We start from the raw sequence: 59,773 nt of genomic DNA, 5'->3' as shown, positions 1-59,773 counted from the left end.
AGGTCTCATCACAGCACTCCAGCCGGCATACTATATCTCAAAAAGTAAATAAAATAAAAATGAGTTCATACAGCCTCCAGATTTCAAACAACTGCAGTTTTACTGTCTAATGAAAACAACTATGTATAATGAAGGAATACAATGTGCCTTTTAAAGAATTTTTTTTTTCAAAAGAATTCATTAGTTTTACCCAAAGGCTGATTTTTTTTACTTTTTAATTGTAGCTTTTATTAAAAATAACTTCCTAGCAAGGCGCTGTGGCTTACGCTTGTAATCCCAGCACTTTGGGAGGCTGAGGTGGGTGGATCACAAGGTCAAGAGATGGAGACCATACTGGCCAACATGGTGAAACCCCGTCTCTACTAAAAATACAAAAATTAGCTGGGCATGGTGGTATGCACCTATAATCCCAGCTACTTGGGAGGCTGAAGTAAAAGAATCGCTTGAACCTGCCTGCCAGCCTCCCGAGTAGCTGGGATTATAGGTGCATGTGAGCCAAGATTGCACCATTGCACTCCAGCCTGGCGACAGAGCAAGACTCTGTCACGAAAAAAAAAAAGCAACTTCCAAAAAAGGAGGGAGAAGATGTTTTGACCCTTTTTCAAAAGTAGCTTTAGGGGTTCAAGTATTATATCCCCTTTAATAGTGATCCTTATGTTGATTCATCAGACATAGTAGTTTTCCCTTGTTACTAGATTTACCTTACTAGGATACCCAAAGTCTTCATAAAGGCTTATGCTCAAGTAAAATAGGGTACAAGTCCAAACTTACTACCTTCTCTGGACAAAACTCAGAAAGAGGATGGGCAGGCATGAGGTTATGTCCTCAGCTGGATGGCAATGGATCTGAGCATCTTTTGTTTCTTTTTTTTTTAATTCAAGAATGAGTTCAATAGTTCGCAACGCTCCCAGATTAGAAAGTGACACTCCATGCCTCCCTCCAGCTGGACACGTGCCAAGTGATGCTGGCTAGTGTCTATTGAATCTTGCATGAACATTAATAATGACGAAGAGATTATTTTAGCCAAAGTGAGGTCATATGATTTGCAAAATACTTATTGAGAAAAATCATCCATCCCAAGGGGGGAAAGAAATTTAAAACATACACATATAAACATAGACTGACAGAAATAGTTTAAGCACCTCCCAAAGGAGGGGTTTGCATGCTGAATGACACCTTCCAGCAAGGTACCGCTAAAAACTAGATTTGTGAGTGTGTGCTGTGGACTACAGACAGCTAGGAATAAATACTAAGTCCGGAAGGGTCAGAAGACCTGGAGGACTGCAAGTTTTACAATATAACTAGGACCAACAACTGCAAAGTGTTCTCAGGCAGGACACTCCAGTTTCAAAGATTCTCAATAAAAGACTGCTTCCCAAAATTGATTAAGAAATAACTTTATTTTTCATGTGTCAATCCCATGATTGAAAAGACATGTTGCTCCCAAGTAGACAAGAGGCATATCTCAAACAAAATTTCTGAAAATTTAGCTTATGAACTCATTACACTGCAAACCAGAGGAGGAACACAAAAAGCAGCAGCCAACATTTAAACCTGGCAAACACTCTACGCCAAGATTAGTAGCAGGAATGTTAAAGCTTTATCAAAACCATGTCAGCAACAGAACAGCAACCGTATAGCCATTAACTGTTGTGCTTTCAACTTAAGAAAAGCATTTAAAGTATCACCCCATTTCTTATAAAAATCATTTCTCAGAAAAGAATTGTTCACGAAAAGACTATTAGAACTGGAACGCTCTTTTTTCACTTCAGTTCTAGATTTTCTTTAATTAACAATATCTCTAGTTAATACTTGGACAGAATTTGGCTTCTCAGAAGAGTCTTTGTCATTTAAGCACAGTGTGGAATGGGAAAAGTGTGTAGTTACAAGGAAGAGTACAAAAAATAGTCACTCCTGAAGCTCGCTGATGCTCAAGAAATCAGAGACCCTTCATTAAAGTGGGTCTCATATGCCTGAGAGCTTTGTGCTTGAGGAAATATGACTTAGAGGTAGCTCTGGTTCTGGTTTATATTTAATTACAATTTGCGGTATACTGTCACAAGAGAGTTCTAATATTTTCAGCAAAGTAAAAGCACTCAACATTTTTTCTCTACCCACCCTATAGCTTCCCCACAGACAAAGGTACGAAAAAGCTTAATGTGACTCCACAGAGAATAGCAGCTAATTCAACAATTCACACCCTATGGTTGTTGACAGAAGGAAAGTTGGCCAGATGCCCCAAACTCTAGGAGCCGGATCTGCCGAAGTGTGCAGGTCTGGTGTGTTCACAACACTCAGGGAAAAGAGGGGAGGTGACTGATGAGGGTGCGTTTCATGGCATATTCTGCCACAGTAACAAAACAACCAAATCAGGAGGAGATTTGACTGTACTACTTGATTTCAAAGAAGTCTGTGCCCCTCGCCCACTCCCCACCTACACTTCATGCAAGAAAGATAGATCACTATCATCTGTTTGAATACAGGACCTCACAAGAGGTGGGCTGGTCTGAGTACAAACAGCATATTTTAGAACAAAACACTTTATGAAAGGATTTATAAAACTTTAAGTATTAAAATGAGTGCTTTACCTCTACATACGTATCACTGTACATTCCTGCACCCACACGAACATGGTCATATTTGAAAGCAAACTCAAGCATGAACACTGAATCCAAAAGGCAGTTTTAAGGGAGATCCAAGAGTTGCTACCACCTTACCCCAGCATCAGCCATTCCACTCTCAGCCTCTCTCCTTGAGTCAATACTCTGAATGTCAAGTTGAAAGGAACAGAAAGAATCAAATATTCAGATCAAATTAATAGGCACCACAAACTATTTAGCACAAAGGGTATCAATTAAATGATATTGGAAAAAAAAAGTCTACTGCCTGAAGTATTCATTTTTTAAAAGTCAATAAACTGAAAATTTCAAAGGAGAGAGTGGTATGAAAACCTTCCTCCCCAATCCCTCTTCAAATAAATCATTAAATACACTGGGCAACATTATACTGTTATTTTTATCATAACAATATAAACAATTTTTATCATCATCCTGAATATTACTTTATAAAGACATATATTTTAAAAGGCTTTCAAAACATTTTTCAACCCAGCATTTGAGAATAAAGCATTAAGTTTTGTATACAGTAACACATTCATGTGATGTGTATGAATTTACAACCATACATAATATGTATACATGTATATATATTTATGTAAAAAACTAACTTGGCCAGAAGTTAAGGCTACCTACAAAGCTGTCCAATTATGCTTGTCAAAACAATTACAAAATTAAAATCGCACATGCATTTTTAAATCATCTAAACCACTGACAAAATAAGGTTCGGCATCCAAAGTTTTCAAATTAACTGCAAGAAAGTGCTACAGACAATTACATTTTCTAAATATGAATCAGTGATACCACAAAGTTACATTTAAATTTTTCACCAGCCTCAAAAGTAATATAACTAAAAACAAGCTTTCACAATTTGGTACCTAGCACTCTTAAGAGCAAATAGGTTGAAAATGGCAGGCAGCAAGCATCATTTACAAATGTGCTGTCTCACACAGCAAAGTCCAGTTTATAATACTGTCCGACCTGACACGTGGTTGAAATTCTAAGCCTCATAAGGGACTAGGAGTGAACATTTTATTAATAATTATACACATCAGCAACCACATGATAAAGGCTTCCGGCTTTTCCCACTCAAATCAAAGCGAATGATTTAAACATGAAACAAAATAAAACCAAGATGTAAGTAGCCTCATTTCAAGATAAGGAAAAGTAATTTCTGACATTTGCCTAAATATAAAAAAAAAAGTATTCTGAACAAATGCCTCTTTTAAGATTAAGTTCAGAAGATATATTTATAACTCAGAGCCTGCAGGCCTGTAACAGTTTTAAACAATTTGCTAAGATGGAGAGAAATCACTTAACCAGCTTAAGTATTATTTTAGAAAATAAACAGAGACGGCTAAATCTGTATTCCTTAAATTTCATGAGTTTTACATTTCCAATTTGCAATCTAAAAGCTACCTCTTTTTTTTCATCTTTCCAAACGTTGTACATGTATTTTAGGATGAAAATTTCTATCAAATGGCAAGAGAAGCAAAAATTCCAAAACAATAATGTTTAATTCTAAGGATGTTTTTGTCCCTGGTGACCAAAAAGAAAATCCTACTTAGGACTTGACTGAAATTTAGTGTTTTAGGCACTATCTTAAGAAAATTAGCACCCTCAATTATTAGCTTATGCCTTAAAGAGGTAATTCATTTTGACAAATCACTGAAATAATTTTTCTCTTTTAAAAGAGGTTGATCCTAAAGATAAAATATATTCATTTACTGAGTCAATAGCATATTTTGAGCAAATCATAGCTTTTTTATGAGAGCTGATCCACCAAAAGAAAATTATCCCAACTCCCTACAGTAGAGCTTCAACTACAGATTTAGGCATCACTGAGAAGTTAGATTAGGTAAAAAGAATTTATTAATACTTAGTGATGTAACAGTTTTTCTTAAATAACTTTAAACATTATTTCTCCAACAGTTTTCAGGTAGCAGAGTCTAAAGAACATAACTTTTAAGATTAATATACAAAGCCGCTTTAGGGAATTACTGCAAGATGCTACTTTGGCAACACGGCCTAGCATCTGTCTTAGTTCGTTTTCCCTTCATCTTTGCTTTCAAAAAACAAACCCAAAAAAGAAAAGCGCCTAGAAGGTGAGGCAGGTGATTGTCTTCGTGAGCTATCTGATACAGACTGTGGCAGAAGATGAGGAGAATAGAACAACATACTGAAAAAGCCAAACCCAAGCACAGAAGCTTCCATTGTTATGATCCGGTGGAATGCAAGCTAGGAATGGGATAAAATTTGGAAATCCGGCTCTGTGTTGATGGGTTAAGGCATTCAGACTCCCCAGTCATTTTAAAGAACACTTCCTGTTCCTGTAGTTTCCTGGCAAACTCTTCTTCCAGTGTCTTAAAAACAAAGGGAAAGAGAAATTGTTATGTGCTAGTGTTACATATAGAACTTATGCTGACAGCCAACATAAAACTACTTGTCCAAAACACTTTCTTTGTGTATTGTAACAAGAAGAAATGCTTACTCAATTTTATAAGATCATAAGCTTTCCACAGCCCTATACGCAAGTCCAGCTTGGCCATATAAATGGACAACTTGGGTCCACTATTTACCTTCTCTATATTAGAGAACCACTTAATTCTTCTGCTGTAAAAACAGGGACAATTTGCTATGTGAAGACTAAATGTGATAATGATGTACTTACACATACTATGCACTCCAATCGATGGTACCTATTATTAACTATTATGTTTCTCCCACATGGCACTTACCCCTGACGACTTGTTATCAGGATGCGCCTGTTTTTTCTTTCACACTAGACTATAATATAAGCTACTTAAAGGTACAATCTAAACCAGAATCATTTTTACCCCCATAATACAGAGCAAAAAATAAGTTCTTGAGAAATATCAGAGGCACTGTTGTGATGTGAATATCTGTGCCCCCTAAACCCACATAAAAACCTAATCCCTAATGTGAGGGTACTATTGATAGAAGGTGAGGCCTCTGAGAGGTGACGAGGGTGGAGCCCTCCAAATGGGATTAGTGCCTTTATGAGGGGCTAAAGAGAGTTCTTGCACCAGGCGAGGACACAGTGAGAAGTAGGCAGTCTGTAGCCCAAATGGTGGCCCTTACCAGAGCCTGCCTGTGTTGGCACCCTGGTCTCAGACTCCCCAGCCTCAGTTTATGGCATTTTGTTACAGGTATTAATGGCTTTGTGGACAACTGATTCAGGGATAAGTGGTGCTGTAGAGGTACAAAGAACAGGAAAAGAAGGAAGGATATAGGAGGGGTTCTCAGAAGAGGTGAAACATGAGCTTTGTGTTGAAGGAAAGATAAGAATTTGATAGTTAGGATGGGGGAGGCAGGCCAGACAGACGGAGACAAAACATGGCACAAAGGCAGGAAGCCGAAGAGCTGGTGTGAGGAGTAGTGATTATACCCAAGGCTGGAACGTGGACTAGGAACAAAGTGGCTAGCGGGAGAGGAAGCTAGAAAGGGTGACTGTGACCAGGTGTGGCACTATGAAGGCTTCACAGTCAAACTAAGGCATTCATTTACATTTTGCTCTGATGGAACGAGATTTATCAACATCACTGTGACAGTGTCAGAGATGTTCTTGAGGATAAATCCTCTGGTGACGGCAGGCAAGTGGGAAGAAAGGAAAGGGAACTGGAAACTAAAAGGCGCATTACAACATTCCTGAACAATGTAAGCAAGCAGGATAGCAGTGAGAAAGAAAGGAGACACGTTATGAAGAGGCCAAATTAGTTGGCATCTGACTGAATGTTGGGTGTAACAGAAATGAAAAATAATTTGGTTCCTAGCATAGATGTCAATTAAGAAAGCAGGAACGTAGAAAAGAACATCTGACGGAGTGGGACCGCAGTGAGCGGGGAAAGGTGAGAGGAAGAGGAAGGAACAGGATGCTGAGTTTGAATTTATGTCCACTGAGTTTATAGTCTTCAGTCAACAACGAACAGGTATGTAGTCATCTGTACAATGTGCCAGGAACTGTTCTAGAAGCTGGGTATATGTCAATAAATGAAGCAATCATGGCGCTGCTTTAAAGGAGTTTATATTCTCACAAGAGGAGACAATAAACAAATGTGCCTGGTGGCGATGAATTGTTATAAAGAAAAACAAAGAAAGGAGAGCAGGTACAGAATGTCTGGGGTTGCGTATAGGTGCTACTGATATACAGTGACCAAAAAAAAGAACCGCCAGGCGGAGATGAAATGAGTAGGAACAGAACACCCAGATGGAAAATGGGCGCTTAGTGCTCAAACTAACAATAAAAACAAGAAACAATCATAGCAATAGCAACCATTCACTGAACCATGACTATAGCTGAGGCACTGGACCACTGCTATATGAACAACACCAGTTAGGTAGGTGGTATCATTCTTATTTTACAAATTAGGAAAACTAGGCCTAGAAATGAGAAGTGACAAAATTAATCAGTAAGTGTCAGTGCTGAGATCTGAACCCACATCCGTATGATTCTACAATTCGTGCTCTATATAACTGCTACCATTTAAGTTTTGAAGTTGTCCATACGCAATAGTTGAAGGCATGACTAGCAATAAAATCATCAAGTAAAGTAAAGACTGTTCTTTATTAAAAGTCAAAACTGAGAAATGTCTACATTTCAGGAGACACAAGGTGATAAAAAGCAGATAGATGTGTCAGAAAACCCAGGTGAGAAGGGAATTTTAAGAAACAAGACTGTTAGTGAGATGAGTTAGGTAAGGCCATAGGATTTGATTATCAGCAACTCACTTGTGACCACTGTCAACAAGTTCAACAGAGGTGTCTGGGGCAGATGCTAGGCTGCAAGGAGTTAAAGGAGATTTTTCACTGTTTATCATTTGTACCTTTTGAATTCTAAACTATGTGAATGTATTGCCTATTCAAAATATTTGACAATAAATAAAATTTAAATTAAAAAGCCACACTATGAGCTGGGCATGGTGGCTCACACCTGTAATCCCAGCACTTTGGGAGGCTGAGGCAGGTGGATCACCTAAGGTTAGGCATTCAAGACCAGCCTGGCCAACATGGCGAAATCCCATCTCTACTGAAAATACAAAACTTAGCCAGGTGTGGTGGTGGCGATGGTGTCTGTAATCCCAGCTACTTGGGAGGCTGAGGCAGAAGAATCACTTGAACCTGGGAGGCGGAGGTTGCAGTGAGCTGAGATTGCACCACTGCACTCTAGCTGAAGCGACAGAATGAGACTCTGTCTTAAAAAAAAAACCAGGGCCGGGCGCGGTGGCTCAAGCCTGTAATCCCAGCACTTTGGGAGGCCGAGGAGGGTGGATCACAAGGTCAAGAGATCGAGACCATCCTGGTCAACATGGTGAAACCCTGTCTCTACTAAAACTACAAAAAATTAGCTGGGCATGGTGGCGCGTGCCTGTAATCCCAGCGACTCAGGAGGCTGGGGCAGGAGAATTGCCTGAACCCAGGAGGTGGAGGTTGCGGTGAGCCGAGATTGCGCCATTGCACTCCAGCCTGGGTAACAAGAGCGAAACTCCGTCTCAAAAAAAAAAAAAAACCAACGCACTATGAACTCATTTAGTAATTTCCCTTCCTTTGGTACATAGTTACATATATATTTCTTTGATTGATTGGATGGATGGAAGAAAGGAATGGCAGAAATGTATAGTAGGCAGGAAGTTCCCCCAAAACATAAAGGTTTAAGTTTAAGGGTAGCAAAGGGTCAGAGACCATATAGTGACAGCAAAGACCAGGTGAAATGGTTAGCCAGCAAGACCAGGTGAATAGGGAGTCAAGTACAAACAAGGGGGGCGGGGGAGATATCATCCCTATTTTACCAGATTTCAAGTTTACAGAGAATACCAGGGCCTTTTAATGTGGCTCCAGTTGGCCTGTTCAGATTCAGCTGTCATGGCTTCCTTCCCTCCTTTTCTTCCTCCCTAATGCCTACACACCGGCACACCCCCCCTTATACTCCAGTGACAGAGAATGATCTGCAATTCTCTGTATGACTCTTTTTCACTCATTCTCTTCTCTCTACTCAAATTGTTCCATTCCACTCCAATCAGCCCATCCTCCCAGTAAGCTCTTACTCCTCCTTCAAGACTCACTTGGCTTGCAAGGCATCTCCTCTTGGAAGACCTTCTCTGACGTAATCACCCAGGCAGATTGAAGCTCTCCTCCTCCTCCTCCTCTGCTTATACATTCTGTTCCTTTCCTCTGTATCTTATACTTCAGAGCAATGACCCTACCAATTCATAACTGCTTGTCACTAGATTCTAAAGCTTTTGTCTTTTCATCTCTCTGTTTCCTGCCCCTGTCACTGTACCTGACACATAGCAGGTAAGGAGCCAATGGATGGATGAGTACACATATACCATTTTAAAGCTTTTAAAATTACCTTTTTCCTAGGTCTCAATTTCTCTCTCCACTCCTTTAATTCTTGGCTATGTTCCTCATCTAACTCCTTCAGTTTCTGAGTCTCATGCTCAACCAACAAGTGGCATTTTTCATTCTGAAAATAAAGTTGGGATTTAAAAAAAATTCAGATCAACTAAGCAATTTTTCACAAATACAATTACCTTCCAAAATAATAAATTACTCATCAAATATCATGCTATTACTGAGATTCAAGTTTTCCTCTATAAAAATCAAGGGCCACTAAGGAAATGAATCACAGCTTCATTTTTACAAGTTTAGAAGCTAGATCTATTACATACCATACAAAAAGAACTTAAAAAGAACAAGTTTGAACTTCTGTTTTTCCTTTCTGGGATGATTTGCTCATAAAAGTGACAATACAGAAGGGAGCCTGCATACATTTTACCCATGAGTACAGAATGTGGGATCCGGTACTAAAGGGCGGGCCTAACAGATCTACTGTTCTAATAGATCTATTGGCCTATTTGCCAATCTATTAGGATCTGTTCTACTCTAGTAAATTAAGCAAATGTATAGATGCCCACATTTATACAATACTCTGAAATCTTAAACATTTTAGATGGGCTGTATACTCTATGTAAGGTCCTAAATCAGCCATCAAGTAACTTTTAAATTTCTTAGGAAAAAAATTCCCATAAACTTATCATTTATTTCAAAAATCTAGAAGAAAATAAATTATTTTCCTCTAAATGGAAAAGAAACTTTAAATTCAGAATCTGACAAAGAAAGTCAGAATATAACAAAACTGTCTACATCATTTTGAAACTCTCCATATCTTCTTGTAAAATATACTAAAAACCATAATACTGTTTTTGAAAGACTCAATTTCTTAGGTTACAATTTAACTTCATGTTTACATTAATCATGGTTATATATAATCTACACAAGTGCCTATGACACTAAACTGATCTTCATTTGGATCTATACAAAAAACAGAATCTTTCAACCCCAGCATGCTCGTAAGTAAGGTGCCGTTGACTTTGGGTAGCTACTGTTCTCTCAAAACCAGCCACGCGTGCTGCCAAATCCTAGGAGCTTTGCTGTGGGGCTTCTGTATCTCACCTGCAGCTGATGCAGTTCGCGGACGTTGGCTTCACACTGCAACTGAAGATCCCGCATTTGATTCTCATGTTTTTGATGCTGAGCCATTCTCTCATTTTTCTGCCTCTTTTCTTCTTGTGCAGCAAACTATAAATAAGAAAAAAAGATAAATTATAGTTAAGAAGCATGTGATTTCTATATATTCTGAAGATATGAAGGAACTTAACAAAACAAGCACAGTAAACTGAAGCTACAAGTAATAATATGCTGTGACTCAAACCTGGAGTCCACATCACAGCTTCAGGGGGAGTGGGAACTCCTGATTAAAACCTTGATCCTCCTATCTGCTTAGTGATCTGAGTTAATTTGTGTGTGTGACCGTGACTGCAGAAGTGTCATGGTGAGGTCATATGTCTTGACTTGAAAAGTTGCCCAAGTCATGTCATTCCCTGGGTTGGTCTTAGGATCAGTCTAGCCCAGGAGTTGACCACCATCTAGGGGAAGACTAATTGGTATGTGCCGTATATCTAGCCCCAGCCTGCAGAGTTAAAGTGAATATCAAGAAGCCTAAGGTGGCTCTAAATGTTTAGAAAGAAAGGAATCAGTGGCACTTCTAAAGGTCATTCAAAACTTAAAAATCTAAAAGAGTAGAGAATAATTTGCATATTTACCTGTTTAATTTTATCACGGTCCTGATCCGGTGTGGCTGTTGAGTTAATTCTCAAACTTTTCTTAAACATGGCCATTCGAGTCTTGGCTTCACTGCGTTGAATCTTGGGCAGTCTTGCTCTTTCCTGAGTCTGTCTGTTTTTCAATTCTTCAATAAGTCGTTGATTGTAACGCTGCATTTGCTCTGTTTCCTAATAGAGTTTTACATAGAATCCAGTGATACAGAAGAAGTAGTCAGTACCCATATGCATATTCAAATATGTCATTTTGTTGTTGTTTCCTATAATTACTCCCTCCCTTGTTGCAGTGACCAGCAAAATACTAGGCAAAAAATAACTTATAAGAAGTTAGGTCAGGTCTGGTGGCTCACACCTGTTAATTCCAGCAGTTTGGGAGGCTGACACAGGAGGATCACTTGAGCCTAGAAGTTTGAGACCACCCTGTGCAACATAGTTAGACCCTGTCTCTACAAAAAAATTTTTTTTTAATTAGCAGGGCATAGTGGTCCATGAATGTACTTGGGAGGCTGAGGTAGGAGATCCCTTGAACCCAGGAGTTTGAGGTTAAGTGAGTGCTGATTGAGTGCCACTGCAGTCCAGCCCAGGTGACAGAGCAAGACTCTGCCTCAAAAGAATAAGAGAAGAAAGTTATTAGTGAAGAGTCTTATATTGAACTCTTTTGATAAGTACAAGGAGTCCATACTTTAAGACATCTGAACCACAAATGGAGCCAAAATAGCTACCTTTGAGAGCCAAGATGAAGATAACAATGTGTAAAACGTTTTTATGCATTGAAATTAGTTATTTCCTCATAATTTGTAGAAAAGAAGTTTGCAGTCATGATCAAAATACAATTACTCCAAACTTCATCCAAGAAATTGTAGGATAAAAGGCAGAAAGGAAATCTAAAATTCATTATCTAAGAAATGAAAGCTTCAAAACTAAATAGGTTTGCAAACTTTAAAACAAACAAAAAAATGAAGAAATTTTCCTTTCATTAACCTTCTCATGGCGCTTAAGCAGCTGATGTCTTTGCATGAAATATTGATCCTTAAGTTGCTGTTTAAGCAGCTGGTGTTTTTCTTGTAAGTGTCGTTCTTCAAGCTCCCAAATTGCAGCTTCTCGAGCTAGAAGACAGCAGTTTTCAAAATGTCACTTTCCTCTTTTTTACTAATGTACTTTGCTATTCATTTTAATATTTACATAAAAGTATTCTAAATACACTAACATACTGACATTCTGAGCTGTAAGTGAAATTTTAACCAGTGCAAGACATTATCTATTACCTCTTTTCATTCTGTTCTAATGTCGTATAAACAGAGAATGTCCTACCATGAACACCAAAATTCTATATAAGCTTTCTTAATTAAAAAAAAAAAAAAAACTAATCTAATTTGTTAGGGGAAATAAGTACTTTAAATGCCATTCCAACATGCAGCCATTAGGTATACTAACAACTATATGGCACAATGAGTACACAAAATTCTTCAGATATATTTCTAGCATCATTTGGGCAAGATGAAATTTTAAGAGTTATATGTTTATGTTCACTTCTACTGTCATAAAGGGATTCTACATTTGCAGTATTTCTTATTTTTAAAAAAGTTACCTCTCATGAGCTGTTGCTTGTTATTCAGGCACTCTCTCTCAATGTTAGCTAACTCTGCCTTCTGCTGCTGGATGATCTTTTTCAGAGCGCCATCTAATTCTTGCTGTTGTTTCTGAACAAACTCTTGTTCCTATTAGACACAGTTAATCATCAGTTAATAAGTATCTAATGAACTAAACATCCATTTATCTACATGACTGTATATATTAGTGGTTAATAAGATTTCCAAACCATGTTTGCAAAGTTAGCTGAATTTTGAAATCACCAAAATTATATAGCACAAACGTAATTATATTAGTCACCCAATTCAGCCCAAGAAAAAACCATTAGAATACATAATATTCTGAACTCACTACTAAGAATAATACATACAGAATAAGCATATAGTCCACTCATAATTAAAGTGCCCTATACACTAGCATCTTTGAGAAAACAATACATCTGCAGCTTCTAAAACTGATTACTCACTCCACTACGGTGTGACTAAAACAAGGATAAATAAGAAATGCCCTTTACTTGCTGGGCAAGGTGGCTTATGCCTGTAATCCCAGCACTTTGGGAGGCCAACACAGTGGGGGGGGCATGGGGGGAGGAGGAGGGTTCTCTTTAGGTCAGGAGTTCAAGACCAGCCTGACCAACATGGCAAAACCCTGTCTCTACTAAAAATACAAAATTAGCCAGGCATGGTAGCGCATGCCTGTAATCCCAGCACTTTGGGAGGCCGAGGCGGGTGGATCACAAGGTCAAGAGATCGAGACCATCCTGGTCAACACGGTGAAACCCCGTCTCTACTAAAAATACAAAAAATTAGCTGGGCATGGTGGCGCGTGCCTGTAATCCCAGCTACTCAGGAGGCTGAGGCAGGAGAATTGCCTGAACCTAGGAGGTGGAGGTTGCGGTGAGCCGAGATTGCGCCATTGCACTCCAGCCTGGGTAACAAGAGTGAAACTCTGTCTCAAAAAAAAATAAATAAATAAAATAAAAAAAGAAAGAAAAAAGAAATGCCCTGTAGGAAGAAAGGCAATTAAGAGCTAATAGGTAAAACAGATACCAGAGTGTGGGGAACTAAAGAGGAAGAATTTTAGGAGATAAATTTTAGGAAGAAATACCATGGCTATCTTAACAGAAGAAGATAGTTTATGTATCTACAGTACGTGCCTAAAAAGAATAATAGTGTGAGGACTTAATGAGAAATAATACATTGCTAGAGAAATGTAAACTGGGGATAGGAAATTGAGTTACATACTATAAATCTATCAAGAAAATTTGTGTAATCACAGAATTCTACAAACATGTTTGGGATTCACTAATTCATTCAACAAACATTTATTGAGTACATACTATCTGCCCAAATACCAAATTTCTACTTTAGAAAAACATCCTTCAATTATTGTTTAAAAAAAAAAAAGGAAATGTTAAAGTGACTTATAGTCTTTCTGCTAGAATCATACATTTACAGAAGAAAAGGAATAATATCCAAATTGAAGAAACGTAAAGTTGGATCTCTCCATCCCTCTCTTGGCGGTTATGGCAGGTGGTGATTAGCTCAAGGACTATTCAATCAATTTTTGTGTGGATTTAGAATTTAGAATTGAAGCAGAACTTCACTTGTAATCCCCTCTCTTGCACATCCTCGAGAAGATCAAAACCTAAGATGCATTTGGAACTACTCTAGAGGCCTTATAGTCTGACGAGGTCTAGATCACTGCCAGGCAGCTCTTCAATGCACAGAGTCTCACTCTGCTCCTCAGGATGGCTGCCTTGCTACCATCCTGAATCTCTGGAGGTGATACAGTTTGTGCCTGAGAGTGAACTAATTTGGTGTCATAAATGTTGCTGTCTCATCTGCATCATCATTTGCATTTTAGCATAAATACATATATAGTAGCAGAAAGAAAAGACTAATGAATGCCTCTATAAAATACAATTACCAACTTGGCTATAGTCAGTCACCTGTAAAATTTTATCATTAAAGCAGTATCATTGAAAAAATTTTCAATGAATATTTAAATTCCACTATCTAGAATAAGGACTTTTGAATTTTACTTAAAGAGATGGGAAATCTTCAAGCCTATCTTTTAAGTAGTTACAGAAAGTTGCTCAACCTTTTCTTTTTCCTACCAACTATTTGCAATAAAAATTAAAGTTTCTCTAATTTCAATTGTAAAATTTCTATATACAAACTTGTTCAATAAACAATGTAACCTGCAAAAATTTCAAAGGGTTTTCTTTTGTTCAACATTTTTATCATTGCTTTACATACAGGATTTAAAAAAAAATCTGTGTAGACAGAAACAATGGGTCTAAATTAACTAGCATAAATATAAATCTTACATTTAAGGCACAAAAAAGTAAAAAATGCAAAAGTGAAGGATAGGGTGAATAAATATGGGAAAATGAAAAAGGTAAATATAAGCCAGTGCCACTAAAACAGTAAATGTAATTTCTCATCTATGCAATTTTTGTTCATATTACTGTACTTATGTCTAAATTAAATGAGTTCAATTCAAAGAAAACCTTTATTAAGCACTTAGTAAATCCTGAGCACTATACTACTTAGAAGGTTACTAAAATTAATGAAAGATAGTTCTGCCTTCAAGGAGCTTCAGTCAATTGGTCCCAAGTATCAACAGCCTCAGTCTCAGACCACATAAAGAGTAGTGGATACCTTCCCTTAGTATCACATTTTTAAAAGTTCAAAAGTAAACCACAGAAAACTCAAAGCTGGGAATAAAGGGTTCAGAAACCAGAAACCGTGCCTCACAAAGACTGGCTGACAGAACTAGAGAAGTGTTCCTTAAAGCAGCTAACTCATAAGAGGTAAAGAAGCGCTATGACTGTTCTATATACTGAATTAGGCAGTACTAGCACTGTGTGGCTCCAGAAGATAAGATAGGGATCAACAGGTAAAAGTCAAGATAGGCAGATATAAGTCCAACGTATACAAGCCCTAACAATTAGAGTTAGCGAAAAACCCCAGCTGCCTTACAGAGCTATGGATATGAATAATTAAACAGAATCTAGATGACTATGTAGTCAGATACTATTTAAAGGATTTTTTATATTAAAGCTAAAAATTATCTGAAAAGGTCCCTTACACACTAAATCAATGTATTTCATTACCTCAAAACAAAACGTTGTTATTACACATTCACTAAATTTCCTAACTTCAAAAGCCAAACACAGTTAACATTCACAATGGAATTTATAATTAGAAATTACTTTCAGATACAAAAAGAGCGCTCACATTTCAAAAAGATTACACAAACTACATTCACCTTAAAAAATAACAGATGAACTTAATCACTTTGATTAACAAATAAAAGACAACAACAAAAGAACCCAAACTATTAAGGCCAAAAATCATTTTTAAAAATAAAGACATAAATTGTAAAATGAGTGCCCTTAAAAGTACAAGTTTTAAATTCAGATAATCAATTTTATCATATTAATCAGATAACTGTAAACATTAAAAATACAACTTAGGGCTCTAGAAACTGTAAGAAAGGGTTATGACATATTGGGCTATTTGTATAGGATTTAATCATTTTAAATAAAAAGAAAGGTTAAAAATGGTAATGATCAGAAAAGTGATTGTAATTCATAATTTCTCCCTCTCCTTTTAAAAATCAATGTTTTGCTTACTCTCTTAGAAAACTGTAAAAAAAGTCAAACAGCTGCCAATAATAAAAAACAAGTTTAATTTCAGGAGAGGAAAAAGGAGGGGTTGAAATCAAGCTGTATTCTATCTACTCCTGTTGTATATATCAAACACCACAAACAAAAATTATAGTGTTAAATGAGCTAGTTATTCCCCTATGAAAACTGCAAGAAAGAATACAGCTTGGAATTTCAAACTTAACTTAAAGCTATAATAAAGAGAATAGCAACTCACTATTCTTCATTGACTACTTGAATCAATGGAAAATAGAGTTAAATGGAATGAAAATCACTACTTTTAACATGGCTTTTCTGACCATATCCATAATTAAAACATCTACACAAACATATATGCAATCAAAATGGCACTTCACACAAACAAATGTAATCACAGCATTCAATTTCTCACATGTGCAAAGCTTGTACTATTGAAAGGATATTTTATTTTTCTGAAAAATATGGAAATCTCAAATTAGAATTTGTGGTGGGGCAGACAGAAAAAAGAACACTGTTAAAAGTGCTCTAGTTCCAGCTCTACCCTTAATCTCTTATGTGACTTGAGGCAGATAGCAGTCTTCTGTGCCTCAATTTCTTCATCTGTAAAATGCTTATTCAATTCTATCCCTATATTAGGGTGGTGGCAGTGAGATTCAAATGTGAAAACTCTGAAGAATACTGTACTCTAAAGTCAGGTTATTACTATTATTGTCATTACAAACATTATCATCTATCAATCATCCAGATTTTGGCAAATGAAGCCAGCAATGAAAAGGCACATGTGAGTCAAAGAAAAGGCAGGTAAAACAGGAGAAGCCATCCTCCCACTGGCACATGGGACTTACGTCCTGCATTTGGGCGTTGAAGACAGCACAAGATGACAACTGAAAAGACTGAATCATGACCTGAGCAACACCCTGTGGATCAGAATAGAATGCACCTCCCAGGTAAGAATATATCTGAATGACTTTTTGTAAACGGAAAGAATAATTATACAAATGTGAGTTTCTTGAGGCTGGAACAAGTCACTTAACAGAGGAACCTCCTTCTCATGTGTAAAATGAAGGATTTGAACTAGATCAGTGGTTTCTAAACTGTAGTGTGTTGCTGTTGTTTTTTAAACTAGTAGAACCCCCTTTTTAAAACTCAACCCAAAAAATCCCAGTTTACAAAACACAGCAAGAGTGGTGGGCTGCTTTAGTTGACGCAGAAGCAGGGGCTTACAGCCCAGACCTCTTGCCTTCTTAGGGACTCCCAAAGTTGCTTCTTCCAAACTCAAAAGTTCCTGTGCATATAGTTTGAAAACCACTGGACTTAAATGATCAGATATCTTCTAGCTCCAAAACTGTATGACCATTACTTACTAATTCTCAAAAAAAAGTCTGAAATAGGCTGTAAAGTTATAAAGCTTTTGTACCTTTACTTAAAGCAGTAGATAAAAATACTTTTAAAATTCGTTACATTACTAAATTTCTCATTAGGTTTACTGAAGGAATTTATGATTACTTTCAGCTCTACTCAGAAAATACAGGCCAGTTCCCAAAATTATATGAAAAATCACCAACAAAGTCTTATTAAAACATACGATTGCCTAATTCATTCAACACTAATTCTCAGTTTCAACTTTAGAATTTGATATATGGCCTTTGGATTTAATAAAACTCTATATTCCCTTACAAGGCAAAAACCATATTGTTCTACTCTGGTTTGAAATCCAAATTAACCAAAAGTACATGTGTGGCCAGCAAGAACTTCCTCTTTACTTGTTAACAAGACATGGCCAAGAACCGCTGGGTCAGGCTGATGAGAGTTTAAGTTGCAGCACAGAGTAGGTAGCTTAAATATGAGAGGCAGCATGATGCAGTGAATCAGTGTGTGAAACATGTACCCAAACTTATCCGGATGAGAATCCTGGCTCTACCACTACCCAAGTGACCCTGAGAGGGTCACTCAACCTTCCTGTGCTTTAGTTCCCTCAACTCTAAAATAAGGATAATAAGACTACCTCAAGAGTAATTAACTCAGGTTAAATAAGCTTATGCGCATAAAGCATTCAGAACAATGCCTGACATGCAGTAAACACCGTGTCTGCTATTAACCACCTTAAACTAGGAATCCCCACATTAGGCCAAGACAAAATGTTTCAATGGCTCATAGCAAGCAAAAAACAAAAGCAAACTAAATTTATTCAGACAAGCTAGTTTTATTTAAGTTTTAAATTCTAATATTATATTTTCCTTATTTTTATTTTCCTCATGTTAAAAATATTCTCTCCTTTGAAATGATGGTAACAAGTAAATAGCAGTTTTAAAATATCTTTACTTAGCAAAATTAAAAAAAAAATTTCAATGGCAGTGCATGTCATGGTCCCCAATGGTTTTTATTGTTTCTATGTTTCTTTTTATAGGTCTATAAAATCCAGAAGTCTGGGAACCACTTGTTAAATCAGATAAAACGACATTAAAAAGATAATCCAAAGAACAATACATGATCCACATCTCTTCTTCCTTTCACTGATTTATATAATAGAAAACTGAGCTCATTTATCCTTGCCTCCAGGCTTAATATAAATTTAATCAGAAGATTCACCTTCCTTCATATAAAAGACTTTGTCATATGAGATAACTCTAGAAAATTCTGTTAAAAATACTAATTTATCTCACCTTGTAAAGAATTTATCCACCTTATGACAAGGCTCAACTTTATCATAGCCTAGGTTCAGTTGCTTTAAAGTTGCTTTCTACAGGTAAAAATTGTCTATTCGTTTAAATGCTGGATTCTGAACCAAAAAGAACAACAAGGTACTTAATATTTAAAATCTGGTCTTAAAGTGGCTTATGTTTTCAAGTTTAAAAGTAATAAATGTTTGAGTTACCATTTAAAGTTACCATTTGCCATTTTTCTTCTAACTGAACTTTATAGAAATAATGGCCTTTTAAGAGGCATACTTTTTGTAAGCACAAAGCTTATATACCATCCTCTATTTTTACATCCTAAAAGTTTTCTATCGAACATTGGCATTACTACCTAAAATTATAAGCTTCCATTAAGATTAAAATCAGATAACAGTGGTTTATACATTCATATACTTATTTATTTCATCTGGAGTGAAATTTCCAAACATTTCACTTAATTTCATATTAGCAAATTAAATGTCACCATTAATATGAATTTAGTATTAAATAAAGAAGATCCCAGGAGTTTTTGAATGGGGAGAAGTCAGCATCATATAATAATAACACTTAAAATTTACCCTTTCAACCACGGTTTATTGAGCTGTGAGAAAATGGTGCTTTCTGTTTTTAGTAGCATTAAGCTGCTGCTGTTACCTGAGCATGCTGGCTTTGCGCAAGCTCCTCTTTCCTGCGTTTCATGAGCTCTTTTCTCAGCTCTTTGGGTGCTTTCTCCACTTCATTTATAACCTACAGTGTATAAGCATGCAGGAGGTGGGGAAATAATACTTTCTCCACAGCAAGCATTTATGTGAGCAGATAAGCTACAAGTCAAATATTAAAGTTGTTAAAAAGTTCCTTTCAACATGCGTTAGCATAGGTGTTAGTCTGGTGAAAAAGAATGAAAGAATAGAACATGCATAATCTCAGTGCAGAAAGGGACATTACACCACACAAAGGTTAATCAGTTGCTAAATATCCCTATACATCATTCTCTCTCTTAAAGGTCCAAAGACAACCAGCGAAGAATTACTTGCAGTACTGATGCTGAACTAAAGGTGATAAATTCAACTGATCTTGCTGAAAGATCATAAAATTATAAACGTACCTACTGACATAGCTGGAAATATTGAACATAAGGAAAGCTAATGCCATTTATAAAAGTGCAAAATTTCATAACTGGCTCGATCATACTAAAGAAATAATGCTAAATAAAATCTACTTAATGAGGCCAAAAATAAAAAAGAAAAGCAAGTTTTAGAATACACAAAGGAGAAATAAATGGACACTAAGTTTTTTCATAAACACACCATTTTATACATGGTGTGGTAAAAATAAATGTATCTGATGATCTTGTGTAGGATTAGAGTAACAGTCCCCTTTGCTGACAAGGTAAGCCAAGCCTGTCAACTTAAAAATTGGTAATATAAGCACTCTTAAAGTAACAGTTTAGTAATCTATGATTTATTATAGCAGGTAAAATATAGGATGAAATATATTTTAGAGCTCCTTCTTTTAATCATTTCAAAATCCTAGAAGTATATTCATCTAACAATAGATCCGTAATCCAACTATGAAAAACAATCATGTATTTACAAGTAGAAGCACCAAAAGAAACCAGATTCCAAATCACCACATGCTATTGATGGTTTGTGAAAGAGACTGATTTTGATTTAACACAGTGTATTTAAAATTTCCCATCAGTAATCCCTCATGAAACCAAATCACCATTAAAAGGAAGAGACTCCCCAAATGCAAGAAGTTCAGCAATAAGGAAAAAAAAAATACATAATGTAATTATTTAAAATATGCATATCATGATCTCATACATGTTTAGTGGCTGAAACTCTCCCAAACAATAACTGAGACTTTCATATTTAGGATTAAACCATATATTTATCCATACAAATTTTTAAATTTAACTGATATAAAGAATAACATCTCAAAACTACTTGTGAGAAAATTAACATTTGGCCCCAGTAACATCATACCTCACAGTATATACAGCAATTCTACATAAAAAAGAAATAGAAATAAAATAGTGATTTTTAAAAATGGAAGCTATATCAAATAAAATTACCTATTATTTCATTCATCTTCATCTAAAGAAATCATAAAATCACTGTATTTATTAATGTTTGACTCTATCCTTTTTAAAGCAAATCCTTAAGATTCAGCAATATGACATTTAATTTTCTTAATTTAAATGTTAAAGTCAATGAATCTGGGTATTTGAGATGTGTAACAAAAGTGAAAATGCATTTATTAGTTTGCCTGAGGTTTCTGTTTGTTCCAACCCTAATAAAATTAATCATAATCATTGTCCCTGGCATCTTTTATATCATGAAAAGGCAAATCCTCTTCCTACCTTGAAGATGTAGAATAACATAAAATTATCTCTGAAAATTGCTTATATGTAAAGCTCTTTTAGTTTTGTTTTAATTTGGGAAAAAAGAGATACTAATATAATATGTAAATCTTCCTTCTGAAGTAATGACAAATATTTCAAACTGCAAATAGCTTCTATAACGGTATGAAACAATTTCAGGAAAAATGAAAAAACTCATTCTAATCAAATGACTTTACAGATATGTTCCACTTCTAGTTCTTCAAAGTCTTCACAATTTGATAAGTTATAGATATCATGTCAAATTTCAGGTTATTCAGCTTTTGTTTGGCACAATATCCATGAAAGGAAATAAAAGCTAATCAACAAAATTATTTAAAGTATTAATTAAAGATAACAAATAACTTATAAATAATAAAATGATTTACTGCTGCCACTGGCAAACACAACATAGTAAGTTTTTGAAAAAGTACTTTTATATAAGGACTTAAATGTGATGCATTAATAAAAGGACAACGGTAGGCTTGAAGATGGATTAAACTCAATTTGAAGATTTGGTTCAAGGTTTAGGTGAATATTTAGGGGTAGTCCATGAGCAGGTCACTAAAACCTCTCTTACTCCGGTTTTCTTGGAGTAAGTAAAATGGAAATAATGCCTGACCTTATTACAACCATTTATGACTGCTGAGAAGACCAAATGAAAGAATGAATGAGTGCTATTTACCTATCAAGTATTATTAGTACTCCTAATTCCTTAGTCTTAAAACTTCATTAAAAAAGCTTTAGTAATTAAAAACAGTAGTTTACACTGACCTCCTTCTTTCGGTTCTTCAGCATATTCTGAAATTTGGACAGCTCTTTCTCTTGTTCTCCTTTAATGCGTTTGGCTTCATCTCGCAAGCGATTTGTGTGCTCTTGTTCCAGGCGTTCAATAGTCTGTTTCTGCTGTTTTTCTAGATTCTCAATTTCCTGGTCATATTGTCGCTTTTTACTCTGTAAAACAATATAACTCAAGATGATTTAATTTTTCTGTCACCTATGTTAACTCCTTATAGTAGAGATCTTTCCTAAGAGAATATAACTAGTACTTAAATTTAGTAATGTGCTTTAATCTTTACAATACTGAAAAAAGTCAAATGCACTAAAATATGTTATGAAAATTCTAAAAAAAAAATTGAGTTCATTTTTTTCTAACATGGAAAAGTTTTTTCTACTTTATTTATTTATTTATTTATTTATGAGAGACAGGGTCTCACTCTGTCACCCAGGCTGGAGTGCCATGGCACAATTACAGTTCATCATGCAGCCTCAACCTCCTGGATTCAAACAATCCTCCTGCTTCAGCCTCCCAGGTAGCTGGGACTACAGGTGCATGCCACCATGCCCAGCATTTTTTTGGAGAGATGGGGCTATCACTATGTTGTCTAGGCTGGTCTAGACAAGCAATCCTCCTGCCTGGGTCTCCCAAAATACCGGTATTACAGGCATGAGCCACCGTGCCTGGTCGTTTTTTTTTTCTATTATACTAGTAAAATGTTTAAAATTTTTTTCTTTTCTGTTTTTTTGTTTTGTTTTGTTTTGTTTTCCTTTCTGAGACAGGGTCTCCCTCTGATACCCAGGCTGGAGTGCAGTGGGCAATCTCTGCTCACTGAAACCTCCACCTCCCAGGTTCAAATGATTCTCATGCCTCAGCTTCCTAAGTAGCTGGAATTACACGCATGTGCCACCTTGCTATTTTTTTTTTTTTTTTTTTTTTTTTTTTTTGTATTTTTAGCAGAGATGGGATTTTACCATGTTTGCCAGGCTGGCCTCGAACTCCTGGCCTCAAGTGATCTGCCCGCCTTGGCCTCCCAAAGTGCTAGGATTACAGGCGTGAGCCACTGTGCCTGACCCAAAATTTGTTTTCTATTGTACTAGTAGAATGTTGAAAGTTTTTAGGTTGTCCAGAAAAATAACCAGTTGTTGTGAGGTAGTAAAACAAATTAGAAAAATTTCTATATTTATCCAATAAAATTTTTGATAAAGAGATTTGAAGTCTACTTTAATAAAATAATATTAATATATCACCATTATTTAATAAGGTTACTTGTAATTCTCAGATTTACTCTTCCACATAAAGATTCTTAAAATAAACATCTTATTCTGTTGGAACAGATCTTTTGGAATTATAAATCTACTCTTTCAATAAGACTCCTGTTTATATAATAGTAACACTATTTTTGCATATAGGAATGGTTAAATATTTGTAATGGATGCTTTCTTTTTTAAAAAATTGAAAAGCAAAACATTTTAGAAGGTATGGTGGGGGAGACATACAGTTTTTATAAGGTTTTGGAAAACAATATAAGTACTATAAAAATATTCAATGAGAACAAGTTCATTACTTTCTTAGGAAATCTGTTAAGATCCAACACATGTAATCAACAACCCCACAGTTCACAGAAAACAATCTTTATCAATTAAAATTACAAGACAACACAAGACTATATGTAAAACATAAATTCCATAACATTTCAAATGATACTTTTATTAACCTACATTAAGGCAGACAGTCAACATAAAGTACAAAAATTCTGTATTACATTATTAATTCCTTTTCCAACTTTGGACACAAAGCAAACACTGAAGGACTCAGTGACAGCTACCCTAGACTAGTCAGCACTATTTTCTCTAGCAGCAGTAAATAGAGATGTGGAGGCTTAATTGTAGAGCCAGAGAATAAAGCACATTTTTTAAAAGCCCCTGAGGAGCACTAGGTTTGAAGGCAACCACTCTAAACTGGCTTAAAATCTTGGATTCCAAATCTGAAAAATTGAATTAAAGCACTGAAAAATTATCCTGCAATAGGCAGATCTGGGAACTTTGTTTACTGGCTTCATGATTTAAAGTTTTCATGAGAGAAAAATAAAAAAACCCATCACACCATAAACCAGCTTGAGGTAGCCTGGGATAGAAAATCCTTTAAAAAAAAAAAAAAAAAAAGAACCTAAATAAATAAATAAAAGGCATCCAGAACACCAAAAGGATAAAAGCACCAGAAATAAATCACAAAGCTAGAGAAATCTGGCAATCAAAGAACAAGTTCTACAACCAGGTATTTTTTTTCTTAAAATTCACTAATGTCATTACGAACAAAAAATGGCATACAAATCAGACTTTACCATCATTTCCTGCTCAAAGCGCCGGAAAATTTGTTCTCGTTGTTGCTGTAGTTTGCTATTTAGCTGTTGTTGAGCTCTTTGCTCTTCTTTTTGAAGAAATCTTAATTCCCGAAGTTCCTGACGTCTGATAAAATTTAATGGTAATGATAGAGAAGACAGCAAAAATTATACTTCTAAAACACATTTTTTTTAAAGCTTTAAAAATTTTCTTTCAAGTGGAATGGTACTAAAGCAATAATAAAAAATTGACCAATAATTTACACTTATTCCTCTATTCTTCTGACTTTTCAGAGATTGAAAAGAGGTCACAAACCAGTTTTAATTACATTGTTTCTCTACTCACCTAAGAAACCTCAATTCTTCAGTTTTGGAATCACTATCTGTAACTATCTTTGACGTTGTTACACTCACTTCTACACCATCAACAATAAATTTGCGTGTTTTCTTCAATGTTTTCTTTTGTCTTCTTGTTTCCTGAGTGAGATTTTATTTTAGTTAGGCTTTGTACAGGGAATACCGGGGATAAAAAACATTTTCTTCTTTTTTCAGACAAAACAACAGCCATGCAGACTACATATAGAAAGTATAAATATGAAGCAACAGACTCATCTGTGGAACCAGTTATATCACCTTGAATGTTATCTGACTTACACGTCTTTACAGATGAAATCAAATTTTTCCAAAGTCAAAGTATGTATTTTGATCATGTTCATGTATAGCTTTTAATAAGCAATTCAAATAACTAGTCAGTAGAACTTTTACATGTTATCCTTTTTTTTTTCAGCTTTTCACTTTGTAGTTTCTCAGATACCTCTGCTTTTTCAATGACAAATCAATTAAAAATGAATTCCTGGGGCTCATCCCTTTAAAAATCTAAACTGACAGGTCTGAGGGTAGCTAGAAATCTATTTTTTTGAAAAAGCTCTCAGGTAATTTTTAAACACTGCCAGCACTGGAAATCAATATCTATTTCATTAGTATCAATAATATCAACAGCCTTCCCTCCATCTCAGGCCAGAGATATATATATGATTTTAGGGTTACCAGAAAGACAGTGCCTCTACTGCATCTCAAAAGAACCAGATTTGGCTGCTAGGTATGGCCTAAAATTCTTTAACAAGGCTAAATTCTTTATTCCTCAATTGGTATCCAAAAACATTTAAATGCAAATAGAAATAACAGAAGTATAAGACTCCTACAAATACATTTTGGCAAACAAATTAAGTGTTCAGAGCAAATACTGGGTTTTGATATAGAAGGGTTAGAAGGCAGAAGGAGCAAAAACGGAATATGAAAATACTAAACTCAAAACGCATCCGAATTTTAAGTAGTTTCTCTTTGGCACCTTCCAGTCACCCTTCTGCAACCTCTCGTCTTACTGTTCTCTTCTCCAGGGTTCCAGGATCCTCATACTCTTCTTCCTGAGATCAGGACTACGGCACCCTACCCAGGATTCCTCTAAAATCTAAAGTTGGCACACTCCAAAAAATACACCTACCTACACCTTAACCTCCAAACTTCGCATTTCTTCAGCTTCTACTAAAAGTTCAATAATATCTCCTTAATTCTCATACAAGTTATTTGCATTTTTAAAAGAGGCTGATTATTAAGTCAGTGAATGAAATTCAGATTGGTGGTATTTCAGTCAGTGAAACAAAGTAAACTGGGAAAAAAAAAAAAAAAAAAAGAGAATCCAAGGAATATATGTAACAATTTGGGGCAGTTAGGTAGGCTGATCACTCATGCCCTGCAGTCCCATTCACATCAGTTTTCCTACGTTGTTCCTGCTTTTCTGTCTTCTCTTCTGCAACTATCAACCCAGGGGGTCTAAGAAGTATTTTCCAAGGTGCAGGCCATGGATCACCTGCATCAGAATTCCATGGAATCTTCTATTACAAATACTGGTTCTTGGGACCCACTCCAGACTTCAACATAGCTCCCACTGGTAACTCCTAAGCATAAAAGCTCCAAGTGTTCTGGGCTTTAGTGTCTGTTTTGTTTTCCCCACAATGGTTCTTGTGGCAGCAGCAATGTCTGTGACTGTGACTATATGGACCACTGGTAAATCAAGGATTGTTACACCCTAATGTGCTTAAAAAGAGATCATTCTTTCAATTTCTAATTCTCTCATATATTGTTGATTCTTACTAATGTTGCATCTAGATATGTCCAATAAAAGAACCTAACCACACCAAGCAACCATATTACACTGTTTATCTGTTTCGGCTTTGCAAAAACAGATAGATCCTACCACAAAATTTAAAGATTACATCCAGAATCTCCTTGGTTCTTTTTAATTAATTGCTTTCATAGGCTGTAAGAATTTATATGGTTAATACTACACTGATTTAATGCTGTTTTATTTTCAATACATTAGTTTCACATAAACTCTCAATTGAGAAAATGACAAAGGAAATCCCAAACAATGACTCATGTACACTTACTTGTAAAGATATTGATCCACTGTCTTTAGTTTTACTTAGGAAGCTAGAGATGGATAAATTCAAGTCAATGCTGCTAGTATCAGCAGTGGAACCAGTTCCTGAATCAGTATCATTTTCCTTAGGATTCTCAGATTCTGGTGGCAGAATAGTTTCAGTTTTTGATAAAGAACCTACTTCTTCTTTATTTTCTCCATTGTCAGAGTTGATATTAATACTCGGTATTAGAACAGGCTGAGGTTCACTGGGCTGTGAAACTGCAGTAACATGAGGCTCTGTTTTAACTGACACTTCACATGGAATTTCTTTTTTCTCTTTATCTATCTGAGTAGTGACTTTAGGAGCATCCTGGATTTCACTTCCTAAAGCCTTCTGGTCAGTATCAGCCACCACACTTCTGACCTCTATTTCTTCAATGCTACTTGACTCAGTAATTTCTTCAACTTCATTTGTTCCTGGTTCCTCACTGATGTCCATTATGTTCTCTGAGCTATTTATTACTTGTTCCTTATTTTTATTTTCTTCTATTTCATTTGTTTCAACTATTTCTTTAATAGGAACTTCCTCAGCAGCACCAGCCTCAGGACCCACCATGGGCTTATTAATTTTTTGGTCTACTTCGACCACTTCTTTCTCATCATTACTCTGCGTATCCTCAGCCAGGTCTTCATCCGCTTTCTGAGCCACATCTGCTGCCTCATATGATCCTATCACATCACTTGTATTGCTGATCACATCTTTTTGAGTTTTGGCGTCTTTCTCCAATTTCTCTTGAGTGCCTTCCTTTGTAAGCCCAACTTCACTATCAACTGCCTGAATATTTGCCTCTTTTTCTCCAGTCTCTTGAGAAACAAAATCTACTGTTTGCAAAATAGTATCTTTAATTTCTTCAGATTTTGTAAGCCTATTTTCAAACATCTGTTGCTTTTCCTGATCCTTTTCTTCCTCAGATTTTTGATTATGTTCAATATTTGTTTCTAAGGTTATCACTATATTATTCTCTTTTCCTTCACTGACTGAATTAATGTCTATAGTTTCTTGGTCTTCTGTGTCAGGCGGATTTTCAAGCTTGGGCCTCTTCTCCTCTCTCTCATTCTCCTTGATTACTGCTGTTCTGTCATGGAGTTCAGTCACTGCTTCTAACTGAGCATCAGTAACATGTTCATTAATACCCTCCAAAGCCTTTTCAGGTTCATCAGTGGTGGGCTTCTCATTAAGAATTTTACTGTTGAGTTTATCTTCGGAGTTATTACGTTCTGTTTTCTCTGAGACAGATTCCAAAATACAAGCATTTTGTGAAAGTTTATCTTCTTCAGAGCTGGCAATACTGAGGTCAGAAGAGGCACGTTTACTTGCAGGTATTGGCTAAAAAAGATTTTATATATTTTTAGTGTTAAAACAGGATTTTAAGAGTGACCAAAACAATGTTTACAGACATATAATGATTTAAAATCTTTATTCAGTAAACGTTGCTGAATTAAAGAATTCACAACTCTTCCTGTAAGAAATCTAACAAAAATGGGCCAGGTGCAGTGGCTCACACCTATAATCCCAACACTTTGGGAGGCCAAGGTGGGCGGATCACCTAAGGTCAGAAGTTCAAGATCAGCCTGGTCAACATGGTAAAACCCCATTTCTACTAAAAATACAAAAATTAGTTGGGTGTGGTGGCACACACCTGTGGTCCCAGCTATTCAGGAGGCTGAGGCATGAGAACCACTTGAACCCAGGAGGCAGAGGTTGCGGTAAGCCTAGATAACACCACTGCACTCCAGCCTGAGTAACAGAGCAAGACTCTATCTTAAAAAAAAAAAGGAAATATAACAAAAATATGTAGCAAGGAGCAACCTTGCTACTAATCTTCACATCTAAATTTAAAGATTTTGTACTGCCACCCATCAATCCTTAGATATAGGTGCAACTACACCTCAAAACCCAACTCTAAAAATTAACTAAATGAAATTTCTTTCCTAAATACTGACCAGAGAATTATCTGTTTCCTCCTCTTCATCTTCTTCTTTGCCATCTTCAACTTCTTCTGTTACTTCAGCCTTCGCCTCTGCAATCAATTCTCGGATGGGTTTGTTGGAATCAACAGTAACAAAGGGATGCTGTTGATTATTAAAAAGAATATACTCAACAACTGGAATACTTACTACTAAACTAAGTTTCAAACACACACAACACACATGTGGTAAAAATATGAACATGTGGGCAGGAAAATGAAAGACAACTTCAGATAATGCTACATCTGAGAAAGAAAGAGGGGAGGGGGCTTGAGCAAAAGCAAAAGCAGGGACTGCCTACAACTGGATCTGTACATTTTTAAGAATCTGAAGCAAATTTGTCAAAAATGATAAAAACTGTTATATCTGGGTAGTAGGTACATGTACTATCTGCACGCTTGAAAATTTCATAATCAATTTCAATTGAAATTTAAAGCAAGCTACAAGTCAGTACATTATTATTTCTTTCTTTCTTTTTTTTTAGACGGAGTCTCACTCTGTCACCCAGAGTGGAGTGCAGTGGTGCGATCTCGGCTCACTTCAACCTCTGCCTCTTGGTTCAAGTGATTCTCCCGCCTCAGCCTCCCGAGTAGCTGGGATTATAGGTGGGCGCTACCATGCCCAGCTAATTTTTATATTTTTAATAGAGAAAGTGTTTCACTATATTGACCAGGCTGGTCTTGAACTCCTGACCTCAGATGATCTGCCTGCCTTGGCCTCCCAAACTGCTGGGATTACAAGCATGAGCCACCACACCTGGCCTCATTATTACTTCTTAAAAAGTAACAATCTCTATAAACCCTATCAAAGCCCTCAAAATTAAAAAAAGCTTTAGAGTTCTGTTAAAAGTATCTACAAACCCCTGTATTTTTGACATGGTTCTAATACTGTTGAGACTAAGAAGACATTTTATTCATCTGTTTATACTCAACATTTAACAGCGTCTGTCACAGACTAAGAGCTTTGAATGTGGGAGTAACAAAATATTTAACCAAGTGTGTTCCAGCCATATACTTACTGCACACAACAAAGCAATTTTTTCCAGCTTTATTCTCCCAGATAAATAGGTCAACCTAAAACACTATGATGCAGGAGTTACATAATAAACCAACCTAACAGTAATTGCCTCAAGATTTGTCATTTTATTTGCCCACCTATAAAATTATTTGACAAATTTGTATTTAATATATTACAAGTAGTCCTTCTATAAAGCAAAATTAAATTTACCCAATCACTTTAACGACATTTTTAAGTCAACAATATTTACTATTTATCCTCACTGTAAGACTTTCCCCTGTCCCTAAGGAGCCTCCTTTCTAGTAATTAGAGTGACATAATGAAAATACCAAAATGAAAATAAAACTGAATCAAAAAAGCGCAGGAGGAATGACGTTTCAGCTGAATGCCTGTTGGTAACAGCAGCACTTATTTTTGTAAAACGAGTGTTAACTACTGCCATTTTGACTCTCCACAGGAAAACTTAGGTGGAAAGAAAGCACATTGACTATGAAATTATATTCTTAAAGAGATGTTAAAATAATTATTTGCTGTTGTCATATTCTCTTACCTGCAGTAGCTGAGATGTAGTCCACCTGGCATCCACATTCTTTTCTAAGCATTTCTTTAGAAAGTCCTTAAAATTTGAAGACCTTTAAAATAAATTTTAATAATAACATTCTATTTTACTTTGTTGTTAATCAAATCAAACAAAACTCTTTGATAAGTTATGTTTAAATTTTATTATGTATGTAATAGTATTAATTCAACATTTAAAAAACTAGTTGGCCGGGCGAGGTGGCTCACGCCTGTAATCCCAGCACTTTGGGAGTCTGAGGCAGGTGGATTGCGAGATCAAGAGATTGAGACCATCCTGGCCAACATCGTGAAACCCCGTCTCTACGAAAAATACAAAAATTAGCCAGGCGTGGTGGCACTCGCCTGTGGTCCCAGCTACTCGGGAGGCTGAGGTGGAAAAATCGCTTGAACCCAGCAGGTGGAAGTTGCTGTGAGCCGAGATTGCACCACTGCACTTCAGCCTGGTGACAGAGCAAGACTCCGTCTCAAAATAAATAAATAAATAAATAAAACCAGTTAATGAGACTATTAAGATTTTTTAAAACTTATTCAATCTGTAAATACATGTAGACACATATGTAAGTAGGTACACAGTCACTGAGACACAGCCATATATGCACAAGTATGCCAAAAAGCACGAAATTTCTTCTAATAAATTTCACAAATATAGATCAATCTATATGCCTCACTTCCTCATAGTATAGAAAATACCCTTCTCATGCAAAACTCAAATCATTCATATTTTTAGATATATGGAAGAAGTAAGCTAAAGAGTTTTAATGGTCCTTAAGAGAAATATGCCAAAAATCACTTTTCTAATTCACATAATCTTTGTATCATGTACCCAAATTTAAATACTCTTGGAAAATTGTGAGAATATAACCAGTTTTACTTCCTAGTTTCTTATTAAGCTTTTTTTAAAGAATATTTTACCATCTTGATGGCTGTGCTAATGTAGGTGGCTCAGATTTTGCTATTTTTAGCAGCACTCGCATTGGATTTAATTCATGATGAGGTGGTTCTATCTCAGCCATTTCTATTAAGGTGATACCCAGGGACCAAACATCAGCTTTGTAATCATAGGGTCTGTCCTTAGATGTTTCACACATGACTACTTCAGGAGCCATCCTATGAAGACAGATAATTAAAAGATGTTTAAGAACAGTGATTGCAAACCACATAGCATAATCAACTATGTGGACAAAATTCATGAGTAATTATATCTGCTGACATGACTAATACTGTAAATTCTTAAAACTGAATACATACCAATAAGGTGTACCAATAAAGGAATCTCTTCTTTGAATTGTCCTCGTGTTCTTAGCTGATACTCCAAAATCCGCTTGAAATAAATAATAATAATAAGGCATTAATGAGAACTTTTAAGCATTGTTCAATGGGGAGAAAATGCATTTCAAGTCTTTAATAAGGTCGATCTTATTAAAGAGTAAGTAAAACAGAAATAAAAAAAATCTCTCTCCCATCTTAATCTTGACCATCTCTTTCTACCATCTCCCCCAAAAAACTGCCAAAGATCCCATCCTCAATATATTTAATACCACATCTTCAGATGACAAATTCTTCAAAATTGGAAATAAAAATAGTAAATTTTAATGCAGACCAGTATATCCACTTCAAAACAAATGCCAACCAGTGCTACATGGCGCAATTAAATTAAGAGTTATTAACTTAATTACACAGGCCTGTAGTCCCAGCTACTCAGGAGGCTGAGGCAAGAGAATCGCTTTAACCCAGGAGGAGGAGGTTGCAGTGAGCCGACATTGTGCTACTCCACTCCAGCCTGGCAACAGAGTGAGACTCCGCCTCAAAAAAAATAAAAAAGATCAAAAAGGTTAATTTTATGTTGTGTATATCTTCCTACAATAAAAAAGAAAGCTAAAAAACAATGTGAGAAAAAGTTACAAACATGGATAGTCAAAGACCCAACAAACAAATAATAAAAGTCTCTAAAGCAGCAAGTCAATGCAAAGGAACAGAACAAATGCTCAGGTCTATAACACCAGAAAACTTTCCTGGCAGGGGGAAAGAAAGCACTTGAAAATTGTAAGAACATAATATTTATTAGAAAAGACTGGTCAATCTATTGGTCTTTTAAAAAAAAGAAAAAACCTGGCCAGTGTTATATATCTTCATGTACTGTGGGCCTTTCGAAGGTCACAAACCACTGTAATGTATACGGTGTTTTTGGCCCCAAAGAACCAATTTTTGCCCTCATCCCCCCGATTAAGCATGCCATAATATAAAGAAAAGGAAGGAATAGGGTAAGGCCTATAAGTTAAGAGACTTAAAACCCAAGTTTTATATGGGCAAGTTTAAACCCTAATATCTAGAGATGAATACTGGGTGAATGAGCCATAAAGAAACACCAGGAAGAAAATAATATAAAAGTCAAGATAAAGTGTGGAGAAGAGAAGGGCAGTGACGGAGATGGGCACACGGAAGAGCTTCTGGGGTGCCTGTCAAAGTTCTACTTTCTGATCTAGGTAGTGATTACAAGGTTATGTCTAGTATCAAAGCAAAGCTACACAATTATTGGTGTGGCTTTCTATATCTGTATTTATTTCACAATCAAAAGGTTAAAATTCACTTTGGGAGGCCAAGGCAGGAGAATCACTTGCACCCAGGAGTTCGAGACCAGCCTGGTTGACAGAGCGAGACCTCATCTCTACAAAAAATTTTTAAAAATTAGCCAGGCATGGTAGTGCATGCCTGCAGTTCCAGCTACTAGGGAGGATGAGGTGGAAGGATCCCTTGAGCCCAGCAGTTCAAGGCTACAGTAAGCTATGATCATAATACCACTGTACTCCAACAAGGGCAACAGAGCAAGATTCCATTAAAAAAATTTTTTAAAAGAATAAAAGTTAGTATACCATCTGTTTAGATGTCTTGACAAAGTGAAGTGAAATGACTATAATCTCTGGTATCGACTTGGCTTTTGAATATATTTTGTCCTTTGAATAGCCTTCCAAAATACACAAATTTGGACTTCATCTCTAGACTTTAAAAAAAATTCCTACCTTGGGTACACTTAATGAGGGCCATATCTTCCATTTGTAGGTATATATATGAAATTAACTAATTTCCAATCTAAAACCTACATCTAATTCTTCTTATGAAGGTAACATTTCTTCCCTCAATATAAAGAGTAAAATTAAAAACTGTAGTCCTTATGATTAGGTATTCTCTTTAGAACTAAGATTACTTTGTCAGTTTAGTCAATGTACTATATCAATAAAATAGAATATAAAACTAAACATAGGGAGAAAAACTCACTAGACATGAGCTTTGAAAATTAAAAAAAAATGAGTTAGCAGCTTTATATACTATATTATATTCTAAACACAAAACATTTACAAGTATTAAGTCTACATACAAAAATTTAAAGGAACAAACTTGAAACCAGTCTTTAAAAAGCTTGCCTTTTTGAAAATAAAAACTCCTTCTTTCTCATCTTTTTTTTAAAGCATTTAATTAGGTACTGATATTTAGGAATTCCAGAAAAATTAGTATTTATCTAAGAAAGTGTTTTAAAAACTAACATGGAGTTAGTTCTCCATGTTTCACATATTTAAGTAGTAATAAAACCACATTAAGTCACATACATAAAGATGGAAATTTCCGAGCAAAACTTCAAATGTTTTATTTAAATGAGTAACTTACCCAATTTAATATCTCCATCTAAAGTAAAGAGAATGTTGCCAGCCTTTAGATCTCTGTGGATGATCTTATTATCATGTAAGTAGTTCAATGCATCTAAAGTCTGTTTGCAAACTACTTGTATTTGGGACTCGGTTAATGGTCTCTCGAGTTCTATAAGGAGAAAGTAAAAAAAAAAAAAAATCTGCTTTTTACACAGTGAAAACATATTAACAGGCTATATACCTTTCTGTATGCATCATCACTGTCAAAGATTCTATGCAGTGAATTTATTTTAGAAGAACTAAATATCTACAAAGATTACTTTCTTGACATACTTAACATTTAAGAATTTTACTATAATTATTCAAGAATATAAAAACATAATTGAGTCGATTTTTTGACTTACTGAACTTTACCCAATAATTACATATATTTGAATATATATTTATGTATGTTTGAAATTCTTTCATCTTATCAAGTATAATTTAAGACATGAACATAAAGAACAAAAAGTTATTTACCAAGCATCACAGCATCTACTGCTCCACCTGCACAAAATTCAATGAGGATCTGCATGCAAAAAAAAAAAAAAAAAAGCACATGTCTAACACTACATTGAATTTTGAGTTTCAGAATTTTTTCTTCAACTTAGCAAAAAAGATGAATAGCTATCAAATAATCTGTGTTATGGAAACAATATACTAAACAAAGATTTTGTCAAAAGAGTTACAAATCTCAAACAATACACATTTGAGAAAGCCCACTGTGAAAGTATGGGTAATTTTGTTAATTGTCATGTTTAGTGTCCCTGCTTCTCTAAAACTACCAGGTACAGATTTTTCATTTGGTATAGTATTACATAGCCATTTGGTCACCAATGAAAGATTTTATTACTTATATTTTTAAGGCAACTTGTGCTTTAAATGAACAAATATATATATACATATTTTTAAACTTTATTAAATAGGAATAAGTCCTAAAAATATTTATAGAGAGACTTTTTAGTTTAAAAAAAAAAAAAAAAGAGGCCGGGCGCGGTGGCTCAAGCCTGTAATCCCAGCACTGTGGGAGGCCGAGGCGGGTGGATCACGAGGTCAAGAGATCGAGACCATCCTGGCCAACATGGTGAAACCCCGTCTCTACTAACAATACAAAAAATTAGCTGGGCATGGTGGCGCATGCCTGTAATCCCAGCTACTCAGGAGGCTGAGGCAGGAGAATTGCCTGAACCCAGGAGGTGGAGGTTGTGGTGAGCCGAGATCGCGCCATTGCACTCCAGCCTGGGAAAAAAAAGAAAACCTCCATCCAAAAAAAAAAAAAAAAAAAAAAGAAAACAGAAGAAATACACACACAAAAGCTTCAGATCCTAGCTCAATTATTTCCTGCTGATAGGTGCCTATCTTGACTTCCCTGGTAAGCTATAACATCATGTACCTTTCCTCCTTTTCTTTTTTTTTCTTTTTTTTTTGGGACAGAGTTTCACTTTTGTTACCCAGGCTGTGGAGTGCAATGGTGCCATCTTGGCTCACTGCCAACGTCCACCTCCCGGGTTCAAGCGATTCTCCTACCTCAGCTTCCTGAGTAGCTGGGATTACAGGAATGTGCCATCATGCCTAGCTAATTTTGCATTTTTTAATGGAGACGGGGTTTCTCCATGTTGGTCAGGCTGGTCTTGAACTCCTGACTTCAGGTGATCTGCCTGCCTCAGCCTCCCAAAGTGCTGGAATTACAGGTGTGAGCCACTGCACCCGGCCTGTACCTTTCCTTCTTAACCCTTACTACAGTTGTAATTTTATATTTATTGTGATTATTTGATTAATTAACATTTAGGTCTCCCACTAAACCGCCCCTCACAGTTTTTATTGTGCAATAGTCACAAGTAAAGGTCTTATCTGTTATATTAACTAGTCTAGGGGTTCATTTCCATTATAATCTTTGGAAACATTCTGCTACAGCCCTGAACAATGATTTCAGAAAACACATAAATAATAACAATAATTTTAAAAAATAACATTTTAAATTAATTAGGTAGCTTCCTGCCTTTTTTTCCCTCAGCATAATACCTTATTTTTTTAATAGGTGCTTGGTAATTAGAAATTGTTTTCAAATTTGTTACATTATTTGGAAAATAATTTGGGAGGTAGATCATTACTTATCCTACAGATGAGTAAACAGACGTGTAAAAGTTAACTGACTTATCCAAGTTCCATAAGTGGCAGCACTAGGATAAAAAATATAGACCTTTAGGCATCCAGTCAAGTATTCCTTATACTATTTACTCTTCCCTCTCATAAAACTTTGCTTCTTCCTTCAGGAAGGAAGACTGAAGCTTTGTTTTTTTTTTAAAGACGGGTTTTCACCATGTTGGTCAGGCTGGTCTTGAACTCCTGACCTCAGGTGATCCGCCCGCCTTGGCCTACAAAGTGCTTGGATTACAGGTGTGAGCCACCACGCCCAGCCGTTGAAGCTTTGTTTTTAAACGTCCTCTTGATTAAACTTATGTTGGTACAGAACAAGTGACTGATAGGTTATTACAATGAATTAAAAGTTTTGTTTCTATATCTACTTGTGTCTAATATTTTCTAAAAATGAATAAAATTTATACATACAGCTTTAGCCATTAAATCATCCACTAAAGTTGAAGCTGATAATATATGATAAATATTTAACATTTCTGGTATTTTATGGTCTATTACTAGATGTACAAAAAGTTTAGAATAAAAAATCATAAACAATTTCTAAGAGAAACTTTTAAATGATTAAATTCAAATTAAAACAAGGACATGTAATTTCATATTTTAGGAAATTTAAAGTTTTTTTTTTTTTTTTTTTTTTTTTTTTTTGAGACAGAGTTTCGCTCTTGTTACCCAGGCTGGAGTGCAATGGTGCGATCTCGGCTCACCGCAACCTCCGCCTCCTGGGTTCAGGCAATTCTGCTGCCTCAGCCTCCTGAGTAGCTGGGACTACAGGCACGCGCCACCATGCCCAGCTACTTTTTTGTATTTTTAGTAGAGACGGGGTTTCACCATGTTGACCAGGATGGTCTCAATCTCTTGACCTCGTGATCCACCCGCCTCGGCCTCCCAAAGTGCTGGGATTACAGGCTTGAGCCACCGCGCCCGGCAAATTTAGTATTCTTAACCAAATGTTTCCACTGGTGGATCCAACGTCAAACAATCATGATGAAACTGTACAACCTGAAACATAAATCTGAAACATAAATCTGAACATCTGTTGAAGCTGAGAATAACTTTGTTGTTATTACTCTCTTATTAGCAGATCAACTCTCATTCAAGTGACAAAAGTAACTAAATAGAAAAGACATAAAATAGGTTTCTAACAATTCATAAACATCTCTTTAGGACAATTAACTCATTTTGGCTACTCCTTTAGATCAACAGAAAACACTTACCCAAAGATTGTTCTCATAATAGAAGGCATCTAGAAGCTTGACTATATTTGGGTGATCACAAGATGCTAATATATCAATCTCTACCATGTAATCTTCAAGTTCTTCTTCAGATTTAGTGTCAATCACTTTTGCAGCAGCTAAAACACTGGTCTCTTTATTCTGGGCCTGAAAATGAAAGTATCAGATGTGTCACATTTCAAATGCATTGTTTTCTAATTTTTTATTATTTTAATAGATTTTAAGTTTTAGAGCAGTTTTAGGTTCACAGCAAAATTGCATGAAAAGTACAGAAGGTTGCCTCGTGCCCCATGCATAACCTCCCTCCCATCAACACTGCATATCAGAGTGATACATCTGTTACAATAATAATGAACCTACATTAACACATCATCACCCCAAGTCCAAAGTTTACATCATACTTTGCTGTCACATCTATAGGTTTCAACAAATGTATAATGGCATGTACCCACCATTATAATATCGTACAGAATCGTTTCACTGCCTTAAAAATCCTCTATGCTCTGCCTACCCATCCCCTCCTTCCTCCAACCCCTGGCAACCACTGATCTTTTTATTGCATCCATAGTTTTGCTTTTGCTTTTTCCAGAATGCCATATACTTGGAATCAGGGTATATATAGACCTTTCTGATTAGCTCTTTCCACTTAGTAATTACAGTTCCTTAATGTCTTCATGGCTTGATAACTCACTTCTTTTTAGCACTGAGTAATATTCCATTGTCTGGATATACCATAGTTTATCTATCCATTCACTTACTTAAGGATATTGTTGATTGTTTCCAAGTTTGTCAATTATGACTAAAGCTTCTATAAACATGTATGTGCAGGTTTCTGTGCAGACATGTTTTTCAACTCATTTGGGTAATAACCAAGGAGTACAACTGCTGGATTATATGGTAAGAGTATGTCTTGTTTTTTTTTAAGAAACTGCCAAACTGTCTTCTAAAGAGGCTGAAAGAGTCTGCATACCCACCAGCAATGAATGAGTTCCTGTTGCTCCACATCCTCACCAGCATTTGGGGTTGCCAGCATGCAGGGATTTCTCCAGTCTAACAGGTATACAGTAGTATTTGTATCTTGTTTTCAATTTACAATTCCCAATGACATGTGATGTTGAGCATCTTTTCATATACTTGTCAGATCTTTGGTGAGGTGTCTGTTCAAACCTTTCGCCCATCTTTTAACTGGACTATTAGTTTTCTAACTGTTGAGTTTTAAGAGTTCTTTGTATATTCTGGATAACTTTTCTTTATCAAATATGTGTCTCGCAAATATTTTCTCTCAGTCTGTGGCATGTCTTCTCCTTCTCTCGACACACTGTTTTGAAAAGACGGCCTACACATAAATATGAATTAATGCATGCTATGCACTGTGCTAAGGGCTTCATATGCACAGAGGACAGCATTTCAAATCATAGCCTCTAGTGGGTCAGATTGCTAGGAATTCAGTTCTGGTTTTGCCACTTACTAGCTGTGTTGCTTCGGGCAATTTACAAAATCCCTCTTTTAGTTTCCTCATCAGTAAGTTTCCTACCCCTCACAACTTCATGAGAATTAACATAACATGTATCTGCCAAGTAAAAAAAAAAACAACACATATAAACACTGAATATAGTATCTGGCATGTACAGAAGGATCCAAAAATGTTAGCTGCAATAACTATTATTATTTAATCCTCACAACTCCATGATATATTATCTCTCCTTTTATAAAACATTTTAATATCATCTATCTTAACATCACTTCAGCAAAACTGTACTTATTACATTAAAAAAGATACTAATTTTTTTAAAGCTAACAATAAATGTTTCAATAAATAAATGTCTAAATCTCACTTTTAAGAATTTATCAGGAGATAATCTTAATAAAATAATTTATAATAAAACTCATGTATATACAAAAATATTCATCAAAGCATCATTAGTAATAGAGAAAAAATGAATCAGCCTAAATGTCCATTAACAGTAACCTGCTTAAATGATGCAGTACAGTTCTACAATGGAAAATTATGCAGCCACTAAAATTAGTTAACTGATGTCCTAGAGACTTTAAAGATGTGCCTTTTATACATGTGAATGGGCTGGCATGAAGGAAGAAAAATAACTCACACTAGATAATCTCTAAAATTCCTCACAGTAACAAATTCTGTCATATATTGATTAAACCAACAATGGTATCATCTGGTTTAATATAAGTAATAAAAGTTCCATTAGAAAGAATAGTGTCTCAAATTATTGCTTGAAAATAACACGATGGCCGGGTGCAGTGGCTCACGCCTATAATCCCAGCACTTTGGGAGGCCGAGGCGAGTGGATCACGAGGTCAAGAGATTGAGGCCATCCTGGTCAACATGGTGAAACCCTGTCTCTAATAAAAATACCAAATAAATTAGCTGGGCATGGTGGCACATGCCTGTAGTCCCAGCTACTCGAGAGGCTGAGGCAGGAGAATTGCTTGAACCCAGGAGGCAGAGGTTGCGGTGACCCGAGATCGCGCCATTGCACTCCAGCCTGGGGAAAAAAAGAGAAAAACCCCCTACAAAAAAAAAAAAAAAAAAAAAAAAGAAAATAACATGATTACTCATCAGGATCCGGTTCTAAAGAACTCTAAAAAAACAAAACTGACATAAACATTTTATAAGTGTGTGACATTATTCTCTACACTAATATAACTGGGACATAAAGTATTACAAATAAGAGACCTTATCTACCTAATATCTAAAGGCATTAAAAACTCTTCACATTAAGGCTTAATGAAATAACTAAACCAGGAGTCTGCAACCACGGGGACACAACCCAGTATCAGTCCACAGCCTGTTAGGAACCAGGTTTCAAAGCAGGAGATTAGCAGCAGGCAAGTGAGCAAAGCTTTATCTGTATTTACAGCTACTCCCCATTGCTCACATTACCACCTGAGCTCTGTCTCCTGTCAGATCAGCAGCAGCATTAGCTTCTCATAGGAGCACGAACCCTATTGTGAACTACAAACCCTATTGTGAACTGCATGTGCAAGGGATGCAGGTTGTGTGCTGCTTATGAGAATCTAATGCCTGAAGATCTGTCACTGTCTCCCATCACCCCAAGACGGGACCATCTAGCTGCAGGAAAACAAGCTCACACTCCCAATGATTCTATACTATGGTGAGTTGTATACTTATTTCATATTACAATGTAATAATGATAGAAATAAAGTGTTCAATAAACGTAACGTGCTTGAATCATCCCAAAAACATCCCCCCATCCAGTCTGTGGAAAAGTTGACTTTCATGAAATCAGCCTCTGGTGCCAGAGGATGGGGAACACTGAACTAAATGATATTAAAAACAAGAATGGAATAATAAATACCCAATCTTAATTTAAAAATATAACTTCTGTTGATAAAAAGGTTTCAAGTATCAGTCATGATCACCTAAAATCACTGTTTTTATTTTCATGAATCATCAATAGCGCTTGGCCACATTACACAAACAAATGAGGGCTGCTGAGAAACATAAGTTGTCTGAATGTTCCATACTGGTTTCATATTCTAAAAAAATTACACCCTCTATACCAGTCTTGTTTTATTAGAAGGTATTCCCTGGGTAGTGAGTACAGGAATAATTTTTAAGTCTTCACTTATTTTATTTCTATATTTCTACATTTTCTAACACTACGTAATATTTTACAGTGAAAAATATCTTTTAGTAAAATTTTCAGCTGAAAACTGAAAGACCAGCACAGAAAATAGAGATGATTTCAGTCCCACAGAGGTGTTAGCCCATTGAAGGCAGAAAAAAAAAAAAAAAAAAAAAAAAATATAAAGGAATCAAAAAAACAAAGAATAAAAAGAGAAAAAAATTAATCATTGGGATTGTTTCTATCAATGAGGATGATTTCATCTCAAGGCTGAGGTATTCTCCCCCAACCAAAAGAAGAGCATAATTGTCCAGTGCATAACATTTACATATTATTATATGTAATAATTATATTAACATAATATATTATTATATGTTAATATGCAATATTATTAATTATATTAATATAACCATCAAATGTAAAAACCAAATAACTGAAATCACTGTTGATAAACATCCACCACAAGGCACTGGTCCGAGCTGCAGAAAACACAAGGACAAAAAACACCCCAGTGAAATGTGCTCTAGAAAAGAAACGCAATACAGCCGTCCCCTCTATCCCCAGGTAATACATCCCAAGACCCCCGGTGGATGCCTGAAACCTTGGATAGTACTAAACCCTATGTATACTTTGTTTTTTCCTCACATACATACCTATGATAAAGTTTAATTTATAAGTTAGCCAGACTAAGAGATTAACAACAATAACTAACAATAAAATAGAACAATTGTAATAAGACACTATGATAAAAATTATGTGAATGTGGTCTCTCAGTACATCTGACTATACTGCACTCACCTATTTTCAGACTGCAGGTAAATAAAACTGTGGAAGGTGAAACCTCAAATAAGGGGGAAGCATTGCATAAAAAAATAGTAAAAATCTTTTTTGACCAAAAGAGTTGATCTCCTGAAATCCATTCATTCTTCCAATAAATATTTACTGAGTGCCTTCTATACATTAGGTCACTGTTCTAGATGCTGACAATGTACAAACTACGCAAAATCTCTCTGTGCTGGTGGTACTTATTATAATTTCGGGGAGTGGTCAGTCAACGAATAAATAAATTAGCATATCAGCAATTCTTACTGTGGGGAAAAGTAAACTAATAAGAAAGAAACAGAGGCTGGGCATGGTGGCTCATGCCTGGAATCCCAGCACTTTGGAAGGCCGAGGTGGGCAGATCACTTGGGCCCAGGAGTTCAAGACCAGCATGGCAAAATGGCAAAATACCATCTCTACCAAAGAACATAAAAATTACAATGCCTGTAATCCCAGTTACTCAGGAGGCTCAGGCACAAGAATCACTAGAACCCAGGAGGGAGAAGTTGCAATGAGCCACGACTATACCACTGCACTCCTGCGTGGGTGACAGAGTAAGGCCCCTGTCTCAAAAAAAAAGATGAAGAAACGGAGGGATATCAGAGCACACAGACAAGAGTTTATAACTTAAATAGGGTAGTTAAGTTAGGTCTAACTGAGGTGACATTTGAGCATATTAATATCAATAAAATTCAATCATTATTTTAATGTTTTTAGCTATATAAATTAGAAATTTTAGTATTTTGCAAAGAAATTTGCAAGAAAAATCTCAAATTACTTCAAGTATGTTATTCTATATAGTAGTATCCATCATGCTTTTAGAAGAGGCACTGTTCTCTGCACCTTACATTTAGTAACCTATTTAATCCGTGTATCAGTTAGGGTCCAGACAGGAGGAAAATCACATTGATTATTTTAATAGAGAAAATTTAATAAAAACAATTACTAACTCTGTTGCTAACTAAAAAAATAATACAAAGGACATGGAGGTAACAACTACAGGCAAAAGTTATCATCCCTAGGACTATGAGAACAAAGGGAAAAGACTGGAATTATTAAAACTCAGAAGCTTGGAGGAAGCGTTCCACAAGGCTGAAACTCAGACGGACCCCTGAGGAGACAGTCATGCTCTGCTGGTGCTGCTGTGTCTGAACTGGAAGAAAGGTCCCGTAAGACTGGGACCCAAACTTCTGAGGAACAGGGTACCAGCCAACTGGCGCTGGTATTATGAAAGGTTATGATGAGGCTAGTTATGTGAGTGTTGGAAAAACTACAAACTGTATTAGACAGCTGCTACAGAAAGAAACTGCTGATGCTGAAGCAAAATAACTTCTACAAGGATGATGGTCAAAGTAATAAGAAAGCAGACGGGAAGCTCACGGGGAAACAAGACAAAGGTGTAAGTCATTTCTTACTCCTCCTTGCAGCCTCTCTCTAGTGCTCTATACTTTTGAAACAGAAATGCACTGCTAGCAAGGAAGAAATGGGATCTGCAGTCTTTGAACCAGCATCACAAAGCAGAATATAGAAGGGCGTATTTGGAACTGAGATTAAGAACTGGCACAATCCTTCTAAAACCTATGAGCAACACAGATGGGAGAGCTAAGGCAGAGTAGTAGTAAACATTTGGGTAATAAATATCCAAAGTTCCAACGAGCTGTTAAGTGAAGAAAGGGAAATAGCACTGGGAAGCATATACTTTTAGACTGCTGATCCTGTTGTTATCTGTTTTAAATTACATGCAAATTATGGTGATCTTTTCAGTCCTACTAAGATTTTGGTAGGAACAAGTACCAATATCAAAAGAGAGTAAAATTACTCATCAACACTTAGCAAAGATAGAAAGTGAATTCTCACTATTTGCAGTAGTTATGTTCTATAAAGTCACTGAAGGCACTGAATTAGCGACTACTGAAAACCATACACATAGACACACCCCTCACATAGATTATTATAATCTTAAATCCTGAAAACAATTCATCTTGGGAGATTCCTCTTTATTTTACAAAAGAGAAATGAGGCTTTTAACTGTTAAGTGACTTGCGGAAAGCCATCCCAAAAACAGATCTCAGACTTAGGATTCAAACCCTGTCCAACTGGCCCCCCAGCCGGACCTTCTTGCACTACACTACACTGCCTCTGCTGTCTCCATCCTCTGGTCATCTCTTCATGAGAGCTGAAATAGCAAGGCAGTGTCACCTTGTTCAAATTTAGCTGGGAATGTGTTTGTCAGAGGATTCAAATTTTTTGTAGCTTTGTGCATACATGCAAACAACCACATAAGTGCTGCAAGTATAGACTTTAGGACTACAAGTAAACTTTAACAAGTAGACAAATTCACAAATACAAAATCTGCAAATAATGAGGATCAACTGTACATATTCTTTCCACAATTTCTGTAAAGTATTACAGAAATCCAAAGGATTGTGTTATTTTCTGAATTCTACAAAAGGGAAAGAAATATACTTTATATTTTCCTTATATTTTCTTTACATTCCCAAACTCTTTTATTTATATTGTTCTGGTTATTTATTCAAAATTTAGTCACTGGTCAGTCAAAATATATCATGAAAATGATGTCAGTAATAAGTCAAATTTGGCTAAGTCTACAGTTTTCAAAATTTTTCACCAATTGTCAGATCACACAGGTTTCCTGCTTATTTCAAGAACTAATTGACTCTGAGCAGCATGAATATGCAGAAAGAAACACAACTGTGTAATAAAGAAGCTGAGGAAATGTGCATAGATTGCACAGCTGGAAAAGATGGAAAAAAGAACACAAAAAGTCATTTCGAAAATATATTTTAAAATAGGACAAAAAATGTAGCACTTCTGGAAATTAATTCAAGAAAAATAAAGATTTTAAATAAGGAAAACAATCCCATTTACAATAGCATCAGAAAAAATAAAACACTTGGGAATTAACTAAGGAGATAAAAGACTTATACAATGAAAACTAAAAAACAATGCTGAAAGAAATTCAAGACATAAATGAAAACACATCCCATGTTCATGTATTGGAGGCTTAATATTGTTAAAACGTCAGTACTACCCAAAGCAATCTACAGATTCAACATCAATCAAAATCTCAATGCCATTTTTTACAGTAATAGAAAAACCCATCCTGAAATTCACATGGAATCTCAATGGAACCTGAATGGCCAAAATCATCTTGAAAAAGAGCAAAGCTTGAAGACTCCCACTTCCTGACTTCAAAATTACTATGAAGCTATAGTAATCAAAACACTGCAGTCCTGAAATATAAACCAATGGAATAGAGACCAGAAAAAAAAACTGGCATATATATGGTCTAACGATTTTTGGCAAGGGTGCTAAGAGCAGTCAATGAGAAAAGGGCAGTCTTTTCAACAAATTGTGCTGAGAAATCTGAATATCCACATGTGAAGGACTGAAGTTGGACCCTTATCTAACAACATACACAAAAATTAACTAAAAATGGACCAAACAAAAACTTAAATGTAAGACCTAAAACTATAAAACTCTCAGAAGACAGCATGAGGCAAAAGCTTCATGACACTGGATTTGACAATCAATTCTGAGATATGACACCAAAGCACAGGCATCAAAAGAAAACACAGACAAACTGTACTTGATGAAAACTGTAAAATGCTGGACATTTATTACAAGACAACATCAAGAAAGTAAAATGGCAACCTATAGAGTGATAGAAAATATTTATAAATCATGTATCTGGTGAGGATCAATATCCAAAATATATAGATAACTTCTAAAACGCAACAACAACAAAAAAACCAGAACTAGCTCAATTCAAAAACATGCTAAGGAGTTGAACACGTATTTATTTCTCCAATGAAGATACACAAATGGCCAATAAGCACATGAAAAGATGCTCAGCATCACTAATACTAGAGAAATACAAGTAAAAACTATAATAACTACCACCTCACACCCACTAGGATGACTATTATTTAAAAAAGAAAGAAAAGAACAAGTGTAGGCAAAAATGTGGAGAAATTAGAACTCTTGTTTTGTGCACAAGTCTATGGAAATATAAAATGGTATAGCTACAGAAAACAGTATGGCAGTTCACCCCCAAAATTAAAAGCAGATTCCCACATGATCCAGCAATTCCATTCCTGGGTATATACCCTAAAAAACTGAAAGCAGGGTCTCAAAGAGATATTTGTACACCCATGTTCATAGCTAAATACACAACAACTAAAACATGGAAGCAATTCAAGTGTCATCAAGAGATGAGTGGATAAGCAAAATGTATATATACATACAATAAAATATTATTCAGCCTTAAAAGAAAGGAAATTCTAACATATGCTATGACATGGATGAACCTTAAGGACATTATGCTAAATGACATACGTTAGCCACAAAATAATAAATAGTATAATTCCATTTATATGAGGTACTTAGAGTAGTCAAAATCATAGTATCAAAAAGTAGAAGGGCAGTTGCTTAGGGCTGGAGGAAGGAAGAAATAGGAAGTTAGTGTTTAACAGCATAGAGTTTCATTTTAAAAGATGGTGAGAGGCATGGAGCTGGATAGCAGTGATGGCTGCACATTACAAATGTATTTAGTATTAATGAACTAGACATTTAAAAATCATAAAGATAGTGAATCTTCATAGGGTATAAAAAATGGTTGAGACAGTAACTTTCTGTGTATTTTACCAAATAAAAAAATTAAAAAAATAAATTTGCACAAATTTTATAATTTCAAAGTAAGCGTTAATAAATAATCATTTACTTTGCTCTAACAATTCTCCTAAAAATTTAACCTAAAAGAATAACATGGAAATATACTATGTGCATATGGACATCCATTATACAATGGAAGCATTGCAAAGCAGTAAAAAATAGGATGGTCTTTAAAGTAAATGGTGCTGGGACAACTGGTACCTACATAGAAAACATAAAATTTGACCCTTATACCTCACTCTATAAGTGAAAATCAACACCAGTTTAATCACAGATCCATAAAACTTTACAAAGATAACACAACAGGATATCTTCACCATCTTGAGTAGAGAGGAATTTCTTAAGACAAAAACATTAGCCATGTGGGAAAAGTTAATAAATTGGACTATATTAAAACTTATGTGTACACAAAAAAGAACATCATAAAGAGAGTGAAAAGACAAACCATAAAGCAAAAGAAAATAATGTACATCATATATAACTGACAAGAGATAAGTATCCAAAATATATAATGACCCCCTATAAATCAATGAGAAAAAGAAAGAGGACCAAAAGACTTTAACAAGCACTTCAGAGAACAGGAAATCCAAATGGCCAATAAACATATGAAAAGGAGCTCAACCTCATTAGTAATCTGGGACAATATTACTTCACATCCATCAGGGAACAGACAAGGAAAAAGGGGCCAGAAAAAAGGCTCTATCAAGGTTAAAGATCCAAAATTAGATATGGTATGTTAGTTTCTTGGCCATTTTTAATAAAATTTTGGCAGGATACTCTGAAATAAATTATGTAATATTACTTTATCTTAAATGTTAATATGCCATAACACAGACCTTTAAAATTTTAAGAGACTTTATAAAGCTCATGCCATACAACATACCAAATGGAAATAAAACATATATGCTTTACAAGTAAAAATAAAATATCTTGCCTGGATACAGTGGCTCACGCCTTAATCCCAGCACTATGGGAGGCCAAGGCGGGAAGATCACTTGAGCCCAAAAGTTGGGGACCAGCCTGGCCAACATGGTGAAACCCCGTTTCTACTAAAAAATACAAAAATTAGCCAGGTGTGGTGGTACATGCCTATAATCCCAGCTGCTCCAGAAGCTGAGGCACGAGAATCACTTGAACCTGGGATTTGGAGGTTGCAGTGAGCCAAGATCATACCACTGCACTTCTGCCTGGGCGACAGAGCGATACCCTGTCTCAGAAAAAATTACAATTAAAATTAAAAAATAAAGTATCTTGATTTCCAGTATATTTCTTTTACATTGAGATGCTAAAATGACAGCATACAAAGAGAAATTAAATTTATTAACTTTGCTCACACTTTCCAAGAAAGGAGGAAGGGTGGAAGGAGGGATGATACAAATACCCTCCCTTTCTAAAGAAAGCACTAAAATTAAGTAATATTTCAGCATTAATGTTTAGAAAGAAGTGTGAGCTGATAAACTGGTACACTGGAAAAGTTGATCATCTTATAAATTAAAAGAAGAACAACAACAAAATATTGTTTTTATATTCCATATGTACATTCAGTAGTTATATCCTTATAGATAAAAAACAAGTTAGTAAGAAACACAGGGATAACATAATTGTCCTGGTCCTGTCATTTTTCTTCTCATTATCTTGAGATGAAATTATCACTTAAAAACTACTTTTGAAAATGATTTCTCTTCAAGAAAAAAAATTATTCACTGAAATTTTGATTTGTTCCTTTCATTAAAATTTTTTCTGAAATTTCAAAACCATCTCAGTTCTCATTTTGGTACATAAAAGTGACAGATTTTTATAATAAAAAGGTAACATTTCATACAGTAACAGAAATAGCATCTTATATTCAAGCAGAAGTGTACCTTGGCATAGAGACACAACTGTGGTAAAATAAGAATTAACTGCTTCTGTCACTGAGCTGTGTTAAAGATCTGTGTGAACTTAAACACAGATGTATAAAGAAGAAACATGGGAATATAGTAATATGTCACTTTATCTAGAAGTCTGTGTCAACACATAGTAACTTTCTGGTTGAAAACAGAAAACTAAGAAGGAAAGTTTAAAACTTTAAAACTATGCCAGAAAATATTCTGTAAAATAATTCACTAAATTGCTAACATTTCCAATGTCAAGTTATTTAAAATTGTTCAGAAAGGATTAATTGACATAATAAGATAAGTGAAAGAAAACAAGGGTACAAATAATTGAAAGAAGAGAAAATCCTTAAGAAAATGAAAAAGAGAAACATAATGAATGGATAAATGGATGAATGGATGGATAGACATGTGTAATAAAGTCAGTATAGCAAAATATGAACACCTGTAGAATCTAGGTAGTTGATATGTGTATGTTCACTATACAACTTTTTTCATGTATCAACTTTTTTATAGAATTGAAAAATTTCAATGAATGAAATTCATTCAAATGATGAATCCTGAAAAACTACACTCAACCAGTGGTGCTCAACTTAAAGGTGATTTTGCCATCCGGGAGACATTTGGCAATGTCTGGAAGTATTTTAGGTTGTCACAAACGGGCAGGGGTCAAGGATGCATCCTACAGCGCATAGGAAAAAGCCCTCCACAAAAAAGAATTATCCAGTCCAAAATGGCTGTAGTGCCAATATTGAGAAACCCTGTGCTAAGTGCAAAAAGCCATACATATTAAGAATACATACTGTATGTTTCTATTTATTAAAAAATTCTAGAAAAGGCAAAACTGTAGAGCCAGAAAGCAAGTAAGGGCTATCTTGGGCTCAGTGTGGGAATGGAGACGGGCTGCAAAATAGGCACATGGGAACTTTTGGGGGATGATAGAAGGGTTCCAAAGCTGGATTGCAGTAATGGTTGCAAAACTATACTGATTTACTAAAACTCACAAAATTATATATTTAAAATGGGTGGATTTTGTGGTATATAAATTATACCTCAAAATAGAGCTTCTTTTTTTTTAATTGGGCAAATAACCAGGAATTCCTCCAAAAAAAGATACTCAAATATGGAATAAGCACATAATGACTGACTACATTAATCATCAGAAAAACGTAAATAAAACCAGGCCGGGTGTGGTGGCTCACGCCTGTAATCCCAGCACTTTGGGAGGCCAAGGTGGGTGGATCACGAGGTCAAGAGATCAAGACCATCCTGGCCAACATGGTGAAACCCCATCTCTACTAAAAATACAAAAATTAGCTGGGCAGCGTGGCACACGCCTATAGTCCCAGCTACTCGGGAGGCTGAGGCAGGAGAATTGCTTGAACCCAGGAGGTGGAGGTTGCAGCGAGCCAAGATTGCGCACTCCAGCATGATGCCTGGCGACAGAGCAAGACTCTGTCTCAAATAAATAAATAAATAATAAAATTAAAAAATAAAGACAAATGTAAATAAAACTATTCGCACTCAACAGAATGACTAACAAAACATTAAAGATCATATTAATAACAATACCAAGTGCTAGTGAAGACATAGAGCAACTGTGAAAACTCCCATACCCTACTGATGGTAGCGTAAATTGGTACAACCACTTTGTAAAACTGGTAGTATCTTCTAAAGCTGAAAATGCATATAACCTATGACCTAGAAAATTCCTTCCCAGTATATATCCAAAACGACATATGTGCACCAAAATGCACAAGAATGTTCATGAATCATTTTTTATTAATTAAAAAAATTTAAGGGTGGGCACAGTGGCTCACGCCTGTAATCTTAGCAGTTTGGGAGGCCAAGGTGGGCAGATCACTTGAGCCTAAGAGTTCGAGACCAGCCTGGGCAACATGGCAAAATCTTGTCTCTACAAAGAATACAAAAATTAGCTGGGCATGGTGGCAGGCACCTATAGTCCCAGCTACTTGGGAGGTTGGGGTGGGAGGATCACCTGAACCCGGAAAGTTGATCCCACCACTGCATTCCAGCCTGGGTGACAGAGGTGAGGCTCTGTCTCAAGAAAAAAGAACAAATTAAAACAAACAAAGATGGCTTCTCCCTAGGTTGCCCAGGCTGGTCTTGAATTCCTGGGTTCAAGCGACCCTACCACCTTGGCATGCCAAAGTGCTGGGATTACAGGCATAAGCCCCTGCACCAGGCCATGAATTGTATTCTTAATATACAAAAAGTTAAAACAATCCAAATACTACAGAATGGATAAACTATAATACTTCATAAAATACCATACAGCAAAGAAAAAGATCAAATGACTACTACATTCAACGACATGAATGAAACTCACTCATACTGTTTAGCAAAAGGAGCCCAACACGAAAGAATATATTAAATGATTACAGGATTAAAAGAATCATGTAAATGATTATATTTACATAAAGGCCAAAACACCAATAAGATTGCAGTAGTCTGAGTAAGAGATAACAGCAGTTTTGACTAGTGAAATGACAGTGAAGAAAGAAAGATTTGAGAAATATTTAGTGGGTAGAATTAACAGTCCTTGGCTTTTAATTAGGTTTGGTGGGGAAGGCAGCAACAGGTGTTAAAAATGACCTCTAGGTCTCTGGCCTATGCAACTGGTGGATGGAAGTAATTACTGAATGGGAACACAGAAGGAGCAAATTTGGGGCTGACATCATAAGCTGAATTAGTTCATGTTTTGGACTTGCAGTTTAAGGCATCTGTGAGACATCCAAGCACAAATCTCTAATATACAGTTGGATGTGTGGATCTGGAGTTCAAAAGGAAGGTCTTAGGGTAGAGATATAAATTGCATTTAGATGCTAATTGAGCCATGGGAGAAGATGGGTTCTCTTAAGCAAAGGAAAAAGCAGCCTATACCCAAGCCTTGTGGAATTTCTACACCTTAAAGTCAGAAAGAAGAAGAGCCAGCAAAGGAGTCTGAGGAATAGACACAGAGGTGGAAGGGAAATCAAGAGGATGGTGACTTAAAAGCCAAAAAATGAGCTTTTTAAAGGAAAGAATGGTCAAGTATCTCAAATGGTCCTGAGAGGTCAAGTAAGTATCCACTGAGCTTAGGGACATAAAGAATCTTAAAACCACGGCAAGAGCTATTATTGGGGAAAGTGTAGGTGGAGGTTGTCAAATAAATAATACAAGAAAATGTCACAGAACTGAAGGACTAAGTCTTTGAACTGAAAGGACTAATCAAGAGCCCAGCAAAACGAAAGAAGACAAAAAGAACTACAGCACCATGAACAGAGGACAAAAGAAAATCCTAAAAGCTATTAAGAGAAAAAGATGGCAAAGGATCCAGGAAACAAAATGGCATCAGACATTCAAGTGCAACTCTTGAAGCCAAAAGACAATGAATAGAAGAAAGTCTTAAAAACTATAACAAATTCTAAATCTTAAAAATTCTTCAAAAAAGTACTTTTGAACTAGAATTATATATATTAAGTTGTGACCTTATTATAAAGACATATTCAGACAGGCAAGTTCTTAAAAAATACGTTTTCCATGGATCCTTTCTCAGAAGGCTACTAAAAGTTGTAAACCACAAAAACAAGAAGGAAATTCTAACAGTTGAAAAACAAAGTATTTAAGACATCCTTAAAGTAGTTTGTGTTCCAAAAACTTCTAGGGAAAAAATTGTAACTCATTATTAAGATACTAAAAAAATATCTAAACAGAGGTAAAACATATGCATAGGTGAGAAGACTCAATATCAAAGAGAGGTTAATTTTTCCAAAACTGAATTATAAATTCAATAAAATCTCTCCAAAAAAACACAAGTTTTTTTGTGGAACTCAACCAAGCTAACTCGAAAATGTAAACAGAAGCCCTAAAGGCCAAGAATAATGCTAAACTATGTTGAAGAAGAAGCAGAGATTTATTTTAATGCTTTCCTCATTAAGACAGTGGGATACTGGTACAGGAATAGACAGATCAATGAAGAGAACAGAGATTGCAGAAACAGACATATGCTATGTGACAGGGGACGGCAGAGCAGTGGGGAAATATTTTTCTTCCTAGTGAATAGTTCTGGGACAATTGTGTATCCACATGGGGGAAAAAAATGAAACTGTACCCCTACCTCATACTGTTTAAAAAATCTATTCTAGGTAGATTACAGACCTAATTGTTAAAGAAAGGCAAAATCATAAAGCTTTTAGAATATAGGAGATTATCTTCATTATCACAGGTTAGGAAAAAATGTCTTAAACATAACACAAAAAGCATCAACTGTAAAGGAAAAAAAGGACTAACTGGACCATGTTAAAAAATTATGTTCACAAAAAGGCACTATAATGAGAATGAAAAGACAAGTCACAGAATGAGAATACATTTGTAATAACTATCACCAGCAAATGGTTAAAATTCAACACACACACGGCCGAGAGCGGTGACTTATGCCTGTAATCCCAGCACTTTGGGAAGCCGAGGGAGGCAGAACACAAGGTCAGGAGTTCCAGACCAGCCTGACCAACATGGTGAAACCCCGTCTCTACTAAAAATACAGAAATTAATGGGCGTGGTGGCACGAACCTATAATCCCAGCTACTCAGGAGGCTGAGGCAGGAGAATCACTTCAACCTGGGAGGTGGGAGTTGCAGTGAGCTGAGATCACACCACTGCACTCCAGCCTGGGCAAAAGTTTGAGAGTACATCTCAAAAAACAAACAAAAAATTCAAAACACATATACTGTATACACACACATACATACACACACACTCAACATATAAACAAAAAGGCATCAATAGAGAAATGAGTAAGAGACCCAAACACAAAAGAAGAAATTCAAAGTACCAAATACATATTAAAATAATTATTTTTTAGTAATCTGTGAAAGGTGAATTAAACACACAATGAGAAATGTAACACATTATCAGGCTGTCAAAACTTTAAAATTCTGACAATACTAAATGCTAGCAAAGATGCAGGGCAAAGAAATTCTTAAACTGCTGATGGGAATGTAAACTTGTATAATGAGTTTGGCATCATTTGGTAAAATTAAAGATACACTACCCTATAACCTAGCAATTCCATTTCTGGATTAACTCAGAGAAACTCATGCATATGTGCAATAACATTTTGTGTAAGCCAAAAACTGGAAACTACCAATATATCAACTAATAGTACAATGGTAAATAATTGGTGATATCATCATATAATAGAATACAATGCTACAGTGAAAAAGAACTACAGCTCTATGTGATAAAGATGAACCTCACAAACATAACACTGATTTTGAAAGAGGAAAGACACAAAAGAATACGCTCAATATGATTCCATTCACATAAAGTTCAAGTACACACAAAGCTAAATTTATAACATTTAGGGATATAAACTGAGATAGTAAATGATTATGAAAAGCAAGTAAATGAATAACTTAAAGATAGGATAGTGGTTTCTTTTAGGGAGAGAGAAGGTATTAGATACAGAAAGCAGGCAAGAGGGACTCCCGGATGTTGGCAGAATTCCTTGACCCTGATGGTTATTAATAAGAAGTCACTTTATTAACTGCTAAATGTGTATGTTTCTGTATTTTTTTATACAAAGATTATATATTTCACTATTTTTTAAAAGGCATACACCCGTCAGTTGTCATATAAAAATCCCTTTCATCCAGCACACAGCCAAGAGTCTAGTTTCAACTGAATAGATGAAATAGCTTTCTAGAAATGCAATTCAATCCATAATCTTATGTCATTCTTTTTTTCTGTTACAAACAAGAGAAATCCAGCTGGACGTGGTGGCTCATGCCTGTAATCCCAGCACTTTGGGAGGCCGAGGCAGGTGGATCACCTGAGGTCAGGAGTTCAAGACCACCCTGGCCAACATAGTAAAACCCCATCTCTACTAAAATCACAAAAAATTAGATGGGTGTGCCAGCACATGCCTGTAGTCCCAGCTACTCGGGAGGCTGAAGCAGAAGAATTGCTTGAACCAGGGAGGCAGAGGTTGCAGTGAGCCGAGACTGCACCACTGCACTGCAGCCTGGATGAGACTCCATCTCAAAAAAAAAATAGAAATCCTAAGATAAAAAATTCTAAAGGATATTACATATCTTCATTTATACATAAAATACTACTATTTTTAAAAGAGAAATAAAGTAGTGAAGCTTTCCAGGCAAGGAAGTAACTGTTAAATGTGTACAGTGCTGGACTGAGTTGAAGAAATACAATAAGTATATGATAGAAAAATGACTCAAACTAAATATACAACATGATTACCTATAGGTTACACATCCCAAATCTGAAAATCCAATCTGAAATGATCCAAAATCTGCAACTTTCTGAGTCCTAACATGACATGATGCTCAAAGGAAATGCTCACTAGAACATTTTCAATTTTAGATATTTGATAACTAAGTATAATGCAAAAATTCCAAAATCAAAAAAATTCCAAATTCCTAAACACTTCTGGTCCCAAGCATTTGGGAAATGGGATACTAAACTTGTATTTACAATACAATCTTTGCAACAGTTACCAAATTCCATAACCAAATGATAGTTAGAATCAAGTTTATAAATAATTTTCTACTACATACCACTATGTACAACCTTAAGGTTTCATAGCTTTTCCCACCAAATATAAGGTGGTTTATAAATCCTCAATTTCTAGGGAATCTAGAAAAAAAAAAAAAAAAACTTTTAGAAAAAGGCCATAAGAAGTCAGATAAGTTTTAATTTCAAATTTTATTTTTTAAAAATAAATTTTTTTTTTTTTTTTTTTAACTCATACCCTACTCCTTACAGGCACAGAGCAGTGAAATGAAAAAAGAAAACAAGGCCGGGTGCAGTGGCTCACGCCTGTAATCCTAGCACTCAGAGAGGCTGAGGCGGGCAGACTGCCTGAGCTCTGGAGTTCAAGACCAATCCGTCTCTACTAAAATATAAAAAATTAGCCAGGCGTGGCAGCAGGCACCCATAGTCCCAGCTACTTGGGAGGCTGAGGCAGGAGAGATGCCTGAACCCAGGAGGGGGAAGTTGCAGTAAGCCAAGGTCGCGCCACAACGGCACTCCAGCCTGGGCGACAGATCAAGACTCCATCTCCCAAAAAAAAAAAAAAAAAAAAAAAAAAAAGGACAAAAAGAAAAAACAAAATAGTGCGAGCCCATGCTCTTCAAATATCATACTAAAATACAGACATCAAGACCACAGAAATTATCCTTGACACAATTTTATAGTGCTCAAATAACTACATGAAATAAGATTCCTGTTTTTCAGAAAATTTTCAATTAATGTCTCAGTATAGGAAGACAGATCACATTTTGCAGAAAGTGTCATGAAAGAATAAAACAGGGCTTTAGTATCGCCACACAATCTGCCCATGCCATTAGAAACCAAGAAAATGGTTTATTATCTTCTTGGTTCCTTTTCCCATCTCATCCCATATTTTGCATCTATGAGCTCTAAATGTAATAACAATAATTTCTACCATTTACTGACTCCTTTCCATGTGCTTTATATTTATTATCTTCTTTAATCCTCACACTGAGGAGGTCTTATGGATGAGGCAAGTTAGGCACAGGACAAATAAGAAACTTGCTCAAGGTAACATGCTGCTATTGAGTGAGAGAACTAAGTTATATTCCAACCCCAGAGCCAGTGCTCTTACTACTAAATTGTTTAGATTTGCTAAAACACATTTACACCATGAAAACTGCCCATAATCACCTACCACCTTCTAACTACAAGATTCTAGGAGCCTTGAGAATTTATTTTTGCCTTTCCAGGCTAATTCCATACTTAAAGAACTTTAATGGGTGAAAGAATCTAAACAAACTCTTAAGGAAATCTGTATTATGGCTAAGAAAATGGAGGTCCAGAGAAGTTAAGTGTTTCATCCAGGATTAAAACACTGGTTTGTGACAGCCAGCACTAAAACACAACTCTTGATTCCCAGGAGTTATCTTCCCACTACACTAAAGTGTTGCATCTTATGTAGCTCTTGGTGAAGCCCATACTCTACCTTCCACACAAATAACAAAGTTTATTTTGCCAACTTTCACAGTACATGATAGCTTCCACGATGGCATTCTAATGTAGATAAAATACATCCTCTTATTTCAACAAACAGACACATCACTATATGCTAAGGCAGTGGATGAACCCAAATATATAATTTGGTCCTTAATTTTATTATAGAAACATAAATATACTAACAGTAATAAGTGACAAGTGCCATAATAGCCATGTGAACGTGTTCTGAAAGCACACAGAAAGGGGTGCATATTTCAGCCTAAAGAATGAGGACTAGGGTTTTGACAAGATGCATTTGAGACAGGGCAAAGGGCAGGGCAAAGGCACACAAGTGTACTGGTGCTTAGAAAGCAGTAAGCAAAATGCTCTGATTTCTACCAGTTAAAGTAAAAAACAATACTAAATACGGGGTCAGAAGACCTGAGTTCATGTCTACGCTGTGACTCATATGGCTGTGAGCAATTTCAGTACCTTCATCTGTTAAATGTGGATACTGATACTGACCTACCTACCTCACAAGATTTTTGTGGGGGCCAAATTATTTGAAAGTATTTAAAAACTGCAAAGTCCTGTATAAACCTAAGTTATTTTCTTATGTTTTCACTTCTAGGCAACCCTGTGGATCCTTTCCCTAAACGCTGTCTCATAAAAAACTCGCCCTTCAGGATGAAAATAATCCAATGACATCATTCATATGCTCCTTAGGAGACAGTAAATAGTTAACATTAATGCCTTTAGGCTGAAACGCCAAGCCTCTTCCTATCGAAACATACAGCTACGTGTGTTTTTAATTTTTTAAGCGCTGATACTGACTTCCAGTCAATGCTTACTATAAATATATTTTTAAAATCATGAAGGTTTTCTTGTGGAAATTTTGTCAGAAATTCCATTCCATTTTACAGTATGCTGTCAAGCAACCAACTCACGAAGAGACTTCAAGTAGCAATCACTTGATCCCAACCAGTTATGTATTAGCTCTAGATACAACCAAATATATACCCTGGACCCTAAAAAGGGAACTGCTGGAGTACAAGCATGCACGCGAATGCAGTCAGTAGACAAATCCACTGAAAAGTGCAAGGAGTTTCTCATTCTAAAATACTTGGAGGGCACAACCAGACCCCTTCTATAAATTAAAGAACACTCTCATTTCCTTTGAAGTTTGACAGAGCAGACTTTATAACCCTGCCTCCCTTTCCAATCGTCCTGTAAACTCCATCCAGGCCCCATTTTGTTCCATCGTAAACCCGACTTCTTAGCTACTCCTTGGATGATCAGCCAAGTAAAGTTGCATCGAACCCTAACAGTCAGAAGAAGGAGCAGGAGACAGGAAAGGGACGAGGGGAGCAGAAGTCCTCCCGCCACTCCAGGCCAGTGGCTGTTTTATCTTCGCAGTACAACTTCCCGTTTTCCCCCTCTTACCTTGTACACTTTCCCAAAGGCTCCGTCGCCCAATTCTCCTATAATCTCCCAAAAGTCTTCGGGGTTCAGGTCCCTCTTCACGTGTTCGTACTGCTTCTTCTTCTTCTCGCTCCCCAACTTGAAGATCTTACGGAAATTGAAGAAGGACATTTTTCCTCCCAACACAGAGTTCCTTGCACTTAAGGACTAAAAACAATACAAGGCAAAGTTTCTCCGCCCTGCTCTCCCTCGCGAGCCCGGCTGGCGGCGGCGGGCGCGGCGTCCCCCGGCTCCCGCAGCCCCGGCCGGGCGGTCCCGGGAGAAGGAGGGGCGGCGCCCCGGGCTCCGGCCCGCGGTGGGGGTGCTGCGCGAGCGGCCCCTCCGCCGAGCCCGGCCCGCCGGCCGCGCGGTGGGCGCCTCGCCCTCAGCCCACCCTCCAGGAACGGCACCTGCCCGCAAGCTCGCTCCCACCCGGCCTGGTCCGACGAGTCCGAGCCGTCAGGACGCCCGCGGCGTTGGCGGCGGCTTAGGCCCGCGTCCCGGCGAGTCTCCAGGGGCGGCGGCCACTCCGGGAGAGAGAAGCGGCCAGCGGCCTTGGAGGCGGGCGGTCGAGAAGCCGAGCCCTCCCGCCTCGGACCGCGAGCCTAGGGTCTCCTCCGCCGCCGTCCGCTCCCGCCGCGCAAGGCCCGCGCGTCCCCTCGGGTCTGGGGCGCCGCCGCCGCCTCCGCCGCCTGGCTCCCTCCCTAGCCTATACAGCCTCGGCCTGGAGCGCGCGTCGACGCCGACTCCGTAGCGCGCCCGCGCGCTCCTCCGGCTGCGCGCCCGCCCGGTCACGCGCCCTGCTCACCGCGCGCTCGAGTGGGGGCGTCCCCTATGGCCTCGCGCACGCGCGCTGGGTCCCGCAGACTGGCTGTTCCCGAAGGATCGTGTTCGCGGAGCTGGGGGCTAGGGGCGCGGGAAGGCTGGTGTGGTGGACGCTAATGCACTTTGATCCCTGACGATTGTTTCCCATTTGCCCTCCAAGCCCCAAATCCTGTCAGTACACGGCCTTGGTGGAGCGACCCCGTGGGCATGACCTTGTTGACTGTGCTATGGGATGTTGCCTCCATTCTGGACCTGGGAAAAACCGTAGAGTGAAAGCCGGACCTGTTAGGTTTGGGACCTGAAAGAAGACTTTTTCGCTCTCAGACGGGCCCCAGGTACAATGAAAGGAGAGAGAGTTTGTGTGGTGGCTGTGAGCTTGGGCTTTGAAGAGAGAGATCTGTGACCTTGGGCAGGTAACCTCTCCGAGCCTCCGTTTCCTCTTTGTGAAATGAAGATCCTAATAATCCCAACCAGAAGGTTGTGAATGAGGCAATGGATGGAAGACCTTTCCGCGACCCCTGCACCCGAAAACGCTCTTAGTTCTTACTCTCATTGTTTTAAGTGTACAGGCAAGATAGACACAGATACATAAGAATTGTTTCAGCCCACTACTCAAGTGATGACTGTGACACTCCCTTGAGGGTAAAACTTACTTCTCCTGGCCACCTCCACACCTGTAAACCTGGTGTCACTCTTGCTGACTCCACCTCAACTAAGGCCCTCACTTCCTGGTTTGCCTCCAACCCCCTTGGACAGCAGTGCCTGGTGGGGCAGTGTGGGCGTTGGCTGGAATCTGTCAGGTGGTGACCTACCTTCTCCACCGGACGGGAACACTTTCAGGCCAGTGGTTTGTTGTTCATCACGATATTCAAGTACCTGGCAACATTCCTGGCGTATGATAGGAAGGCAGATTTGGTGAATGAATGAATGGATAGATGAATGAATAAATGAATGGAGGTAACTGGAGCAGAGACAATGTATATATATTGCTATTTATATAATGTCGGTCTCCCCAGTCATTTTGCCCTCCAGTCCCAAAATGGCATAGCAAAACCCCCCTTCCAGTGAGACACTTAAGATGATTCAATTCCTTGAGTTCCCTCAATTTTTGAAGTGTTATTGTAACATATTGATATACAATAAGCTATACATATTTGAAGTGTGCACTTTTATATGTTTGACAAATGTATAGACCTG

General features: G+C 36.7%; 1 protein-coding gene across 2 annotated transcripts; it reads right to left on the bottom strand.

Moving 5' to 3' along the window:
* Nucleotides 1–1,381: 1,381 nt before the first annotated feature.
* Nucleotides 1,382–58,501, bottom strand: SLK (STE20 like kinase). 2 transcript variants are annotated; one of them, XM_032281530.1, is made up of 19 exons: nt 57,734–58,501; nt 37,276–37,440; nt 34,385–34,433; nt 33,885–34,034; nt 31,473–31,545; nt 31,137–31,331; nt 30,196–30,277; nt 28,605–28,733; nt 26,626–27,987; nt 24,525–24,655; nt 24,182–24,305; nt 21,834–22,013; nt 19,331–19,423; nt 12,345–12,474; nt 11,738–11,862; nt 10,739–10,927; nt 10,089–10,214; nt 8,986–9,099; nt 1,382–4,978 (listed from the first exon to the last, which is right to left on the bottom strand). In XM_032281530.1, exons 1-19 carry the CDS (start codon nt 57,881–57,883, stop codon nt 4,832–4,834), a joined length of 3,714 nt encoding a protein of 1,237 aa, XP_032137421.1. In that variant the 5' UTR covers nt 57,884–58,501; the 3' UTR covers nt 1,382–4,831. The 2 variants fall into 2 exon arrangements, with proteins under 2 accessions (XP_032137421.1, XP_032137422.1); XM_032281531.1 differs by lacking the exon at nt 19,331–19,423.
* Between the last annotated feature and the right edge of the window lie 1,272 nt (nt 58,502–59,773).

This window comes from Sapajus apella, unplaced genomic scaffold (genome assembly GCF_009761245.1).
Source record: "Sapajus apella isolate SASKATOON/1434 unplaced genomic scaffold, GSC_monkey_1.0 scaffold13, whole genome shotgun sequence".
Lineage (NCBI taxonomy): Eukaryota > Metazoa > Chordata > Mammalia > Primates > Cebidae > Sapajus > Sapajus apella.
Note: the sequence above shows the minus strand (reverse complement) of the source record. Positions and strands in the feature narration are given on the sequence as shown.

Excerpts from the sequence above, each read along its gene's own strand:
- SLK (XM_032281530.1), bottom strand. The coding sequence starts at position 57,883 with ATGTCCTTCTTCAATTTCCGTAAGATCTTCAAGTTGGGGAGCGAGAAG. Across the intron at positions 24,656-26,625 it reads GTGGATCAATATCTTTACAA|GAAACAAGAAGACAAAAGAA; the intron begins GTAAGTGTACAT and ends AATCTCACTCAG. Across the intron at positions 11,863-12,344 it reads CAAGCAACAGCTCATGAGAG|CTCGAGAAGCTGCAATTTGG; the intron begins GTAACTTTTTTA and ends GCTGTCTTCTAG.